The sequence below is a fragment of the Pongo pygmaeus genome, chromosome 10, assembly GCF_028885625.2.
Source record: "Pongo pygmaeus isolate AG05252 chromosome 10, NHGRI_mPonPyg2-v2.0_pri, whole genome shotgun sequence".
NCBI lineage: Eukaryota > Metazoa > Chordata > Mammalia > Primates > Hominidae > Pongo > Pongo pygmaeus.
The window spans coordinates 89516840-89588928 of record NC_072383.2 but is presented as its reverse complement, the minus strand read 5'-3'; the positions used below and the strand labels follow the sequence as shown (position 1 = coordinate 89588928).

General features: G+C 34.5%; 1 protein-coding gene across 3 annotated transcripts; it reads left to right on the top strand.

Annotated features, from left to right (window-relative positions):
• Nucleotides 1-21714: 21714 nt before the first annotated feature.
• Nucleotides 21715-58940, top strand: DCN (decorin). 3 transcript variants are annotated; one of them, XM_054443495.2, is made up of 8 exons: nucleotides 21715-22324; nucleotides 26360-26603; nucleotides 40173-40285; nucleotides 46017-46230; nucleotides 47348-47461; nucleotides 51319-51412; nucleotides 52764-52902; nucleotides 58214-58940. In XM_054443495.2, exons 2-8 carry the CDS (start codon nucleotides 26393-26395, stop codon nucleotides 58406-58408), a joined length of 1080 nt encoding a protein of 359 aa, XP_054299470.1. In that variant the 5' UTR covers nucleotides 21715-22324; nucleotides 26360-26392; the 3' UTR covers nucleotides 58409-58940. The 3 variants fall into 3 exon arrangements, 2 of the variants coding, with proteins under 2 accessions (XP_054299470.1, XP_054299469.1); XM_054443494.2 differs by having other exon boundaries at nucleotides 22135-25584; XR_010122742.1 differs by lacking the exons at nucleotides 46017-46230; nucleotides 47348-47461; nucleotides 51319-51412; nucleotides 52764-52902; nucleotides 58214-58940 and having other exon boundaries at nucleotides 22072-25584; nucleotides 26360-36138; nucleotides 37499-40238.
• The last annotated feature ends 13149 nt before the right edge of the window (nucleotides 58941-72089 follow it).

Below are 72089 nucleotides of genomic sequence, written 5' to 3'. Positions count from 1 at the left end.
TGCTATGCTTTGACCCAGAATTTTGGATCCTCAGAACATGTCTTGCCCGCTCACTTACTCACATCTGACCACCTTTGTCTCTCCTTTGTGTCTGAGGCTAGAACTTAAGCAGAATTCAAAAGAACTTCTGCCTCCTAAGACCAGTACCATCGCCCTCAGTCATGACGTGAAGTCCTGAGGTGGTGACTTAAGGGTCTGAGATTTGTTTCCCTACCAATGTTTCTAAGAGAAGCAATTTATAAAACACATCTGGAACACACTCTTCTATGAAATGCAAATTCCCTGAAGTGAGTGCATGTGATCAGCAATAAATATTTTCTTATGCATTCATTCACTGAGTCGCTTCAAAAAATTTGAGTAATCATCCAGGAAAAACACATGCGGTACGAATAAAGGTGGTATTAATAAACAGAAGAGGTTGTTTTCACAAAATTACAGCTATTTCTGAAGAACTGAAATTTAAATATGGCCTCCCGGCTCCAGGAAAGCCTTACTCAGAACAGGCACATGGGTATTGCAAGGTTTTTTTTAAACATGGGTTTTGTATTTTTAAATCTTTAACTTGCAGATTTCCTTCTATGTAAATGAAATCTCTTTTCATATAGGCAAAGAGCCTTTTCTCTGACATTAATCACTAACTATACTGGCAACAAACCCTCTGTTCTTGTATTGCCCAGTTTCAGAGAACATAGCTTTTCAGATCATTTTGTAAGCTTTTACAGATTTTTTTTTTCTAATTCAAGTAAATGAAGAATGCTGAGACCTAGTTGTCTCAGAATTAAATTTTATTTTATTTTAATAATAATGTAATACCCTAATTTGGTCTAGACTTACCTAAAACATTCACCTCTTTTCTTTTTAATAGAGCCATAAGTTGCTTTTATGAGCAGTAGTAGTATCACTTTCAGTACTGGCACAAGGCCTTGTGAAGGGAGCTTCGGTGGGAAATCAAAAGGAGTTCATTTTAGGCAGGTGAATTAGAGAAAAAAAAGATACCCCATGGGCAGATGAAGGCAGATCAAAGGTAGGATTTCAGCCGTCACTCTCACCCATGCATAGACACCCTGAGCCAGCACCTAAACTGTCCAAATGCAACTAGAAGCTTTGCTAAGTAAACCCCCAATAAGTGCTTTATTTGCTTTCACTTCTTAAAAGGACTTTTGAGAAGTACTTGCTTTGTTCTTTTGTCATGCAAACAGAAGTTGTTATATGCTGGTAAGCCTCTGGCTCATGGAAAGGCAATAAATGTAAAGTATTATATAAATGAGAAAGTACAAAAACACCACAGTAATTACTTAGAGATAAGTGTTAGTAGCCTTGGTGAACCATAAGGGCCTACTAAAAGTGCTATGGAAGAACACCAATAATCAATGACTCCTGTGGAGCACTTTATCATTTACGAAAACCTTTCCCTCTGAAGTCACTATTTCACCAGATCTTCCTAACAATTGTAGGAAGGAGTTGTTGCTTTCTCATTTTTCAAGTGCAGACTCTAAGACACAAAATATGCACACTTGTAATAGTATATACGCCATGCTGAGAATATAAAAATGATTGTAATATAAAGTCAAAAGCAAAGTCCAGACATCGCAAACTGATGGACTATGTGGCATGTGTTCCCAGTGTTATGTTTTGTTTAGACTTTCAAGTGTACCCCAAGAATTTTAAGCAAATATTTTAAGTTGGTAAATTGTCTATAAAAATTCAGATTTTTTTTTTGTTTGTTATTTTAAAACAGTGCCAGAGTGTTGGAGGTGAGTAGTAGTGACTCTTTTAGAAAACATGTCTCTTTCAGGTGGCCACAGTCTCTGCAATTAACTCAACGTAGGCAAATGCAATTACATGAGCCATCTTCAAGCAAAAAGATGGTCCGACCAGTCCCTTTTTCTCTAATTCTAGAAATTAAAATTTTCTCTGATTCACTTACCCAGTGTTTATATGTGTATTGAGTGTCTATTATGTACATCATTTTGAGCCTGGGATAGAGCAATAAACAAAGCAGAACATGTTTCTGCCCTCATGGACAGTACATTGTATTTTGTGGAGGTTTTGGTGGGGCTTAATAGATTCTTCTATTCTATTTCACTGTAAAGGCTGCATGCAATCATATTAAGTATATTCATTCATTTAACATACTGTGGCATTTGGGACTATTAATGAATTATGATATTTCAGGTGCTAGGCACATCTATCTAAATGTGAAAGCCCAACAATAATTCTCTGGGATGAGGATTATTATTTTCTTTATTTTAAGCATAATTTTACAAACCAAGTCTCAGAGAGGAAAACTTGCTCATAGTGCCTCAGCTGTGAAGCAGTGAAACTATGATTCGTATTCAGGTCTGATTAACACAAAAGACCATCTTTCTTGTAGTAACTAATCATAAGCTGCATAAAGCCATTAGTTTTTGCTTCAACATTTTGCCTGGAAGTCATCTTCCCAAATGTGTAAGTTCATTGGGTCCATTTACTATCTTCCAATTTATAGCAGTAAATTTTTATTATAAGTGGGTAGCATAGTTTGCCATTTTTCTAGCTTCCTGTATTATTATCCCTTCCATTTTTGAGGCTTTTAAAAAATCTGCTTTCTCGGCTACCATCATTTATTCCCAAATTCAATACCCAATATTTTAGGCATTTGTTATAACAATAACAAATGCCCAAGTCCTGCCCCCTCCAATAAAGAATGTACCTAAAGAATTTCTGCTTTATCAGAGAAGCTGTCCCTCATTAGCCTTGTAAAACCAATGTACACATATTTGCAGTGGTTAAAAGAGAGTAAGGAAACAGATACAAAATCAGATTTAATAATCTTGAGTGATTAATGAATATTACCCTCATTGATAATGTTAACCATACCATGTAGAATATGGATCTGTCAATAGATTTTGCTTTAAATGCATGAATGTGATAATAATTAGGCCCTAAAGAAATTAATTTCCAAAACAGTAGACTTAATTAAGTGTCTGGCAGAGCTGTTTTATGGCTATTGCAATTTCTTATGTTCATAGATGGAAATTCTCTTAAAACAAATGAGTTACTTTCTGCAAGCTATTTTTTTTCTTAAGAATAAAAATTACTTCTGAATGCTAATCTTCATCCACACTATAAATCAAGGAATTTTGTGTTTTCATGTCAACCAGAAAAAAGCAGCTTGAAAAATATTTACAGTTATCTTCGGGGTATAATTTAATACAAGTGAAAACATGCAGTAATGCATTCTTCCAAATACATAAATTATGTGTCTTTATGATTCATAGCTCTATATTCCATGCAACATTATGGGAAAATGAATTTCTTTTAGTGAACAACCAGGTTTTTATCAATAATTACATACAAAAAACAATGAGGGGTAAAAAGGCAATCAAATGATAAGAAATTTTGGAAATCTTAGATTACAATGACAATTGTTCAAAACAGTATTATGAAATACCTGAACCCGTCTATTCTTATATACTCTCACTAAAACCTATAAAAGTTTCAAAAAGTAAAAATTGTACATGTGCAAAGATGAATATATTCCTTTTCTTCTATGTTTCCATGTATGATAATCAAGGTCTACCATGGAGGCAAGGTGTAGTAGGAACATTTAACACTGAATTTGAGATTCACAGTTTCCCAAATCTCAACTTTTACTATGATCTCCAAATAATCTCTCATATATATAGTCGTAGAGATACACTGGTGGAATTTAAAGGAAACTATGATCATACCTCTGCATCAACACAACTAATTTCAAATTTTATTTTTATATATCCTATAAAATGAAAGAGATGCTGTTCTCTATCAAACTTTTAGAGACTCTGATAATATGGCTCTTTAATGGAGTTTTTTTTTTTTTTTTTTTTTTTTAGAATAGATATTAGTAAGATCATGTAACCAGTTTTCAAATTGATTTGCGTCAGAGTCCTAACTGTCTATGTGTTGGTTTATTCCACATATACTTATTTAGTATATATAGAGTACCCACTGTGCTAGGTAACAAAGGTAATAGTGCATTATCTTTATTCTTGAGAAGTGTATTAAGTGCACTCTCTTTTAATAAGAGAGAGACATATGAAAAAACAAACACAATGGAATGTCATAGTTGATTCGAGACAATTCTGTGTTAAGTACCTGATGGTGTAAATGACAAAAAGGAGTAACAGCTACTTATAAAGATCAAGACAATGACAAATATCAACTAAGTCTTTATAGAGAAGTTATTTTTAAATGAGTATTAAAAACTAAGTGAATTTCATTAATTGATGGACGAGAAAAACATGAGCTAGGAGGAAGTATGAAACTGTGATGCATTTGGGACATTTCAGGTATTTCACTATGACCAGTGAGTTATGTAGGATATGGAAGAACATAGTAAGAAATAAGACCAAAGACCTAAGCAAACTCTAACATTAATCTCATATTCCAAGTAGTGTGGTTTGTTTCAGTATTGTCCAATAAGAACCACTAGCCACATGTAGCCACTCAAATTTAAATGTTAATTAATTAAAATTAAATATAATAAAACACTTAATTTTGCAGTCACCTTACTCACATTTTAGGCGCTCCATAGCAACATGTGGCAAGTGACCACATTTGGGGCAGTAAAATATCAATCACTTCCATTATTGGAGAAAGTTCTATTGAATAGCACTGAATCATACAGAATGGGAATCTCAAATTTTAATGCTTACAGAGATCAGATGAGTAATAAAAAATGAGTAAATCTGAATTAAGATTTTTTTAAGAGTAGGAACATTTTTAGGCAAATAAATATATAACTATTGGGTCATTGTGAGATCTTCCAGTTGCTCAGGAAATCAGATAAATTAAAATCATTGAGCCAAAGGTTATATCCAAAGTTTAGCCCCTATTTATAATCTTTGTGCAGTGTTTCATGAATTTTAAGCAACAAATATCGTAAGAACATTCTTTTTTTTTTTTTTTTTTTTTTGACAGAGTCTTGCTCTGTCACCCAGGCAGGCTGGAGAACAGTGGCTCAATCACAGCTCACTGCAACCTCCACTTCCCAGGTTCAAGTGATTCTCCTCCCTTAGCCTCCTGAGTAGCTGAGATTACAGGTGTGTGCCACCACACCACATCCGGCTAATTTTTGTATTTTTAGTAGAGACGGGATTTCACCATGTTGGTCAAGCTGGTCTCAAACTTCTGACCTGAAATGATACACCCTCCTTGGCCTCCCAAAGTGCTGGGATTACAGGCATGAGGCACCACGCTTGGTCTATAAAGACATTATTAAGTCACACATGTCACTCTGGTAGCTTTATGGATGATGGATTCGGGGAAGATAACATTGGAGGAAGATTATAACAATAGTTTATTCGAGACATAGTGACAGAGAGCTTCAATCAAGGGAGTGCCAATGGGAATAAAGAAGAGATAATAGACAAATATTACATGAAGAATCCTCAGGCCATTGAAAAAGAACAAGGTTGAAGGCATCACACTTCCTGATTTCAAAATACATTACAAAGCCACAGTAATAAAAATAGTATGATACTGGCATAAAGACAGACATACAAACCAATGAAACATAATAGAGAGTACAGAAATAAATCCATATAAATAAGTTAAATTGATCTTCGACAAAGGTGCCAAGAATACAGAATGGGGAAAAATATTATCTTCAACAATTGGCCTTGGATAAACAAGGTATCCACATTCAAAAGAATGAAATCAGGCCCACTATCTTATACAGTATACAAAAATCAACTCAAAATTGTTTAAAGACTTAAATGTAAGACCTGAAACTCTTGTCTTGAAGAAAACATAGGGAAAAGCTTCATGATATGTCTTAACAATGATTCTGGGATATGACAAAAAAGCACAGGCAACAAAAGCAAATATGAACAAGTGGTATAACATAAAACTAAAAAGCTTCTGCACAGCTAAGGAGATAATTAATTGAGTGAAAGGACAACCTAAAAGTCAAAAAAAAAAAATTTGCAAACTACATATCTGATAGCATGTTAATATTAAAAATATATAAGGAACTCTTCCAACTCAATAGTAAGAAAACAAATAACCCGATTTAAAAATGAGCAAAGGACTTGAATAGACATTTCCCAAAGAAAATATACAAATGGCCAATGGATACATGTAAAGATGCTCAACATTATTAATCATCAAGAAAATCTATATCAATACCACAATATTATTAGGTTCATGCAAAAGAAATTGTGGTTATGTTATTACTGTTAATGGCAAAACTGCAATAACTTTTCCACCAACCTAATACTTCACACCTGTTAGGGTGGTTGTTGCCAAAAAAAAAAAATAAATAAATAACAGATTTTGGCAAGCATGTGAGGAAATTGGAAACTTTGTGTACTGTATTTGCACTCCTATGTTCATTTCAGTATTATTTAAAATAACAGAATGTGAAAATAACCTAAATGCTCATTGACAGATGAGTGGGTAAAGAAAATGTGGTATACACATGCAATGAAATATTATTCAGCTTTAAAAAAGAAGGGAATCCTGCCATATCCAACAACATAGGCAAACCTTAAGAATATTATGCTATGTGAAACAGGTCAGACAGAGGAGACAAATACTGCTTGATTCCATTCATATGAGGTGCCTAAAGTAATCAAATTCTTTGAAATAGAAAGTAGAATTGTGGTTTTCTGGATACAGTTGGAGGCAGAAATGGCAAGTTGCTATACAAGAGATATAAGTTTCAGTTATGCTGGGTGATTAATTCCTAGAGATCTGCTTACAATGTTGTGCCTGTAGTTAACAATTCTGTACTGTACACATAAAAATTTGTTGAGAGTAGATCTCATGTTACATGTTCTTACCACTACATCTATATCATCTGTATCTGTATCTATATGATCTATCTATTGATCTATCTAGGAACAATGAAAAGAGGAAACAGACTATAGCAGTAGAATTTTGGAAGCTAAAAAGAAAGACAAAGTTCACCAATTTAAAATAAATGGCACTTATGGTTTCAGCAACAGCATGTAAAGAACTTGGAAGTCACTTCCATCCTTATAATTTAAAAAATCTAAACAAACTGAAATACCAATAATCTTTCTTGGCTCCAGCAGAAAACTTAGGTTTCAGGGCAAAATGCCACATAAAATATAGATAGATAGGTGAATTCAGAGAGTCACAGCTGAGATCTGCTTAACTGGAGCAAAAGTCACTGGAGTCCTACCTGGGTATAAACACTTCAATGGTAATTTTGATTGGTTGCTGGAAGCTGAATATGGACTAACATGAAAGTGAGAAACTCCTGGGTTCTGTAGTCTTAGGGGTAGACTACACTTTCATGGGCTTTTCCTTTAGAAACTTTACCAAGTTCTCAAGTTGAAGATGTAAGTAAGTGTCCCTCATGGCTCTGGAATGGGCAGAGGATGGTCATTGTATAATAAGTCTGGAGTGTTCTCTGTAACAGAGAACTACTATCCAGCGGAGAAGACATTACCAGGGTTGTATCCTAGCTGAGGGTAGTGGTTTCCTGCCACTCCAGCTCCTTTAGCCTTCCTGTTTTATCAAGGAGGTAGGAAGCTACACCAGGAGAAACATACTTGAGAAGGCCAGTAAAACTAAGAATTAATTGTAGAAGAGAATGATTTATCTCCCCCATTTCTTATTAGGCTCAACAGTGGATTACAGCTGTAAGCTCTGTGAGGCACATACCCTCTCTGAGGAGTAGTATTTAAGCGAAGTCAAGGCCAAGCACGGAGACAAAACAAGGACAGTAGGGGAATTTAAAACGTTGTCACTTAAAGCCAAATCAAATATTGATACAGTTCAATACCTAAGAAAATTTACATATGTCCTCACACTAAAAACCTATTTACCTTCATTCCTATCCATCAATAAAAAACGCTTAGTTTTTAATAAAAAATGACAAGGCAGAAGCAAAAAAAAAAAAAAAGTCTAAAGAGGCAAGTAAGCATCAGAACCAAACTCAGACATGACACATATGTTGGAATTATCAGACAGGGAATTTTTTAAAAACTATGATAATGTTACAAGCTCTACTGGAAAACATAGACAACATGCAAGAACAGTTAGGTAATGTAAACAGAGAGATGGAAACCTTGAAAAAGGATCCAAAAGAAATGTTAGAAATTGCAAACACTGTAATGGAAATGAATATCTGTGAGAGGCTCATTAGTAGACTAGATACATCTGGGGAAAGAATCATTGAGCTTGAAAATGGGTCTACAGAAAATTCCTAACCTGCAATTCAATGAGAAAAAAGAATTGAGGAGAAAAAAATTAGTAAGTTTTAAAATGTGGACAATTTTAAAGGTGTAACATACACATAATTGGAGTACCAGAAGAAGAAAGAAATATTTGAAGCGATAATACCTGAGAACCTTCTAAAATTAATGATAGACACCAAATCATAAATTCAGGAAGCTCAGAGAACACTAGACAGGATAGATACCAAAACAAAACCAAAAACAAATCTAGGCAAATCATATTCAACTTTGAACCCCTACTTCCCCCTATAAAAGACAGAGAAGAAAAAATATCTTAAAACATTTCAGACGAAAATGCTGCATCCTACCTACAGAGGAACAAGAGTACAGTGGAATTCTTGTCCCAAAGCAGGCGATATGGTTTGGCTGTGTCCCCACCCAAATCTCACCTTGAATTGTAATCATCCCCATGTGTCAGGGCCAGGTGGAGATAGTTGAATCAGGGGGGCAGTTTCCCCTGTAATGTTCCCATGTTAGTAAATAAGCATCATGAGATCTGATGGTTTTATAAGTGGGAGTTCCCCTGCACAAGCTCTTTTGACTGCCATGTAAGATGTTCCTTTGCTTTTCCTTTATCTTCCACCACGATTTTGAGGCTTCCCTAGCCATGTAGAACTGTGAGTCCACTAAACCTCTTTCCTTTATAAATTAGCCAGTCTCAGGTATGTCTTTATTAGCACCATGAGGATGGACTAATTGAGTAGGCAAGGAAGAATGTAGTGGGATAAATATTTAAAGTGTTGAAAGAAAAAAAAAAAGCTCAGACAATAATTCTATATCCAGCATAATTATTCTTCAAAGTGAATGAGAGATAAAGACTTTCTCAGACAAAGAAAGATTTAAAGAACCCATGGTCAACATGCCTGCACGCAAAAACTGTTCAAATTTTTCTTTGGGCAGAAATAATATTATATGAGTCACAAGCTTTGATTACATACACAAAAGAAGAGCCTCAGAGATGAAAAAAAGATAAAAATATTTTATTTTTCTTCTTTTCATTTGATCTAAAATTAACCATTCCTTAAAAATAACAATAGGCACAAGTTATTGTGTGATTATAGCATATGGGTAAGTGCAATGAATGAAATGAATATCATAGGGAGAGGAAGAAGGATTTGGGAATAGTCTGTTATAAGGAACCTGTACTACAAGTGAAGTGTCATAGTGTTATTGAATGAAAATTAGATTAGTTAAAAATGTATATTGGAATCTCTAAGGAAATCATTAATTTATATACATATATGTGTATATATATATATATATTCTAAGACAGGAGATTAAATGGAATTATATAAGATGCTCACTTAAAACCAGAGAAAGTGGGAAAGGAAGAAAAAGAAAAAAGGCAACAAAAAGACAAGGTTACAAACATGTTAGATCTTAACCCAACTATATTAATAATAATTCTCAATACGAATGATCAAAACACCACTTAAAATACAGATTGTCAGAGTGGGTAAAAAGGCAAAACCTAACTTTTTGTTGTGTAATATAAACCAGCTTTAAAAATAAATAGATCAGTTCAAAGTGTAGGCATGAATGAAGATATATCAATGCTAACAATAATCAAAAGAAAGCTAAGGTAGCTGAACTAATTTCTAACAAAGCATACTTCAGAACAAGGAAAATTATCATGGATAAACGAGGGCATTACATAATGATAAAGTCCATTTTAATTTTTTCTAAATGTGTATATACCCCAAAACAGTGTCAAAAAACATGAGGCAAAAGCTGACAAAATTGAAAGGAGAAATAGACAAATATGCTATTATAGCAGAAACTTTCAACACCTCTCTCTTAATAACTGATAGATCATCAAGCAGAAAATCAGAATATATTTAAGGTGAACATCACCGTCAATCAACTTGGGCTAATTGACATTTATAGAATACTCCAATCAACAATAGCACAGTATACATTCTTCTCAAGCTCACATGGAACATTAATCAAGATTGACCACATTCTGGAACATAAAATATGCTTTAACATGTTTAAAAGATTAGATGACATGCGAAGTATTTTCTCAAACCCAATGGGATTAAAATAGAAATGAAACAGAAAGATAGTTGGCAAATTTCCAAATATTTGAAATTAGATAACACACTTCTGAGTAACATTTGAGTCAGAGAAGATATCTAAAGAGAAAATTTAATAAATATTGGAAGTATTTAAACATAAATGAAAAGACGACATATAAAAATCTGTGGAATGCAGTGAAAGTGCTAAGAAGGACATTTGTAGCATTAATTGCTTAATGAGAAATATCTAAATTCAATAGCCTTAATTTTGCTTTAGGAAACTAGAAAAATTTTTCTTCTTTAATTTGACTAAGAGCCAAATAAAAATAAATTGACATGATAAATGTAATTTTATAGATTTTTGTTTATATATTCTATTTTATATTGTATCCCTTCCTTTAGAGATGTTTGTAAATGTGAGAAATTCATATATGCTTTCTTCATATGTATACTATGAAATGACTGTTCAGAACTGTTATATTTTTATAGACCTTTTCTTAGTGGTAAGAAGTTTGGGTAAGAATCAGCCACATTTTCCCTCAACCCTCAAAGGGTAGCATGTTTGATAACCCCTACAATATATTACAATTCATTATACTTTATAACAAAATGCTACAATATAGCCAATTTGGCATTTATATCCTATGAAAAATATATAAACACCCATGTATAAGTTTGTTAGCCAAGTCTATTTTTCCATATACTATCAATACAATGTAATTTGATAGTATATTGAATATAAGATGAGTTCCAATTTGAGATGAGTTCACTTCCAGATCAAAAGGTAGAACTGACCAACTGTGAGATGAGAAAGCATCATGTATTTCTTTTTGTCCAGATCTCCCATCTGAGCTTTGGGAGGCTTTTCCACTACCTCCTGCTAGTTCTGAATATTTCCTTTGGATCTTCTCACCCTCAGAGCAGTACTCTTCTAAGGGATGCTCCTCTTTGTACACAAACTTTGTCATTTTGCAACCTGGATGGACCAGGCTATGCAGAGGGAAGTGGGATGGTGGGAGGGCACTAGAAGTTTTGTTTTATTTTTATTAATATTATTTTAATTTATAGTTTATAATTCTATACATTTTGTGGTAATATGTGATGTTTTCACTATGAATAAAATGTGAATGATTGAATTAAGTGAATTAACATATCTATCACCTCACTTTTGTGGGGAGACACTAGAAATTTACTCTCTTAGCTATTTTGAAAAATATAATACATTATTGACTATAGTTACACTGCTGTGCAATATAGCTTAAAAGTGTAGTCCTCAATTGAAATTTTGTGCCATTTGACCAACATCCCTCCATTGCCTCCTCCCCACAACTTGCACCCCCAGCCTCTGATAACCACAGTTGTACTTTCTTCTTCTATGAATTCAATGTTTTTTATTCCACATACAGATAAGACTATACAGTATTTGTCTTTCTGTGTCTGGAGCATTTCACTTACCATAATGTCCTCCAGGTTCATGCTTGTTGTCACAGATGACAAGATTTTCCTCTTTTTTAAGGCTCAATAGTACTCCTTTGTGTATATATACCATTTTCTTTATTTATCTGTTGATGAAAAATTGGGTTGATTCTGTATCTTCCATACGTATTGTGTTGTAATGAACATGAGAATACAGAAATTTCTTTGACACACTGATTTCAATTCCTTTGGATATATACCCATAAGTGGGATTGCTGGATTGTATGGTAGTTCTATTTTTAGTTTTTTGATAAACTTCTATACCATTTTGAGAAGTTTGAATGTTTGGGGTCCATATGTAGTAGAAGTAACACATAAGACATAAGATTAGTATAACCTTTAGATGGCTTTTTGTATTAGGCTGTTCTTGCATTGCCTCAAAGAAATACCTGAGACTGGGTAATTTATAAAGAGAGGTTTAATTGGCTTACAGTTCTGCAGGCTTTCCACGAAGCATGGTGCTGGAATCTTCTTGGCTCCTGGGGAGGCCTCAGGAAGCTTACAATCATACAATCATGGCAGGAGGTGAAGAGGTAGCAAGCACTTTGCATGGCTGCAATAGGAGCAAGAGTGAGAGGTGGGAGTGGCGGGAGAGATGTCACATGCTTTTAAATGACCAGATCTCAAGAGAACTCATTCACCATGGCAAAGACAGAACCAAGACACGAGGGATCCACCTCCATAAACCAAACAGCTCCTACCAAGCCCCCCCTCCAGGATCAGGGATTACATTTTAACATGAAATTTGGGTGGAAACAAATATCCAAACTATGTCACTGTTATTGGGGATCTTTTGTGACATTAAAGACAGAGGTTTGAATGACCTCACAAGGCTGGTGAACTAAGACTATGTGTCTGATAGATCCCAACAAACTAAAGAGGTCTTCAGATAGAAACCTTCCAAATATCTATACGCCTGATGTCTTTTAGGAATTAATTGTTACCAATGTTAAGTTAAATACAATGTCTTGGAATTTGGTTTTAAGAGCATCAGGTTAAAGGATGCTAAATATTTTTCAAAAAAGTAAAATCTATACAATTGGTAGTAGGCAACATGAATTTAGATGATACATAGATAAATAGTTTCATAATTATTACATATGTATTTTAATGTATCACGTAAAATATAACTACTTTATAATGATATGATTTTGCAGATTTTATCATTTAGAATACTTAAAAAAGGTTATGAAGTTGTTAATCAACTGACTGCATTTTGAGGATTACCCAGTTATGGGGAAATCCTGCCTCTGGCAAAAGCCTTGAGGTATGGAAATAAAAGCGGAGAGGCAACAGGAAGTACAGACAAGTAGGGTTTTGCAATTTAATTTGTGGGTGCCTGGGGGATCATTTGTGAAACTTTGAGCAGAGCCAGTTGGGATGGTGAAATCTCAACTCTGGAACCTGGCATGGCACTGGATGGACTGAGATGTCAAAAATTACCATTCTGAAGGGATATTCAGCTTGAGCAGATCTTGGACTTGAACCAGTGCCAAGCTAACAGGCTTTTGCCAGCAAAGACAGATTCTTCTAGCTGCTTAAACGGATGTAACATGGAAAAATTGAATGTACATGCCTCGGGGTTTGAAGAATCTTGACCTCTACAGGGCTAATAATCAACAACTATTTATTTAGGTTTACCATGTGCCATGCCTGTTTTAGGCATGCAAAATACAAAAGTGAACCAAAGTGACAATATCCTTGCTTTTATGGAGTTTGCATTCTGGGAGCCACATTTAAGATGGCTTAGCATGATTTAACTGTGGGGTGAGCTAAATTATGGTTTTAAAACTGCAAATGAAAGTAACCTTAGGCAAATTTTGTCTGGTACTAATTTTTTTCTAAAACTCTTTACATAATATTTAAATTATTTCTGTTGCTTAAATTTAGACATTTAAGTCATCTGTTTTTAATTTCAAAGTACTCAGTTTTTGTTTTTTTGTTTTTTTTTTTTTGAGATGGAGTCTCGCTCTGTCACCCAGGCTGGAGTGCAGTGGCACAATCTCGGCTCACTGCAAGCTCCGCCTCCCAGGTTCACGCCATTCTCCTGCCTTAGCCTCCCCAGCAGCTGGGACTATGGACCCCCGCCACCACACCTGGCTAATTTTTTTGTATTTTTAGTAGAGACGGTGTTTCACCGTGTTAGCCAGGATGGTCTCGATTTCCTGACCTCATGATCCTCCCACCTCGGCCTCCCAAAGTGCTGGGATTACAGGCGTGAGCCACCACGCCCGGCCCAAAGTACTCAGTATTTAAAAAAAAAACAAAAAAAACCACTGTACAGGAATAGATATTATTATTTTAGGAAGATATTTATTAAGTTGTTCCATAAAATAGTTTTTTTTTTTTGGAAAATATTTCTCATAAGACCAAGATTAAAGCTTTTATTTGACTATGACAAGTTAGTTAAACTGTATAGTCACAAGATATATCCTTTCCTTTTTTTCATAAAACTACTGTGACAAGACAGGTATGTTACTAAAGCCCTATTGTCAATACTGATTAGAGAACTTAAAATATGGCCTGTTAATAGGGAGTCAGTGTAATCCCTCCAGATACCTTAGCTGGTCTCCAAATTATGTCCACAGTGCATATTTTGTAAACAAACATTTGGTGACATTAGAGCTTCTTTGATGAATTATTTTTACAGAAAAGTTGTACATTTTAATTGCTATGTTTTTGTTTGGTAGAGATTTTAATAAAAAAATGTTAAGCCTCTCCAAATTGCACCTTTAAAGAACCATAGCAAATTCCCAGTGCTTATTGACTAAAGCCATGCCTGTCTTCCTAGAAGTCTTTCCCTGGAAGCCTCATAGTGCTCTCTCCTCCCTTGCCTCTGATAGTTTCTTCCCATTTCACTCTCCTCCCACTTAAATTTGAAAAAACAATTCTAGCACAAAACAAACAAACGAATACAGAAAGCTTATTTTTTTTTTCTAAATTGAAAACCTCTATGATTTTACTCAGATGGGGTATCTGAAATGGGCAAATTTATGAAGACAGAAAGCAAAATACAGGGTATAAGTGGTTGGAGGTGGGAACAAAGGAAAACTGAGGTTATTGTTTCATTGATGAGGAGTCTTTGGGAGGTAGTGAAACTTTTGGAAATAGATAGTGGTGATGGTTGCATGATGTAAATATACTTAATTCCACTAACATGAACACTTAAATACAAAATGATAAAATTCATGTTATGTATATTTTTACCACAATGAAAAGCACACATACACAAAGGAGTCATTTAAACCACCGCATTTGCAATGGCATCGTTAAACACGAGTTAATGTAACATTGGTACTACCACATTTTAATTGTCAGCTAGCAGCAGTCAAGATTTGCAACTACATGGAATAAAAACAAAAAACCTTCACAGTATTTCCTGTAATCTCTCAGCAGCTTTCCCTATGTGGTTTTACTTTCCAGTGACAGGCACATAATGTTCTTATCATTCAGAGGGTTAACAAATCACCTATTTGGAGAGTGTTTTGATAGCACAAACTTCTGTGGTTCTTGGCCCATGGAAAGAATTAAATACTCTGTTTCTAGTTGGATTTGAATTGTCATAGACGATGAGTAATGCTAGAAAATTTATTGAAAATGGCCTCCAGGAATGAAGATGTTTCATAAGAAGCCAATCTTTTGATGAAGAAAGCTCCAGAGAGATTTAAACCTGAAACACCAAATGTGATCATGCCCCAGTTTTCTCTTGTTGCCCCCATAGGCTCATAATTATAAAGGAAGCTTGCATATTGGTGATTTAATGCTTTTATAAACGATAAGCTCAGACATTATGCTATAAAGAATGGGCACACAAATTATTTTCAAGCAGCCTATTTTCTCAGGTAGTGGAAATGGATTTATACAAGATACAGGATTGTTTCCAAAAATAATCCAGGACCCAGGAAGGAGTCTTCCAGGTCCTTGAAACACTCATGATTCAAATAGCATGTTTTACTTTGTTGTCATGTTAATATATATCTGCATCAAAAAATCATGTCATGAATTATAACAGAAATAATCTCAAAAAGGCAAATCGCAAGGGATGAATTATTGCCTTGGAAGGAGCAACTTGAATCAAATCAAATAGTTCTCAAGGGGCTGAAACTATCTCAGAAAAATTTCCTAAACTAAGTCATTATTTTATACTACCAACATTAGAATAAAACTTTTCATTCATTTGCCTACTTAAATTCTGCAAGGCTGTACCCTGTGGTGGAGCATTTACTTTTCCTAGGATACCGGGTAAATTGAAGGAGAATATTTACACACCAAATAGGGGCTCTACAGTAAATACACGCTGCACAGACATGACCTGCATTTGAATGCTCCAAACTAAACAGGACATAACTTTCAGGTTAGAGTGTGAATAAAAGGCAAGTAGAAAAAGAAAACAATCTCTTAAAATCTTCAATCCATCCTGAAATTTTCTTTATGTGTCATTAACTTAACAGAGTTTGTCTTATATGACAGTTCTGTTCTAAACCTTTACATTTACTGACTCATCTTATTCTCATCTGAAGCAGGTACTATCCATGGAGAAGCTCCCTAAGGTCACACAGATAGCCAGTGGCAGAGCTGAGAATCAAACGTAAGCAATCTGGCCCCTGGTCTGCATGCTGAACTGCTGCATTACACTACCTTCCTGAAAAGCTAGTGAAGAGAAGAGATCTTTGTTGAAGGAAATCACAAATACAGGGTCTTTTTTGTTTTCCATATGTCAGGCATTCCACACTATTCTATTATATCATATCTTGTGCTTGGCCTCAACTTCTGACTTCACACAGGCATTTTTCTTTGTTGGAAAAGGAGGTAGGACATTGTTAAAGGGTCTATTTTGGCAGGTATATGATAGCAAGCCCGGTTTCAGCAGCATATTCAACTAATATGCAAAAAGGCAGGAGCAGGACCCAGGAAGGAGTCTTCCAGGTAATGTCTGGCTTTTATCATTCTCTTTTGTAGTTTTCCCTCACTCCCAGTATACACAGTTCCAAAGATCACCTCGTCTGTAAAATGTCAAAATTTTTGCCATCACTCAGTGCAAGAAGCTTTCATTCAACACAAGGTCCTTTCCCATGTGAAAAACCAGCCAATCAGGAGAAAATTCCATATGAACTTTTCCTTCTTTCTGTCATTCTATGATTCAGATTGTGTGATTCTCCAACATTGCTCAGACCAGAGTCCCTTTGAAGATGATACATTATTTTAGTACCCTAAAAGTAAAGTTGAACTCTCACATAGAATGAGTAATTTCTTATAATTTTCACATACATCAAGAAGTTTAGTTAATGTAATCATTTTGTTTGTTCTTCCTTTCCATTGGAAGCATCCTTGGAGATGAAAATGCAAACAAAGCAGTCAACTTTTCCTGCTATCACTTACAACGGCAGAACTGTTGGTTAGAGTGGCGCAGAGGGCAGTGTTCAGAGTACGCTGCCTCATCACACATTATTTGTGCTTTTAAGATTGACTATGTACCATGCTGCCTGTGCAGAATGAGTGCTCCAAACTTTTCTTTTTAATAATATATTACATCATCTTCCTGAGAAGTAGCTCTATTTTCGCCATGCTCATCTATCTTCCTTCCCCTTACTAAGATATAAATATACTGAGATTAAAACTATAACCTTCTAACTAGTTTCCTTGACTCTAGTTTCACCACCCTATATGTACTTGCTAGATTTGATTTTCTAAAATAATAATTGGATCATGTTATTACCTCATTCAATTACCTTTGATAACATCTAGATTCAAGCATAATAATTGGCACATATTCATTACCAAATTAATATTTGATGAACAAATGAATGAATAAATGGATAAGTGCTCCATGGGAGAATTTCAAGTCTTTCCACAGTTAGACCTTACCCTCATTTATTTCATTATCACCCGTTAGTTATTTCCATAAACATTGGACATTCATTTATTGTGTGACTTTGACATGTCAGATACCATGAGAGTTACTGAATGTTCAAAGAAATAAAGGAACTCAAGGCTTCTTTGAAAGAAAGTATCTGCTTAAGCCACATTGATTTATTTATTGTCCTCTGCTTTCCCATTGCCAAGGTTTGTTAGTGTCATTTTGCCAACATAAAAAGCCATTTCTTTCCTTTCTCTCCATGCACATTCTTTTCATCCCTCAGGATTTAGCTCAAATTGTACCTTGTTCATTATAAACACTTACCTAACCACTCAAATGTAAAGTGATCCCTCCCTCAATCCCTTCTCTGACTTTCTAAGACAATTATTTTAATTACATCATACTTTACTTTGGCCGGGAATTATACATTATAAGTTTTCTGGTACGCTAAAGCTAAAATATTATTATACAAATCTATAGTTTATGCTGTATCTCCTTATGCAACATATTTCCCTTGAGGCTATGCCCTTCACATCGTACTTTGTATTTCTTGGTATCTTCCATGGGGCCTGGTGTAACACTTCCTCCCACAGTGGTTCCTCAGTCTATATTTGTTGATTAATTGATTGATGAGTTATTGTAAATTTCCTTGTATTTAACAGAGAGGTATGTACCTTGTGCAGACTAATGGATATTCAATAAATGTTGATTTACTGTCCAAGTACAAACTAATCAATATTATGGAAATAATAATTAATCTTTTAATTAATTACAACTGACAAAAGAGATGCCCCAGAGCATTCAAGAATAGTCAGGAAATTAAGGAACTGAATATCTCCTTGATACTTTTTAATCTATTTTAATTCATTACTTATCCTTTCCCTGTCTCTATTCCCATTTCTACTTTACTGCTCAGAGTAGAAATTCTTAACCTGGAGTCTCTGGTTCCTTATAAAGTCCATGAATGGATTTCAGCTGGACTTGGAGCCCAATAAAATGTTATGCATAAAGAAAGCCAGGCTGTTATTTAACAACACAAAGTCAAGGCTTAAAGCAAAGCTTATCTAACTCCAAACTATATCATAGCTTAGCTGATTTCTTGTGTTGTTAGGCAGAAAATCCACTGGACTATAAAAGACGTGAAGTCTGGTTATTGTACTGGAGTGTCCAAGGTAAGGTTTGTAATAACAAAAAACACAAGAGAAGCAGCAGCAGAAGCAACAACAAGTGTTGTTTGAGATGTGTCAGGCACAGTTCTAAATGTTCTATGTATTAAACTTCTTTGAACCTCACTATAAACCCATGAAGGAGATACCACTGTGGCTATTCGCATTTTATAGATTAAAAACCTGGAGAACAAAGAGGTTAAGTTACTTGTACTAGGTACCAGGACACCAAACACAATGGTGAGGGATGGAGGAATAGAGGCATGGGAAGATAGCCAAGGTAAAAGTTGTCTACACCAAATTTTCTTTCAAGCTATTCTGTATTCAAAGTGCCCTCAGTTCCACCCTAGCCATCTTTCTTGGTTACAGAAGAACTCTGTCTACAGTGGCAACTGCAGAGCCAGACAATTCACACCAGACCCAGATCTGACTTTGAAGAGTCAGTCTACAAACAAACCAGTCACACCAGGATTGTGAAGATAATCACTTGCCTCTAGACCTCTTAGAAAGTAAAGGGGTGTCAGAAGGAGACCTTTCTAAGCTCTGGCGTTCTTCATATCCTTAATGGGCAGGTACAATTAAATACTTTGTATGTGATGTCAGTGAGAGAGAATGGCCCTGAAATGAACTCCGACAATGTGCAGAATACAGTTAACCCTGTTAGCTAGTGGGTTGTCAATAGAAATCAAAGTTTAAGTAATTTAACAGTAGATGTGGGATGTGCTCTGAATTGGAATATTTCACATATCTATATGTCAGCCAGGGATTCAGGGAATCCTACCCCAAACATTCCAAGCCAGAATAAGTTTAAGCAATCTGTGTACAGTGCTGTTTCTAGCCTTAAAATTGTTCCATTTCATGGTGGATTGCAAGAGGCCTGATTTCTGGTCATAATGTCATGACCTCTTGGTGACTTAACTGCATGTGACTTTGTTGGGATATAGTTTCTTCTACTGAAAAATGAATATGACAATAGATGTAACTCATGATTAAAGATGCAGCTTTTAAATATGATGATGTTTGGTAAAATGCTTCAGATTTTGGAGGTGAGTTTCTTTCCAAACAACAACAACAAAAAGAAAATTTTTATTTGTTCCTGAACAAATTAAATAAAGTTTTAAAAGCATTGTAACTCGGTCATGGTTTGTAAAATAGTCTGAAAAGATGTTATCTCAAAACTTTGATAATTAATTTTCTATACAGTAAGAGTTTGCTTGCTCTTTCTTAAGATATATTATAGTTTAGTATAGTTTAGTAATGAAAACTGGATTAGGCATGAGAAGACCTGGATATTAGTTTCTGCTTTATTTCTTGCCAGCTCTGTGAACTTGGGCAAGTCACTGGGCTTCAGTTTTCTCATTTGTAAAACAGAAATAGTAAATATGACTTATCTTGTCTAACTCAAAGGATTGTTTTGAAATATGTCAAGACATATAAAAGCTTGCATTTACAGAGATTTTCACTTGTAAGGATTAAGTTCTGAGTTAAGTGTTTTATATATATTGTCTTATTTAATCTCCGCTCCAACACTATGAGTTAGGTAAGAATTTGTATCCGTTTTTCAGATGTGGAAACTGAAATTCAGAGAGGTTAAGCAAGTTGCCTGAGTTCATATAGCTTACTATCAGGGGGAAGGAACAAGATCTAAATCTTAACCATAATGGTTCTGCTTTTATAAAAGTAAAATTATCTACATAAAAAGGCATTATGTCTTTTTTTCTCCTCCTCCTCATTTTTCTTCTACTTTTTCTTTAATACTTTCTTTTCTCTCTCTCTGTCTTTTAATGATTTCCATAATTTGTCATATACACTTTAGTAGGGTTAAGTTTTGATAAACAGTAAGCCAGGATTGGGGCAAAACACCAGTACAGGTACGGTCCATAGCCAATCATTTGATTGTCTTTAATAATTTAGCAAATGTGTCTTGGTAACTTAGCATATACCATGGCTATTCTGGATGCAGGGATTCTACAAACATGAACACAATGTTATTCCTCCCTTGGAGTAAGAAACGTACATAAATAATTATAATGTGAGGCAGGAGTGATTATGTCCTCAAAAAGAGATAAATGCCATATAAGGAGAGTTCAGAAAGGAAATTAATAAATTCCAAGTAAAGGGGATTATGGACTTTTGCACCAATGTCCAGGGACAATAGTGCTTGCCTTTGTCTAAACTACCAGAATAACTAGATATGTGGTTATTAAATGTTAAGGAGATGGAGAGTAGGGTAAATTGTTTATCTGGGAGGCTGGGCTTGGGAAATAAGGCAAACTATAATGTGGTAACACCCCTCCCCCTCCTTAGATACCACTTGAGAATTTAATTTCTCTAAGTTTTATTGAGGAAAAAGAATATTTACTGTGGAAGAATATACTTTGATGGCTGGAGGAGGGAAGGAAGGAGGCTGGAGGATGGGAGGGGGATCCTCTCGTGTTTCACAGCTGTTGATTTCCATTTTCCACCTGGTAACAGCCTAGGGGCCAGAGCATAATGATACAAGTCAAAACACAGAGACCTACACAGAGACAACTAACAGCATCCAGCAAGGGAATTATAAAAGCTCAAAAAATATTTCCAGTGGCTAAATAAATACCTTTCCTTGTAGTTGCACTTTTTTTTTCTTTTCATTTACTGAAATTTGGAAAGACACATAGACTCTATTGCCTTTTCAAAGTTCTAGTTTACATAAAAGTATAATCTATGAAAATCAAATTTTTCATATATAGATGATGAAACTATGTTGTGATCAACTAGAGGTTATCTATGTATATTATTTAAAAACTGGTGGACAATGAGAAAGATTTTAAACTATGATTAATGAAAGTGTTAGATGACATACTTTTCATATAAAACCATGACTTTCTTTCAGGACACTTTAGAAATATGTCCAAAATATACAGAAAAACTCCACAGCATAGTGCTTGAATTTACACAAACATTCCAAGGCGAGTAAGAATCCGAATGAGTAGTTTCACATAAGGCTACTCATTTATTTTTGCAGTCCACATTTAAAACAACTACAAGATTAATTTCATTCCATTTTTCTGGACTTACACATCCCGAAAGCAAGAAAAAAAATGTCATTTTGGAAGTATAATAAATGCTACTTGTAAACAAGGCTAGAAAGGGTGGAGAATGAAATGAGATGGGGGGTGGGGAAACAAACCCTTTAGTTACAATATCTTAGGGAAATGAATCTACAATAAGACAAATTTCAAATCAAGTTGCTCCACTATACTACATAAGCAGTTTAGAATCTTAAGCAGATGCAAAAAGAATAAAGCAAATGGGAGGAAAAAAAGGCCGATAAAGTTTCTGGCTACAATACAAGAGACATATCATTACCATATGATCTAATGTGGGTGTCAGCCGGATTGTGTTCATTGAGGGAAACCTTATTTTTTAACTGTGCTATGGAGTAGAAGCAGGAGGTTTTCAACCTAGTGACAGTCACAGAGCAGCACCTACCCCCTCCTCCTTTCCACACCTGCAAACTCCTTTACTTGGGCTGAATATTTAGTGTAATTACATCTCAGCTTTGAGGGCTCCTGTGGCAAATTCCCGGATTAAAAGGTATGGTTTTCAATAATTGTCCTGAACTCTGCTACAGACTAATAAAACTTCGGTCAAGTTGAGAGCAAAAGGGATTATTTGGTGAGAAAAAGAAAAGGAAAAAAAAAACTGTTAAACTTTTATAGTTTTTATGCACCATTTTAAACAAGTATTATTTGAAAACAGAAGTTAAATATTTGATAAAATGATTGAATGCATTGTTTTATTTCTTTCTCTTCTGTTTTTGCAAAGATGCTTCTTAAAAAACTGTAACCTAACACCATGACTCTCTATATTAATGTTTTTATGTTTGTATTAATGAATGTTTAGCTCTTCAAGAGGTGGTAAGCGAAAAGTATTCTAAAGTAGCATATCTGTAATTGAGCTATATATTTAAAAATGTATTTTTCTCCTGAATTTTTGATTGCTTTAAGAACTTTTAAAAGCCCAGAAGAACTGAGCTCTGGTGATTAGCTGAAGATACCTAATGTATATTTCTTCAACGCCAGAAATGAATAGAAATTATCACCAGAAAAGTGAAAATAAACATTGAAAATATTTATGTTATTAAATGCCTAAGATATTGAAAAAGCTGCATAATTTCTTAAATGTAAAATGTCCCAGTCAGTATCTTCACTGCAAGTGAAATTTTAAGATACATTCACTATAAAATGAGGATGTGGGTTAATTTTCTAATTTTAAAACACGGTAACACAGTGACCACTGGTTAAGTGGGCTCCCAGTGATGTAAATACCTGTGGCTTTTTTTTTTCCTGTTGCTGTTTCTAACCAGAAAGGAGCCAAATGCTTCCTATAGTAACCCTTGTTTGTGGATAAATGCCGCCTTTATTCTTTATTTTAAAATTACATATATTATCATTGAAGTTTTTAATCGTCTAGTGCTGTAGGATTTTAATTTTGATTTGCATTTATAGCTTCACTTATCTCTTGAGGGTTAAATTTTGACTCTGAAAGTGACACCAGAGGCATAGATAACATAATGCAAATGTTGAGCTGGATGACATAGTTCATTTAATGGGCTTAAGTAGTTTTAGGAACCAGAAATTATTATTTTTGGTAAAACATTTGTAAACTATGGCAACTAGCTTCAGAGGAGTAGTGATATTACATTAGTAATTAGCATCTTGGACAGTGTCATGCATTTTTAGACTACTTAAAACAGTTTCAGTAAAATTTAAACAGCATATCATCTCAATAACAATCTCTTTGGTTACTACTTGGACAGCTGCTCTTTGCTGTTTATATTTCTGATTAATTAAAGAAAGAAGGAAACGACTAAAGCAATTATCAGTATTGACAGCCCACATTAAATGTTTTAAGATGCTGAGTCTTGAAGTACCATGACACTAATTTAAAATAGATGATTTTATGGAAGATTTTGCACAAAGTTTCTGGACATGCAATTATATTTCACAGTACAGTCAGGGTTAAATGCACACACACACATACACTCTCTCTCTGTCACACACACATACACACACATACACTCTCTCACGCACACACATGCACACACACACACGAGCAAATGAAAATGAAATAAAAATCGGTGATTGAAGTTATAAGCTGCCTGTCTATATTCAGCTTCAATCAAAAAGAATATTGTTTGGAGAATTTGTACCATTTTAAAAGGAGTAAACAAACATAAATTATAATCCTATTTCTCTCAGCTAATACTCAACATTTTCTTTTTGTGGGTTGTTAGTGAAACAACCAGGCATGTTCTGCTCTGGAGAAAAGATTACAAAGCGACATCTGCATTAACTGTGGCTGCTATTTATTAAATCTGCAATTACTTTGCTTCATTTTTCTTTTAAACTTGTAAGACATTAAATATGCAAGGCTAGCAAGCTTGTGGTAAACCATAAACATTGCATTTTTAATGGGAAACAGATACAAAACCACTCCCTTAGATACAATCCAAAGGAACAGGCTGCCAAAACAAGTCTTCTCTTAAAGGGATACTCAGTAACTGAATGGGAGTGGGCTGCTAGAAGAAGCTTAATGTTGAAATTAAAGTGGCAGTGTGAATAATAATCTTTATGATATTTTGTTAAATGAAAAGCCGCAAGCCTGCATTCAACATGTGCTGCCTTAGACACATATCAGTAGTAAATATAAACTAAGAACAAACATGTAAGAAACTGAAAAACATTTGTTTCTTCTCTAGAGAATCTAGGCAAAAATTCCCAGAAGATACCTTAAGGTTAGAACATACAAATATCTTTCTTTTCTCTTCTCTTTTTTCTTTCTTTCTTTCTCTCTTTCTTTCTTTCACTTTCTTCCTTCTTTTCTTTCTTCCTTTCTTTCTTTTTCTTTCTTTCTTTCTATCTTTCTTTCTTTCTTCTTCTTTTTTTTAAATGTGCTACAATTGGATAATGACTCAAAACAGCTCTAAGATTCTACTTACGAACGTAGAGCTTTAATATGGATTCGTCTAAGTGTACAATTCAAGGTAGAGATGATGGGACTAAATATCTGCTATGTTTTGGAGATATCAGAATAGTTTCAATGCAATTTAAAAAATATTTCATCTCCCAAATGACTTTGTTGCTATATAATCAAGTACCTTTTGTTATTCAGATTTATTACGATTTTGTCACTCAGATTTATTTAGTGCCCTTCAGTTGATTTAACAACATAGATTCGTGCTTGTGGAATGACTAGATAAATATGGAATACATTTATCAAAACAGTACTTGGTTTTTTACAAAATGCCCCGTTAGCAAGATGAGATCACATATACATCATATAAAAATCAATTAGAATTTTCCATATGTGTTTATTAGCTTATTAAAAATAATGTTTGAGAAACTAGGAAATTGATTTATTTTTTAAAGCTGATCTTGCTTATACCAAGTTGAGGTTTTCAATCTGCTTTTTTTATATCAGAAATTCGATATTGAAAAAAAGCTAATTTTGTGTTTTAAAAAATCAGACTGATTGCTTGGAACAAATGGAATAAATCGTCTTGTCAATAAAGTGATGGTCAATTGAGTCATTTGTGTGCAAAATATTGTGCAAGGCCCGGGTACAGGACAAGGAATAATAAGACACGCCCTGAAGGAGTACATCGTCTAGTGAGGGACAGACCAAGCACGCAAAACAAATTGCAATATAATGTGATAAGTTCTTTAAAAGAGGTAAGAGCAACGTGCTTTGGGAGCAGAGAAGAGGGAGAAAGCAGCATCCTGCCTGGATGAGCCAGGGGACACAGAAGAGAAGCCCACTATCTCATTTAATCTTTACAACACTCTTGCAAGGTCGGTATTCTACATGGCAAGTAGCTTTGATTGTCAGGGTTCAGGTGAGGACTGGGAATGGAGTGACAATGAAAAGGAATGTGGCTAGAGCTATTAATTCATCCCAATTCATGAGTGGTCTGACATACAGCACAGGGACTGTGGACAGTATTGATAAGCCATAGGAAGTTAATAAATGGTTTGTAGTAGAAATCAATAAGACAAAATTAATTTTTAGAAGATGACTCAGGCAGCAAAGTGGAAGATGGACTGAAATAGAGGAAATATGCAAGGCAGAGATGAATTAGAAGCTCTTGTAGTAGTTTAGGGAGAGATGAGAAGGGCCTGGACCAAAATAATTGTGGTAGGATGGAGAGATGTGACTGGCTTCCAGAGATATTTCTGAAGCAGAAATTGGAGATCTCCTATGTGGATAGAGATAATTTTATCTGACCATGTGTTAAGTGAGCATTGAAAAGTCCAACATGATTTATTATTGTGACAATTTTGCAAATGATTTAAATATATAGTATATCATCTTAGTTTAGACCCAAAATTCAAACAAGCAGATTTAAATAATATTCAGATTTCTCATTCTAAGTGAATAGCTCTGCAAATGATACTATAATTCACCTGATCATCTTTCAATACATTTTTAATGCTCTTCTTCCTGATAACAAATGAAATATTATTTTGCACCTTTTTTCTGTGCTCACTCTATTGTGGCATATTATATAAGAAACAACACACAGATTAGGCAGTGCTACTCTTCTTAAATCGCTCATTTGTTTCCTAGGTTCCCTGGTTGTGAAAATACATGAGATAAATCATGAAGGCCACTATTATCCTCCTTCTGCTTGCGCAAGTTTCCTGGGCCGGACCGTTTCAACAGAGAGGCTTATTTGACTTTATGCTAGAAGATGAGGCTTCTGGGATAGGCCCAGAAGTTCCTGATGACCGCGACTTTGAGCCCCCACTAGGCCCAGTGTGCCCCTTCCGCTGTCAATGCCATCTTCGAGTGGTCCAGTGTTCTGATTTGGGTGAGTGGGATGCAGTTTCTCTTTACCTACCTTACTTGTTTTATTCTTGGGAATGGCAACTCTGAGAGTTTAGCATTTTCAGTTTTAATCTCTCTAAATGTGAGAGACAGTGCCACCTAATGAGGAGCAAAGGAAGCAGAACAGGATAGAAAGAAAAGTAGCATTGTGGTTCTCTCTCTCTCTCTCTCTCTCCCCCTGTCTGTCCCTCTTCCTTTTTTCCTCCATTACTTTGTAATCTTGGACAAATCATTTTAAAAAATATTTCTGAGCTTCATATCCCTTCTTCTACAAAATAAAATTTTGAAGAAAAAGCCTTATGTTCTAAAATTTCAGAGTAATGGTTTAATTTTAATTCTATAATGTGTTTTTATAAAATATTAGATATTAAGAAAATCAGGTCAGTCTCTCTGCTATTCACTTAGCCCAGACAACAGAGTTTCAACATTACTAAATTGTAAAATATGCAGTTATCAAAAGCAAAACACATCAAATTTTATGACAAAATCTTATCTTTCAAGTATCAAAGTACTCCCTTAATCTCTGAGTCTTAGTTTTGTCTTTACTTTTGACATTTTGTAATCCAGCTACTTATATTCTTTAGAAAGTTTCAAAGGAAATATTTATCACTAAGGTATGGTGCAAATATTCAATATAATTGTGTTACATATATCTTTAGCCTAACACCCTAAAGACAATTTGATTTATCATCTTTTCAGAAAAATTTGGTCTGGAAATTCCAAGAGCATTACACTTAGAAGATAAATCTCCAGAAAGATTGAAGCTCAGTGGATGGGCCAAAGGGGAATGAACTCAGTTTACATGGCAGCTGATTCACATTCCTCCTTTTGAAGGGGTGTATTTTCTTATTGGAGATGAAAAGAAAAAAAAAAAGTCTTTGTATCATGATTCCGCCATGTGTGCTTCCTTCTGGAGGAAATCCCATACTATGATCAGGCACTCCTGTCAGAAGTCCTATATTTACTCAGAACATGCTTTCTAGCAGTAGTTCGCAGAAGAAAAATGCAACTTCTACAATTGGAATAAACTACCTATAGGAACCCAGAAAAAACATAAAGTATATTCAGTAGTAACAACTGAAAAACACTTGAAATAGCTTGTTCAACACATATATTGTATAGCCATTTAAAACCCAAATACAAATGTTATATAAAGGCTTTCAAAAGGCCACAGGATAATTCCAATTGATCCATTTGTTCACTCATTCAGAAGCTATATTGGGAACCCATCATGGATGAGCTCTGCTCTAGGCGTGGGGAGGAAAGGATGAGGAAGACAAATATGGCCCTAGTTCTTGTGGATCTTATGTTCTAGTGGTGGTGACTATTACTTTTTGAATCGTGTATTTGCCACAGGGGAGATTGGATTACTCTTCAGAAATTTTATAAGCATCTAGAGATGACCTGCATTATTGCCTTGGGCAGGAAAATAACAGGGTTGAAAAAAATCTGAACAAAGAAATCACCATTTGATGGATATACACAGGATAATCTTTTCTGAAGTTACTAAAATGGCGATGTTCCCAAAAAATGTGATGCGAGTTAAATTTCACTTTGCCTCTGAGAAAAAGTTAAAAGAATTTATTATTACTCTCGCTACATATATTATCAAAAATGAAGGGTTGATATTTTTAAGGAAAGAAGAGTTGGCCAGTCACTTTAGTGAAGTTTTATTTTTTCGTAAATATAGTTTGCCTTTGCTTCCATGAAAAAATAGCTCATAAACCTTGACCCTGATGAAAGCATTGGGCCAGTTTTCCAATTCTCTGTTATGTAAAAAGGCATAAGTCAATTGTTCAAAGCGAAACAACAACAACAAAATGTAGTCTTAGGAAGCAGCAAGTTCACAGACTTGGGATCTTTATGATAGTTTTGTTGTTGCCATTGCTATTGTTTTGTTTATTTTGTTTTGTTTTCAGATGAGAAAGTTTTCTACATGTTATCTTTTTTCTAGGAGCTCAAAGTGTACATCATTCCTTTATTATAGCTAGGTTTACTGACTCATATACTAAGGAAGTAGCTAAAATTATAAAAATAATTTGTTTTTAAAACCATATTTAACTAAGAGAACTAAGTTCCAATGAGCAGTGGTCTCATGCAAGGTATTTTCAATATTTTAAAATTTACAGATGAATATTTAAATATATTATAAAAGTTTTAATCAGATATCTCTAAGAAAATACATTTCTTAAAGGGAAATGAAATTCACTTGACTTTAAATAAAACAAATGAACTCATTTCATGTTTTTAACTATTATCTAACTCTTCCTTACTTTATGATGCTGGCAAGCTGTTGGGAGCCTTGACATCTCCATCTGCAGAAAAATCACAGTCTTAGAAATCCTATTAATTGTGTGAGATACCTGGGTCATAGTAGCAGCTTCATGCAGTTTTAAAATTATATGATGATTATATGCAGTAACAGATGAAGAAAAAAAGAAAGAAAGCAGGAGAAATGGACCACCTCATTCATTGTAAATGCAATATAGTTGATTTTTTAATTTGTTTTATGTCCTCTAGTGATCTAAGCATGAAGCTTGAATTATTATAATAAAGAAAATAAATGCAATGCAGTTGGGGATGGCAAATGTTAATGCTTATCTATATCAAAGACTAACACTGTCTTCAGGATTATCCTTGGTGGATAATCCTCTGCAGACACTTAATGAGCAGAGAGAAGCTACAGTGTTGAAGGACAAAAGTCCTTTGTCATCTTATTATTGAAATAATGTTTAATACAAATAAACTTTTTAAATTAAAATGTTTGACTACTTTTTACCACTAAGAAATATTCTTGGCAAAGTTAAACAACATCAAAATTTTAAACAATTCTTTCAAAGCTACGAAATAAAAACCTATGAAATTAAAATTATGTAATTACTCTGCAGGGTAATTTGATGCCTCTGGAAAAATGCATGGATTGTTTTAGTCCCTAATTCTAATTTATCACAGTAGTATTAACATGTGCTTTTTTTTTTTTTTTTTTTTTTTTTTAGAGGATGAGGGATTGAGACAGTAAACATGAATTCCTCATAGATATTGGCCAAGTTGTTTCATTGAACTTGTTGCAGCTCACCTTGTAATTGGAACCACAATTTTATGAGACCCATATCTTGTCTTCTTTTATCTATTATGTTAAGAAATAAACCAGTTCCCTCTCAATTATAGCATTTATTTCAAAAGCAATATTAAAAATAAATGTAGAGTTAGCAAATTCAGAAGTCTTTCAGTTACTTTATAATAACAAATCCACAATGTAACTCATTCTTCTAAAAATCAAAAAAATTTAAAATGTTCTGATTTTGATTGGATTTTCTATTTTATATGTTTGGCATCCTGAAGGAAGAGAGTTTCCCTTACTTAGATACTCTTTGGCTCAGCCATTCATCTTTGGATCAAGTGTCACCAGGTAGTATAATTTGGTATGGACTTAACACCTCATTATTGAAATGCAAATCAGTCCTGACAAGTCAAATAAGAACAAGTATTGTCTTTTGACTAGTTTCCAAAATTAAAATAATAATTCTTGATGTATTTCTTATAAACAAATTTCAGAAGAGTTAAAATGTAACCTTGAAACTTTCAAAACTTTGTTTTGTCATTTGATAAATGGAAATATATCTTATTTCACTGGGTAAGAATAGAAAAATATATGTACAAATGCTTATTATAGTAATTCACATTTCACTTACCATTTCAGGCAAAGTTGGCTAAGAACATGAGGCTGTTTCTGATATTTCCTTTTATTTTTATGTATTAATGAGAATAATAGGTATAGGCCGTATACTTATTAGAGACTCTCAATGACTTATACTTATTATTCTCAATTCAAATTGTATCATACTCATTGAAAACAAGCCATATACTTATTAGAGACTTATTTAGATTCTTATTAGAGACTTATTAAGAGTCTCTAATAAGTATAAGGGTTGTCAAGCTAGAGACAAAATAGTACCATCTCTCTCCACCTCTCTAAAGAGGACCACATCGTCTCCAAATGTAAATAGACAAGAATAAAAAAATTTGTGCATTTGCTAAGCAATTGAATGTTCTCCAAACCAATATTCCTTTGAACAAAATGAGTTTGTTTGATTTGAGAACAATGAAGCATTTGGCTATTTTATAATCATAAATGATTCATACCCCCACACACTTAGCCCTCTAGAAATGGTGCCAGAAGATGAAACACATTTAATTTTGCCATATAGAAGCATTACAAACAACTACTGGTTTCTAATAATGTACCTTATAATGCAAATAACGTTTTAATTTTTAAAAATCTCAGAAAAAGTACAACCTTTTAAATTGTATAGTTGCTTCTTCTTCATAATCATTTTTCTTGAACTGGTGAAAAATTTTGTCAGAGGTTACCACTTGGGACATATTGTACTACAGCTTCTCGCTTGGCTGGGGAAACTGGTTTTCCAGAAGCAGACCTTATACAAGAGGTAAATGAACCATTAGACTTCTCCCATGAAATCAGCCCAGAAAAATAAATTAGGACTATTTTGTAGAGGAACAGGCAGAATGCTAGAGGCTCAGTTGCCTTTATCGTTTATGTCTGGCTCTGCAGCAGCAGGGGTGTGAGGTGTTCCTCATTCAGAGTTTCGAATGCACCAAAAGGGTGTTTCCAAAACATGATATGGGAAGGAGGCTGTGCACAGAGTATGCCCACTGGATTGCCTAAATTGACATTGGGTAGGAGTGGAGTATGGGTGATCTTCAGATGAAGCAAGAGTAATGCTCAATGTGACCTGGTTAAAAAAGTCTCCCGAATCAAGGGGTTAAAGATGGAGAGGAGGAAGAGAGGGAGTCAAGAAGGCCAAAGGAAGCGTCTGTCTCCTTGACCTGAATGACAACTAACATAGCCCTGGTTTCCTTCTCGGTCCCCAGGAGGGAGAGAGAGGCAGCTGTGTGGGATCAAGGCATTTTGTGAGACTGCAGCGGTGATTCATTTTCCTTTGGAAGAACATCCCTAGCTCCAGGGGACATGGTGGGAATTGGTTAGCTAAAATATCAATTCCCTGGGTAAAAGAAGAAAACCATGAGACCCTCTAATCTTAATTTTTCTCCTTCAAAAGAGTGGAAAAAGATTACATAGTTCCTCAAAAATAAAAAAAAATGAGTCTGCAATTCAGTCTTAATAAAAAGAGAAAGCCCTTAGCATATATACTGTAACACTCAAGACTCAGTTACTCTTGACTTAGTCTGTGGACTGCTTTAACTTCTCTGTAGCTTGCCTACTTCTGCCTTTTTTACTGTAATCTACATTTGCTTTGATTATTCTATAATAATCAATTATATATACATATCTGTGATTATACAATATCTTTTATCTTTTTATATATCTGTTTTATTTTTTTCTTCACTAGAAAAGAAGTATTGCAATAATTTATCTTTGTACAACCTCTACACAACAAACTGCCTTATACTTTGTAGACTCTTTAAACATCACTCAATGATTGATGAATGAATACACGAACATATGCATGGCTTGGTTCTTGAATTAATGCTTGGATTAATATTCTACAATATTCTTGACTCTAGCAAGCTGCAAAGAGAAGGGAACACGTCTGATTGAGAAACAGAAGTGATTTCTCAGTGCATCCTTGCTCCTTCTCTTTAAGGACAACTGTAAAACCAGGAAGCTTAGAAATTCCTTGAGTTTGACTGGAAAGAGAATAGAATTAAAGAGAAGAATCGTCTATGTCTGAAGCCTGGTCTAACTCATAACACAGTCAGATTGCCATTTTTAAGATGGAAAAAGGGAAACATGCCTGCCTTGAGCAGAAAAGATTTTGGTGGGGCTGGAGCTCCTAAATATTATTTTGGTCATTTGCCCAAAAACTGAAGTACACCACCAATGTCCCAATTATGAAGTTGAATACAGAATTATAAAAAAAAATTGTTGAAAGTCAATAAGAATAAATCTTAGAATTTGGACTCTTGCCACATGGCAGAAAAAAGCAAAATGTTTTAAGACGACCTGGCCTTTGTCCAACATGATGTTTACCAGATTGCTGACATTTGCTAGCAGAACAATGCTATTCATCAGTGGGACAACCAAAAGAAGGGAAGAAAAAAAAAAGAAGTCTATTTCTTACTAGTTTTTATTCAGAAATGATTTTTTGGTAATGTCTTAAGTAGTATCTTATTTGCTTTAATAAATAACTAGATTTTAAAGAAGATAAAACTCCTTACAAAAACTGGGAGAGCAAATATCTAATCCAGGCTACCTTGAAAATAGTGTGTTTTAGTGGAAAATTTAGAATTATGTTAAATAAAGGCTGCTCAATGAAAAATAATTGTAGGAAACCACTATGCTCCTGTTACTACAGCTGAATGAATTTTACCCCAAAACATGGTGGCTTAAAAAAAAATTTAATTTGCTCATGACTTGAGGTATGGAAAATTTGGGAAGGGCTCTGAAGGGCTGTTCTCACTTGGGGTGACTCTTGCATTTGTAGTCAAATGTTACCCGAGATTTATAGTCATAAGAAGGCTAGCCTGGGCTGGACACCTGTTCACTCTCATAACTGACAGTTGCTGCCGCTGTCGCCCACAAGCTTGGCTGTTCTATCTCTGGATTGCCTCAGACAGCCTCTCTTTTTTTCTATGGCCCCTGGCTGTCCCAGAGCGAGCATCCCAGAAGAAGTGGGTAGCAGCTATACAATCTTTTCTGACTTAGTCTCAAATGTTATGGTGTTTCAGTCTATTGATTCCTAGAGGCATCACAAGGCCATCCTGAATTCAAAGGGAAGAGAGAGGAATTAGATGCTACCTCCTAATGGTATTGGAACAAATGAGTATTGTAGAAGATCATGCATGATAGAAAATTTAATGTATGCCATCTTTGAAAAATATAATCATCTGCATATTTACTTAGATTTATATACATTTCTAATGAGAAGTTTGGGCATAATTATGTATTATGTAGAGAAAGCCCACAGATATTACATGTCCCCCATGAAGGTCATTATTTAATGATTACAAACTACATTAAGATGTTAAATAATTATAATTAAATTAATTTACAAATTAACTTCATAGTTACTTAATTCTTCTACTTAAGATTGTAAGAAAAGTATTAAGTCACATCTTGATGACTTTGTTTTCATTATGGAACATTTTTTGGACGTAAATTGAACCTGGCTAATTGATACATATAATTTAAAATGCTAACATTTTACTTTCTATATCATTTTATGAATAACCATAAAATTCATCAGTATCAATAGGAATTATTTAGTTAAAAATCACATACAATTAATACAATCAGATATGCTTAAAGGCAGAATTTAAATTTGTTTATTTAAAAGTTTAAAAAATTAAGGTAGGATAACTTTCATAGAATACTATCTGTTTTTATATTTTTTGAAGATTAGGTTTAGTTCAAATAAGCATTTTTTAATTATCAAAAATAATCTCTAGTCCTAGTGTATTTCTACCACAATTTACTTCCGGCTTGGTGTTTTCAGATGAGGAAATGGAGCCTGAGGAATGCTAACTTACAGATTCCGGTCATCTCTCCTTAATAGCCGAGTTGATTTTAACCCAAGCCATTCTGACTCTAATGATGTACAAACAAAGAGTAATATTTTATAGATTTGCAAAGGAGTGTAGCATTTGCTACCATTAAAGTAGGGTTAAATTGACCAGGAGCAGTTTTTGAGGAGTCTAATTACTCATTGGGGATCATGTGCTTCCTAAACTTAAGGCTTATCCAAAGGCCCTGAACTTGGTAGACAAGCACTCCAAAGGCCCTGAACTTGGTAGACAAGCACTCCAAAGGCCCTGAACTTGGTAGACAAGCACTCCAAAGGCCCTGAACTTCATGGGAACAATGATGAATGCAGAAAGACCAGGAAATAACTGTCAAGAAAAAAACATTTCAGGACCAAGCTCTTTAGATGAACACCTTGTGTTTGACACACCTGAAAAACAGATTTCAGCCTCTAGGATAATACGCATAGTAACTGTACAGAAAAGAAAGTTACAGATGAATAATCAGAAAGATTATTCAGAAAGATAATGAGAGCAACACCCTCTATTTTGCTTATTAATAATAATCATAGGTAGCAATACTTGAGACGCTGCTATGCACTATGGTAGGAGATTATTTTGTAGCATGGCTTATTGAATTCTCACAAAAATTCTGTGAAAGACTTAAGAAAACTGAGGACAGAGGGTTTAAACAATATGTCTTCTAATTTTTTTTCTTTTTTTGTTTTTAGACAGAGTCTTGCTCTGTCACCCAGGCTGGAGTGCAGTGGCGCGATTTCGGCTCACTGCAAGCTCCGCCTCCCGGGTTCACGCCGTTCTCCTGCCTCAGCCTCCTGAGTAGCTGGGACTACAGGCCACCCGCCACCACGCCCGGCTAATTTGTTGTATTTTTTAGTAGAGATGGGGTTTCACCGTGTTAGCCAGGATCGTCTCGATCTCCTGACCTCGTGATCCATCTGCCTCGGCTTCCCAAAGTGCTGGGATTACAGGCGTTAGTCACCGCGCCCGGCCTCAATATGTCTTCTAATCTTAAAGATAAAGAAGAGGAACCAGAATTGAAATTCACATAACAGTCTTATTAAAAAATGTTATTATAGGAGCATGTTTAAATATGAAAATTCTACAGAATAAAATGACCCCATTGTGTACCCACTACAGAGCTTCAACCAATGCCAACTAATGCCATTATTTTTCTATCTCCACCCACTTCCATATCATTTTGAAGCAAATTCCAGATATATGATTTTGTCTAACAATACACATATCAGTATGTTTCTCTGAAAAATAAAGCTCTCAAATAAAATAGCCATAATTTATAGCTTATTTATATGAGTCAGGATCCAGATGAAGTACATACATCGCTTTTTTAAAAATAGCTCTTTTTTTTTGGTATTTTTTTTTTATATACAGGGTCTCACCCTGTTGCCTAGGCTGGAGTGCAGTGGCACGATCACAGCTCACTGTAGCCTCAACCTCCCCAGGCTCAGGGGATCCTCCCTCCCGAGTAGATGGGAATACAGGCTTGTGCCACTATGCTCAGCTAATTTTTTGTAAAGATGGGGTCTTGCTATGTTACCCAGGCTGGTCTTGAACTAAGCGGCTCAAGCAATCCACCTGCCTGAGCTTCCCAAAGTTCTGGAATTAGAGGCAAGAGCCACAGCACCCAGCTAAAACATCTCTTAACTCTCCTTTACACTACAGATTAACAATTTCTTCATTTTCTTTTGGAATTTAGAGGATTAATCAGATTCAGGATTAATTGTTTGTTTTTGAAAATGCAAATCTATGAACAGGGATTTGTTTCTTGATTTAGAAGCTTCTAATTGATCCTTTCCCAGGAGAAATATATGCCATGTAGAGAAACTCTTACTGCTGGAGTAGTCACTCTGTAAGACAGAAAAATCAGTCTTCTTGAGATATGTATGTGACAAAAGGTGCTTCACAAATATGGCAAAGATACTGAAGAAAGTGAGAGCAATTTTCAGGTGCAGATAATGGGAATGACATATTTGATAGTAAGTAGCATTCATTGATAAAATATTCCTGGAAACAGGAAAAAATATAATTATTATAACCAGTTGTATCCTAATACTTCTGAGGAAAATAAAAACTCCTATGATAGCGGGTTATAGGGAGATGGTTATAACAGAACATGGCAGAAACGATCCCAAAGTCATACTCATAAACTTTTCATCATGGGACAGCAAGGCAGATAGACTTTAAAATTAATTAATCAGAAAGGCACTTCTTGCTTTCAAAGCAGCCAGAGCAAAATGCTGATGTGAAACAGTAATTAGTCCTCCTTACTCAGGAAAAAAATAAACTAACAAAATGAACAAAGACCCTGAAATACAGGACAGTATAGTTTAAACTTATAAATCTATGGCCTGTAAGAAGTTTGGAGGTGCAAGATTACTGTTATACAGGGGTGGTCAGCATGAATATTACAGAGGAGAGGGATAACGGATATGCTTCAAGGGATTGTTAGAATGGAAATAGAAATAAATGAATAAGTGGAGTTTTACATAAAATATGCATTGCATGAACAAAAATGAGTAGCTAGAAATGAGTATAATATTCTCAAGGAAGAGCTGTAGATCAGCATTAGAAAATATGCACAATGATCACATGCATAAATGGCACACCACGGCCAGGCGCGGTGGCTCACACCTGTAATCCCAGCACTTTGGGAGGCCAAGGCTGGTGGATCATGAGGTCGGGAGATTGAGACCATCCTGGCTAACACGGTGAAACTCCATCTCTACCAAAAATACAAAAATTAGCCAGGCATTGGTGGCAAACGCCTGTAGTCCCAGCTACTTGGGAGGCTGAGGCAGGAGAATCGCTTGAATCGGGAGGCGGAGGTTAAAGTGAGCTGAGATGATGCCACTGCATTCCAGGCTGAGTGACAGAGCAAGACTCTGTCTCAAAAAACAAAAACAAAAACAAAAACATAATTCTGGAGTGAGGACTCAAACTATCCTGGTTCTTGATCTACTTTAGCCATGAGGCACCTTAGATAAGCTATTTAACTTCTTTGGGTTTCTGTTTCCTTACCTATGAAATGAGAAGATTAGACTGGCTTAAAATTCTCTGATTTCTGGGATAAGTAAACTTTTGAATATTGAACAAGTTAATTTCTCATTAAAGTCAATACCAAACCTAACAAAAGAAGAGCCTGCCATCTGCTATCATAATCATTTTTTAAAGAAGCTGTATTTAAAGGTAGAAATGGAAGTGAAGGCAGGAACTGGTCTCAGATGGTCTCAGAAATTGTGTGTGTGTGTGTGTGTGTCTGTGTGTGTCTGTGTGTGTGTGAGATAATTTACATTAAAACTAACCACACTGCTCTTATTTTTTTTTATTTTGATATAGATTGCTAAAAACCTCATAATAGAGTCTACCTAATCAGCATTTGGGAACCATAGACTAGCTGATATTTAAGGGCCCTTCCCTTTGTGGCATTCAGAGAACTCATAATAACTAGGGTAAATTCTCCATTATACGCCGTCTCTTGTCTTTGAGCAAGCTAGTTAACACTCTAATGCCTTATTTACCCCTTACAGGTACAGCGTATTACTGGGTCTGATGTCAGAACAATTATTTCAGGGGATACAGATAGGTATGCCAGAAAAAAAAGTCATGCTGGAAGCCAGGAGAGTTGTCATCTAATCCACATTTTGTCATTCCTAACTAGATAAGCTTGTTCATGTTATGAAACTTTTTAAAAGAATTGAAAGCATGAGATTACCATACTGTCTTACCTATCTCATTGGGTTATTGTAAGGCAAATAATGACATATTTTCATTTTTAAAAATAAACTCTAAAACTAAATTATTAATAAAAAATACTAATATGTGAAATCCCCCCAATAAACATAAATTTACTAATTCAGAGCAGGTTGTAGAATTATAATTTTAATCATTGAAATGGCTCTCCAAGAACTAAACTACAAGAATTAGAATCCTGAGGATGGTATTCCTTTTTTCTGAATCTCTAGAAATGAGATGTATATAAATTACTTTAAGTAGTTCCTAGTGTTATAAAATTTTAGGTTGACAACATAATCGACAGTTTCAGCCATCCAGACACATCATTCTTTCCATATACATTTGAAATGTTATCTGCAGTTTCACATTGACAAAATGTTGAGAGTCACTAGAATTTAAGTTCACCAATGAATAAAAGTAAGCATAAATGGAAATTAGGACTTTGATGAAGGTGCCCAAGAAGGAACGATAAAATGTAGTAACTACGTTCCAAATGAAAAGAAGTTTGTCTTTTCTGGGTTGGAGAACATCAATTATCAAAGATTTGGCAGAAGTCTACTATTGCTAATTGCATGAAATTAGCAAATTGACATTTCTGAAAATGACAGTGATTACAACTGTACAGTATCATTAAACAACCTCCTACAAGGTAGCTGTTCTAGTATTTTACTGTTCATCACTGAAAACACTTAACTCTTGTTATTTCTATGGGAACTGTGTCTATAAGAGTTATACATTTATGTAACATATTTATGTAAGTTCAGAATTACTTGTATTTTGATACTTAAACTTGTAAAGATAAGTGGTCACTGAATTAAGAACAAGATTCCACCTGCGACCCCAACTATTATTGGAGCAGTGATATTATAAATAAAAAATTGTTTGGAAAAGACTCAGAAATAGGTAGCTTCAGGTACGTTTTCTGTAACTTTCATGGAAGAAATGAAGACGGTCAAAGTATGGCTACCATGGTGGTTTACAAGTATGTTTACATAAATCTCAAAATTGAAAAGTGATTCTCTCGACATAGCAGTTATTATACCCTGTTGTAATTTTATTTTAATTGAAAACAGTAAACTGAATTATATTTTTATGAAGTCATGGGCAATATCTGCCTTGGTCCTGCTATATTCCCAGGATCTAATAAATTCATGGTGCCCAGGAGGTATTCAATAAAGGCTTGTTGAATTTATGAAAAAATAATCTTCAGTACTTCAAGTTTCAGATATGATGGAGAGATTGCTTCTACCAAAGGCTAAAAAAATTTCTGATTTGTGTTATGCAGTCTTAAAATACAGAAATGATCACATTAATTTGAGTTAATAGAATATCAAATTTTTACTTAATGTCCTACTTCAATATGAAACAATGAAAAAAAGAAAGGCAAAAGGCCTTATTTAATATTTTTCTTTATTATGATTCACGATGATTTATTCAAAATAACTGCCTTTTGTATAATTCTGGTTCATCCTTATATGACTAGCTGAATGACTATTAAAATATTTTTTAATACCATGGACCATTTGGTAATTCAATGAATTTACATTTACAAACTAAAAACAATAATTCAGTCAGTTAGACCAAACTCTAAAGTCCAAAAGTAATGCTTCATAAAATCAATTTCAGATATGTCATACTACCAAATTTATTTCATTCTAACTAGCCATATATCTATTGGTCATAAAATATCAACTGAAATGAATATTGTTTTGGCATTCCAATGAAAACTAAAAGAACCGTTATCCCAAATTGTTGGATAAATTTTCAAGATCCTGCCACAAGTTGATTATATGTTTATATGATTTTAACTGTAGATCTGTGACAGGGTTAGGTTTATCAAAAAGCTCTTTACTACTGATGATTTGGCTAGAGTAATTATTGACACAGTATTTATGTAAAAATGTATAGATTTGCAAATCACTCATGCTGACTACTTATCAAAATAATTACTTTTCAATACAACAACAAAGAGGTAAAACATATAGATTTGAGCCACACCCTAATGCAACACAAATGTTCGCCTAATGCAAAGGAATAATTCTATGAGGAAAATATCATGTTGAGTTTATTATTAAACAGAAAAAGTCATTTGACTTGGTTGCAAAAGATAAAGCAAAAATTTTACCCTACAATGAATGTAATTCTTAGAAGAAGAAAAATATGTTGTTACTGTTAAAATGATCATCATAACATTAATTTCTTGGTAAATATACGCTGTGTGATTCTGTAGCCACATGTCCTTTCTACTCACCGCACACTCCTATTACTCTTATGCTAGGTCTGGACAAAGTGCCAAAGGATCTTCCCCCTGACACAACTCTGCTGGACCTGCAAAACAACAAAATAACCGAAATCAAAGATGGAGATTTTAAGAACCTGAAGAACCTTCACGTAAGAACTATTTTTTTAAATCACGATAAGATAGGACTCAACGTATTTTTCAAAACACCACCTAGATAAGGCCAAGAGTACTATGTACCAACAAAGAAGCACATTAGTGTTTATTAACTTCACCTTTTTAGCAGTGGTAGGGAAGCAAAGCATCGTATTTATTAACCACTAACAATTTGCCCAACTTTTTTAATACATATACCCTATATATCTTAGGTATTTTCTTCATAAAAATACTTTAGATCTTAATTCTCTCTCATGTTTTTGCAAATAAAAATTGTCTTTCAAATTAAATTGTATTTTAATAGTGGAACAAAAAACAAAATGGATTGATCCTAGTGTTATTTTATTTCTTTGTTTCTTTTATTTGTTTTCATGCATTTTCTAAGAGAGGTGTGAATGATGTTCTAAAGTCTCAAAGATTGGAATCAAGTGAAAAAAGATAATTATTCATATTTCATTTAGCAAAATATAATTCTACCTTCATATATATGTTTCTTGCTTTATCTTCAGGATTATGCATGCTGTGTCCTTATCTGTATGTTTATTTTGATTTTCTCTTATCTCTCTACCCTATCATAATGTTCAGTCTATCAGTCAGAATTTCATCAGAAAAGAGATGCCACTCACAAAGGGGTTTCATGGAGGAGACGTTATTGAAACCTCTATTTGCAAAGGGGCATGGAAACCCAACAAGGCACTGTGAGGCACCCAGTCCCACAAAGGTCTGGAAGAATTTGAGGGTCTCAGAGCCATGGGAGAGCTGGGTAGTTCCACCTCTTAATTTCCTGCCTGTGTCTCGTGTGGTTGCATCTACTTCAGACCAAAAGACAAGGGCATTTGATTAATGCATTCTCCAGAGGTTAGCTTCCCAGGACTTGAAGAAGGGCCAAAAAAGGGTAAAGAATGAATAATGTGGTAGTTGGGAGAGAATATGCTATACAAGGGAAATGACCAACCCAATAAAATAGAGGTAAGCCTTGCTAAGAGAACCTTCTGTAAGAGTAAATGCATGGTTTGTTCACACAGAACACCAGAATCACTATAAAATGCATTTTCTCGCCCAGTTCTCTATCTGTGGGATGAGTGTGATGTGGACTTCCATCAAAATATGAGTGCACATTAAATATAAATAAACCAGACTTCAATGTCCAAAATATATACTCTGGAAATCTCACTGTGTCTACTTCCATTCTGGTAGACCACTCTGAAGCATTGAGTCTGGTTCTTGGCATTTTAAGAAAGGCATTAAAGAACATATAGAGAAGGATGACCATGGAGATAAAGAATCTGGAAATTAGGTCTCATAGGCACCGTGGATGGAGAGGTGGATGTCTAAACTGAGTGTTGAGGTTCACTAGTGGCACATTTGAAGGGCCATGTTGAAGAAAAAGAATCGTATTTACTTTCTTCAACTACAAGATGACAGAATCGTCCTAGTAAGTAGAAGTTTTAGAGAAGCAGATTTTTATTCAACATTAAAAAAAAATTTAAAGAATCAGAATTTTCAGAAAATAGAGACTTACCTAATGATTTGTTACCTGCCTGTGGAGATTAGAGTTCACAGCTTTGTATAATGAATGTCATAGGAATACATTCTTAATGTTGGGAGCATAAACATACCAAACTCTAATTTCATATCTACTTATTTATTCTAGTCATTATAGAAAATAATTGAAGAGGATATATCATGAGAATAGGCACTGCTTAGTAAAGTATAAATATAAATCATCTGATATACATTAGAATAAAAAATATAGATACAAGGGAAATAATATTATATAAAATAGAATAAACTGGTCACAATTATTACAGAGTTACAGTAATGAAGATACCATTTAGTTATAAACTTTACAATAGCCAAGATGGGAAAAGCAGTAAACATTTAGCCATTAGAAGAAAATATACCAGATTTTTTTAAAGGAAGAAATTTTTTTTTTCTAAAATTTTAAGACTCTACAAGGAACCATTCTAAAAAATGCAGAAAGGCCGGGTGCAGTGGCTTACGCCTGTAATCCCAGCACTTTGGGAGGTAAAGGTGGGTGGATCACAAGGTTAAGAGATCAAGACCATCCTGGCCAACATTCGGTGAAACCCTGTCTCTACTGAAAATAAAAAATTAGCTGGGCATGGTGGCGTGCTCCTGTAGTCCCAGCTACTCGAGAGTCTGAGGCAGGAGAATCGCTTGAACCCGGGATGGGGAGGTTGCAGTGAGTCGAGATCGCGCCACTGCACTGCAGCCCTGGCGACAGAGTGAGACTCTATCTCAAAAAAAAAAAAAAAAAAAAAAAAAAAAATTGGTAGATAAAACAGTGCCATGATCAATTTATTGACGTGTCCAACAATATAAGCACAATATGATATGATTAGTGAGTGTAATGGACTTAAAGTAAAAGAAAAAATTAGGCATCATTATTTATCCAATTACCAGATACAGTTTTGAGAGAATATGCAAGGAAGGAGTTTTAGACGATCAGCAGAAGTTTGAAGGACTTTCCGTACAAGAAGAAAGCAAAGGCAGAAGAAAATAAGAAACAGACAAATAAAAATACGAGTTGGCTAGAGTGAAAGAAACAGCTGAAACAATGGAGGATAACGACAAGCTGGAGGTTCCGACCTTTGGCTCTCTTTCCGCTGATTAGAACCTTATTCACCAACTCCCTGACTTCACCTTAAGGTTTCACTGGGAATGAGCTGATGGGGAAACCAGCAAGGTTGTCAATGACTATTTAAGCTACTGTTGGCATAAGTTTAAAAAGGAGGCCATAAAAAATGAATATTATTAAATTTAGATTACTAAAATATTTTAAAAACTTTTATTTGCATGTTTGCCTTATAGCTACTTTTTAAAAGGATGAAACATTCTTACTGTCATCTCAACTTCCTGTACATTTAAGTATAATTGGAATTTTTTTTAAAAAACCCTTTATATCCTTAAGTAAGTGACATCTAGTGTCCATGACATTCTCATTAAATTTGGCATTTGTAATAATGTTTTGTTTCTTTTCCCAAGACTCCTTCTAAGTACGTTTTTAGGCAGCCATCATCTTGACAATCTCTTTCTTTCTACTTCAAAGTATACCTCAGATGAATAGAGTTCATTAGAGCCTTCAACCATTCAGAGGATGTTAAACAGCTATTTTTCTCTTACTCTTTCATTCATGATCCTTTCTATCCTTGTTATTTTGCAAATAAACATCATAATTTCACTAAGCAAAGCCACACTTAAGGAAGGAGAGAAATGAAAATTTAGCAAGGATTAAAATAGAAAGAATTTAACAGAATCATGTTCCTTGTATGTGCTTCGTTATGACTGGTACGTGTTGCATAAGAGTAATTTTATACCTATATATAGTGGGAAAAACTACATAATTGTTCTATAAAATAATGGAAAATTAAGTGTGGTAATGCCAACATTTAATATATTTTCTTTGAATTGAAGCTTAATAAGTTGAGTAAGGAAAAATTTTTTAATTAAAAATCAGCAAAAATTGTCAAAGACTGAACAAAAGCAAACACTTGTTTAGCAATTACTATATATACTAGGCACTATTCTTAGTATCTTACATGCATTAACTTATTTAATTCTTGTAACTATTCTTATGAGTTAGTCACACTTGATATCTCTTTTAAATGGGCACGGAAAGGTTAAGTTACATTCTCATAGTCACAGGCCAAGTAAGACCCAGAGCTTGAGATTCTAAACTCAGAATTCTGGCTTGAGTATGTGCACTAATAATTGCCTATAAATATAACAGTGACCAAAAAAGCCTTTAGAACAATATTTGGTACAGTGTAAGACCTACATAAATAACTTTGGAGAAAAAAATCATATTAAAAGTCAGGTTTTAAAAACATTTAACATAATACAGATTTTTCAGATCATGTTTAATACATTTAATTATATCACACTTTCAAAATGGTCCTCTATGGATAGGAATTGAATATCTCCTTTGCGATTTTCATTAGGCATCCACAATTTTGGATGTCTTGTAATGATATATGTTACCTCACTCCACTCAGCTGGCTCTGGTTTTTCCCTGATTTTTTATTTGTTAATGTCAATTTTTTTATGACCTTAACTCCCACAAGTTTTTGAACTTTTGATTATTAATCGCAATGTATTAGGATTGTGTATCGATCAACCAATGCATCTTTCAGGATTAAACGATTATATTACTTAATAAGAAGTTTTAATTCATCGAGTAATGTGAACTATATGAGGATATACATATATTAATTAATCAGCTGTTACCTTTAGAAAACATTCTTGCATTTCTGAGACTAAAAATACTCGCTTTCCTATTATAGGTCCTCTTTTGCCCCTCCACATTCTCATATATGCGAAACATATACTACAATTAAAAATGCAAAATTAGACCTTAATAAGTTATTTTAAGTTCCTTATAATTAGTTAATAAAGTGGTTTGAAATAATAAAACCATGTGGTTTTGTTAGACATACAGATAATTGAAAAAGAATAAAATAGTCCAAAAATAGGCCTAGCAATTGCTATAAGCATAATAATAATGAATTAGAGGTAATTTCTTATATAAGGAGAACTCAGAAATAAAAATCAAATAATTACCCAAAATATTAATATATTTGTCATATAAAACCTTTACACATAAAAAAAGGCAAAAAAATCAGGAGAAAAATATGTTAAGGCTCTCTGTGTCATATTGACCATATCTTTATTTTCTAAATCAATTATTAACCTATGTTAAAATTTAATAAACATGAGAAGTATTTGTGATCAAGCAATCTCCTCTCTCCAAAAAATACAATAAATGGTAGGAAAACAAAAAAAAAATAGTTTAACCTTTTTAAATGACAAGGAAATACAAAGAAAAGCAATGAGCCACAACATGATATTATTTTGGCCATACTCTTAAGAAACATAATATCAAATATTGCAAGGCTACGGGAAAATTTTAGTTCCTTGCATTGCTGGTGATAGCATAAATTGGTATCATCCTTTTGTAATGGAATCCATGTTCACGATCAATGAAGACGGACTTTTAGGTTAAAAAGCTGACTGCGCGATGGATGTCTGTGGCATTGATTATTTTCAGGTATCTAGGGTCATTTCAATTGTTAGGAGTATTTATTATTTAAAAATTACATATATATACAGGTACATATACATACATACATGTCTGTGTGTGTAGAGTGCATGTATGTTTATGTATATATTATATATCTTATTACATTTCTCTCCTCTTCATTCCTGATTTTCAGGTCCTCATATTACAACTTTTTTTTTTTTTTTTTTTTTTTTTTTGAGACAGTCTTTCCCTGTCACCAAGGCTGGAGTGCAGTCGTGTGATCTCGGCTCACTGCAACCTCTGCCTCCCAGGTTCAAGTGATCCTCCTGTCTCAGCCTCCCAAGTAACCAGGAATACAGGCACCCACCACCATGCCCAGCTAATTTTTGTATTTTTGATACAGACGGGATTTTGCCATGCTGGCCAGGCTTGTCTCGAACTCCTGGCCTCAAGTGATCCTCCCACCTCGGCCTCCCAAAGTGCTGGGATTACAGGTGTGAGCCACCACACCTGGCCTATACACTTCTTAAGTAAAGAAATAATACTCAATTTTTTCTCTGATTTCTTGCAACTTTTTAGATTTCTCTTCTATCCCTGTGAATGGAATGAACAAACATGCCCTTGTTTTACATGTATGTGGAAGGTTTTGGATTTAAGGAGATGTTTTTCTTCACTATCTACAGGCATTGATTCTTGTCAACAATAAAATTAGCAAAGTTAGCCCTGGAGCATTTACACCTTTGGTGAAGTTGGAACGACTTTATCTGTCCAAGAATCAGCTGAAGGAATTGCCAGAAAAAATGCCCAAAACTCTTCAGGAGCTGCGTGCCCATGAGAATGAGATCACCAAAGTGCGAAAAGTTACTTTCAATGGACTGAACCAGATGATTGTCATAGGTACAGACATTTTTATAACTTTAAGACCAAAACTCAAGTTTTTACCTTAAGAGATTTCAACTGGGTTTTAAGTGCAGGAAGGTAAATTAGCTACAAGCTACATGCCTGCAGCCTATGTGATTTATAAGAACAGGGCCAAGAGAAATTGGGATTTTGAATCTGGACCTTACAGTGATGTTTTTATGTATGTCCTTGAGTATCTGAGAATATGGAGAAAGCCCTAGGGCTGAAGTTACCCTACCACATGCACAATATGCAAAGATGAGTTTAAATAGTGCTTAACTACAGATATTTTGAGATACCTTTCCATTTTGGGGACCTGTTGTATTCTAAACACTCGTAAATCATTTGCTTTAAAAATATGTTATGGCTGAGCGCAGTGGCTCACGTCTGTAATCCCAGCATTTTGGGAGGCCGAAGCAGGCAGATCACGAGGTCAGGAGATCGAGACCATCCTGGCTAACATGGTGAAACCCCGTCTCTACTAAAAATACAAAAAAATTAGCCGGGCGTGGTGGCGGGGGCCTGTAGTCCCAGCTACTTGCGAGGCTGAGGCAGGAGAATGGCTTGAACCCGGGAGGTGGAGCTTGTGGTGAGCTGAGATCGCCCCACTGCACTCCAGCCTGGGCGACACAGCAAAACTGTCTCAAAAAAAAAAAGTTATAATGTTTCTCTAAACATATAGTAAAAATTGTAATTTTATTATTGGCTTATAAAATGCTAGATTGAAATTCTTTAACAAAATTTTAAAATACCTTAGGAAAATAATAAATAACGTGAGATGGGAATTGTAAACTTGCTTTAGTTGATTTCTGGGCAAACCTGTGTATGCATCTTAAATAATTTTATTGGTATTGCTTTCACTAATAGTCTTTTTCATAAGTCATTATTATTTGTAAGTCATTGTTTGTTTGGCTTTTGTTTGTTTTAATAAGGGAAATTTTTATCCTATTTTGCTATTCTCCTGAGGAGCATGCTCTTTAATTTCACTTTTGTTTTTTAGTCAAGTTGATATTAATCCCTATTTCTTTATAGATTGCTTGCTGAAACAGATACTACAGTGACTAGTAATATCCTAAAATTTCCTCTAAAAGCCTTGCACTTATTACATTTGTAGAACTGGGCACCAATCCGCTGAAGAGCTCAGGAATTGAAAATGGGGCTTTCCAGGGAATGAAGAAGCTCTCCTACATCCGCATTGCTGATACCAATATCACCAGCATTCCTCAAGGTGATAGAAGATTCTCCAAAACATTTTGAAAAATTTAAATTCAAAAGCTTTAATTAAAAAAAAATCTTGTGGAAACTGGAATTGTCACCTAAGAGGCCAACCTTATTTCCAGCAAATTCTCTATTACTGCTAGTGTTATATCCAGTGATTCAGTCTGGATGACCACGGGGCCATCCAGGCTCACTGTAGAGATGCGTAGACTCCTGTTAATGTCTAGTCTAAGACACAACTTAATGTACAGTGATTTTATAATATTGTGAAATCACAAAGAAAAAGTACATTTATTTAAAAAATAGCATGCCTTGGTGTTTGTAAAAAAAAAAAAAAAAGATATATGGGAGTACCTCTGAAATTGATCCAATTTTTACCTTGAGTCTGCAATACCTTAGGAAATTTTTTTCCTTTTTAAGACACTCCAGTTATTAATATCTGAATGATAGTGGTAGTTGTGTGTTGTGAAGAGTGTAGATTTTGGAGTCAGTTTGCTTGAGCCCAAATTACCATAAAATGGGTCAAAGTCTTTGAAAAAGTTATTCATTTCTCCTCTATCTCTTTATCTGTCAAGTGGAAATAATACTGCTATCCACTTCATTGAGTTGTTTTAAAGTTAAACAAATAATTAGAGAAATATTTAGCATATAGATAAGTAGGGAATTAATATAACTCTCTATTATGCATTAAAAATGTTCTGAACAATCAGTATGTGTAGGCGATGTACCACACACTTAAGACAGGGCAGGGAATAGGATATGCTACATGCCTTTGGGAGCTTACTTTCTAAAACCAAGCCAGACAAATACACAGCAATGACCACATAGCCACAAGGGTAAGTTCATTGTTCCAAGGGATTCCCAGGAGAGGCACAAAAGCTGGTCTTTGTGAATTAGAAAAGGCATCAAACCACCAATAATAAATTCCTCTAACTTGCATATCGTCTCTACTCTGGGTTTTTCAGTCTCACAAAAGCCCTCTATATTATCTATTTTTCCCCTCAGTCTGTCCCTTTCTCAACTTAGGTGCCTTGTTCTTGAGTGCGTGCAAAATGTAGGCATTTGGCCACAGAAAACACCGGTTGTCCTTTATTGTTCTTTTACAGAAATTTCAACTCCTGAGAGTACATATTCCGTAGGATGCTTTCTTACCACCCCTTGCCCTCTCCCTAATCTTTTGAATACAGAGCATGCTTTTGACTTCCTTGGTAGCAACTACTGGGATAGATAGATACATAGATGATAAAGACTGATTTATAACTTATAAAGCACTTTCATGTTGTCTCCAATTTGTTGCATGTAACAAGTAAGCTTTTGCTATCCCCAGTGCAGGAATGAAATATTTATATCTCAGATAGATGTAAATTGGGGATTGATTAGATAGATGATAGATAGATAGATAGATAGATAGATAGTAGATAGATCTTGTTAAAATTCTTGCTGAAATTTATTTCATGCAGCCAGATGACTTACCTTTAGCACAATCTCAGACTTTGCTGTCCCTCTTAATGCATGCTCCAAAATATCCTTCACTGACATCTTTTATCATTTCATCACCTCTTTTCCTTTACTTTGCTATGTCTTCTATCTATCCCAGGTATCCTTTCCTCATCATTTATAGCTTCCTTTTATTTACCACCACTTAATAGAAAAGTTAAGTAACTATAATTTATTAAGCATGTATTTAGTTCTGGCTATCATGCCAAATGCTTGTCATGGAGTCTTCTATATGATTCCTACAACATTCTTATATGGTAGTGTTATCATTCCTGTTTCATAAAAGTGGAAAATGAAGCTTAAACAGGTAAAGAAAATTGTAATTAAGTTCTTAGAGCTAGGAAGCGGCAGAGATGGAATTGTGTGGTGCTGATGTCAGAACTCGTGTGTTTAACTATTTCACTCTGTTGGCATATTAAGTACTCCTTTCTACTCATTGTTATGCTTATCTAATACATGATTCCACCTTGCTTAGGCTGGGATACCTATGCCTGAATATCAGCAACCTCCTGGTGATATTTTCTCCCATCACTCATGGAAATGGAAAGGCAGTAGAAAGTAGTGTAGAGACTGTAAAAATCATACTCTTAGACCAACCTGGGTGAGAGACCTAATTCAGTCATTTAGTTGTACTGTGACTTTAGGATAATTATTCTGCATTTCTATAACTTCAGGTTTGTTAGATGTCACATGGAGCTATTAATAACCCTGTCTCCTAGGATTATTGTGAGGATTACTCTATAGAAGTAAGGCTTGTAATGTACACGCAAGTACTTGGCCCAATGTAAACCTCAATGTATTTTATCTTAAAAAAGGAAAAGAAAAAAGAAAATTTAAAATAAATAAACAAACAAATAGATAAAAGAACTAGAGTATGGGTTCTTTAACTCAATGCCACAGTGGCAGAAGCTAATGATGCACTTTATAAATTTGTCTATCTCAAACCTATTGCAAAGTTTTCTCCCATAGTCAAACTTCTTCCTAGCTATAACTTTACATTTGGGAAACCGACATCCCAAAAAGGGAGACACTTTGAAACTAAGTAAGGCTGATGGTTGTGATAGCAATTGGTGTACTAGAGGCACTGCATTAAAAAATATACATTTTTTGCATTACTTTGTAACTACTTTGTAACTTTGCATTACTTTGTAACTTTGAGTCTTATTTCTTTATCTGTGAAAAGGGATTAGTGACCAATAATTTATATTTTGAGAGGCTTAAAGGATTTGAATAGGAAAAGTGCCAAGGTCAATGTTTGGTGCGTAACAGACATACAATAAATAGATGTTCCTTTTCCTAGCAGCTCTAACACAAAATATGCTACCATAGGAAACTAAGAATCATTTTCAAGTCAAATATGGACTAAACTATTCTATTAAATGGACAATATTGACAGAATTCAATTTGATGTGATAAAAATTTTAGACAAAATGAAACCTATGGTTTTTCAATTCTGTGTCTTTATAGACAAATAGCCAAGACTTTCTGTCAATCAGATGTTCTTTCTACACATAACCAATTTGCTATTTTCTCTGTATCTATTGCTATTAGGTGGAACAGTATGTTATTTTAAAAGCTGTATAAAATATAATACATCCTCAGATGCTAGGAGGAAATGAAAATAAAATATTTAAACTTTTATATTTATAATACTCAGTCTTTGGAAATCACAGCTGTGCAAGTACTATCTAGAGGTTTAGTGGGTACTTTGGATCTAAAATTATTACCCCAGGTGGTCCACATATGGCAGATCACTTGATTATAGACCTCTCCACTCCTCCTGCATAAACATTCTGGATTTAAAAGGCATAAGTAAATGTTAGCTGTTTCTACACAGACATTTTGCAGAGGTATTTGATGTTTTTATGGAAAAGTCAATTAAGGCTAAGACCAGCACAGCATATCAGTGTTAATTTTTAATGATGCTCATTAATGAAATAAACCATTAAGTTTGTACATGGGTTTAATTTATACGTAATCTCTTCATTATGGTTCGAATAGTGACCTTCCCACTTTATAGTTATTATCTTTTGTCAATGTCAATTTTAGCCCATTAACAAAGGTCGAAGAGAATAATGAGACTCAGGGTTGACTTCAGTTCTTCTATTCCAAGAACAAAAATTGACTACATGATAGAAATCATCCAGGTTTTTGTTAAAGTCAACCTAAGAGAAAAATAGCAAGGGCTTCCACTACTTCCAAAAGCACACATTATTATAAAAGGGATGAAAAAAAAAGATAAGTAAAACTGATTCTTTGAAACTGTGTGTCTTTTAGAAAATTGATGGCATATGTCTTTTTTAAGTCTGTCCACATTCTGTACTTATAATGTTTATCTGCTAATTTAACATCTTTAATTCCACATTCCAGGTCTTCCTCCTTCCCTTACTGAATTACATCTTGATGGCAACAAAATCAGCAGAGTTGATGCAGCTAGCCTGAAAGGACTGAATAATTTGGCTAAGTAATAATATTCTTTCATCACATTCTATCAGAACAATGGCTAGGTATATTAGTGCTTATATGATAAGAATTACAAACATGATGATTGATTTTTGACTGTACTACATTTCGCTGATGTTGTTTTTTCTAATAATCTCAAACTTCAGCATATCCAATTATTTCTTGAGAAGAAGCCAATGAAATAGTACCCTTACTAAAACCACCAAGATCAGCTTCATATTTTATTAATACTATACTGTTTATAGATTAGTTATATTTTATACTAATCTATAAACACACAAAGTGTGTGATTAAATCAGTATGTGCATTTAATATGTTCTAACTTATTTGCATCAAACAGAAGGTTAAGTAAATTATAACACGGTTTCTAGAATTTGAAAATGCATTAAAATGAAATCTACCAAGATGGAGAAATATTGAGCATCACACAAATTACTATTTTAATAATTATGAGATTCTCTAAACCCCTCTTCTCTGAAAAGTTTAAAATAAAATATCTCTGGACATTTAATGTAGATCAACAAAAGAAAAGCTTTTGTTGTTGTTGTTTTTGCTAGTCCTTCTTAATGATTTTTTTTTAAATAAGTGATACTAGTACTTGTCCTGGTTTCAAACATAACTTCAATTTGGCAAATGTTTTCATTTGTCTTCAAGGAACACTATGTTCTTTTTGATCTGTACATATTGCTGACTGTCCCTACAGAGAAGCACAGTATCATGCCAGATTTACTCATTCCTGTTTTTATATATAAATTTCATGGTGGATAAATAAATATAAAATATATCTTTGAATGTATATATATATATATATATACACACACACACACGCATATATATATATGCGTGTGTGTGTGTATAATCAACTCCTTTACTAGGTAAAATATTCTTTGATGGGAAAAGTGGTTTTTGATCCATGAGACCTCTGTCCCTCACAATGCCTAGCATAATATCATGCACATAATAAGTTTTCAAGAACATTTGTTTATTAAATATACAAATAAATGTTTGAATAAGTGAACAGTTTTTAAAAATAAACTATTAGGAATATTATGTTCCAATACTATGGTAGTCCATAATTTGATGTTGGAACTTAGGATATTATAAGAAATAGGAGACTATGTCCAATCACGTTCTGTCAGATGAATCTCAAAGAGAGTAACTTTGAGCTGAGACCTTAACAATAAATGGACTTTGTCCAAGCTCAGAGAGGTTGGAGAAAGCACTCCAAGAACTGGGAACAGTAAGTGCAAAAACAAAAAATGTCCTTTCCTCTAGACTTGATTAACTACACAATGCTTGCAAGAAAGGCATCCATGTGTGGTGTTTGCTTTCATTTCTGCTTTCTGTTGCAGGTTGGGATTGAGTTTCAACAGCATCTCTACTGTTGACAATGGCTCTCTGGCCAACACGCCTCATCTGAGGGAGCTTCACTTGGACAACAACAAGCTTACCAGAGTACCTGGTGGGCTGGCAGAGCATAAGTACATCCAGGTAATGCAATGTCACTGCTTATGTGAGGAATATCCAGAGAGCAAGACCCCCACCCTGCTTATGGGATGCTAGGAAGCAGGAAGCTCTTCTTAGAAGTTTTTTTTTTTTTTTTTCCAGAGTGCCTTAGTTAGAATTTCTATGACAAAATACCATAAAAAGATTAAATCAAGAAGCACAATTTACATTAGCTAGATTTCAATAAAGTTTTTGATTTAGAAGTATGGAGATGAAACTTAACGTCTTTTGTAATGCTGATTTTTTTTCAGTAAGGGTGGTGGTGTTGGTGGTGCCATACTGAGTAGGGGGAGTTTGAAGCCACAAGTAAAATAAAAATTCTTTTTTTTACTGTCATTATTAATTTTAATTTTCAAATTATTCAAGAATTGACTGGAAGGAGCTTCTCTGGTCTAGCTCCTGATTCTTTTTGACATGGCCTCATCATTTTTCTTTATTTCCTCTAAAAAAAAATGAGATACGTTTGCAGAATGTGCAGGTTTGTTATACAGGTTTATGTGTGCCATGGTGGTTTGCTGTCCCTATTGACCCATCCTCTAAGTTCCCCCGCTCACCCCTTACCCCCTGTTGTGTGTTTTGTTACCCTCTGTGTGTCCGTGTGTTCTCAGTGTTCAACTTCTACTTATGAGTGAGAACATGCAGTATTTGGTTTTCTGTTCCTGTGTTAGTTTGCGGAGGATGATGGCTTCCAGTTTCATCCATGTCCCTGCAAAGAACATGATCTCATTCCTTTTTATGGCTGCATAGTATTCCATGGTGTATATGTACCACATTTCCTTTATCCAGTCTATCATTGATGAGCATTTGGATTGGTTCCATGTTTTTGCTATTGTAAATAGTGCTGCAATAAACATTATGTGTGCATGTGTCTTTATAGTAGAATGATTTATATTCCTTTGGGTATATACCCAGTAACGGGATTGCTGGGTCAAATGGTATTTCTGGTTCTAGATCCTTGAGGAATTGCTACACTGTCTTTCACAATGGTTGAACTAATTTACGCTCTCACCAACAATGTAAAAGCGCTCCTATTTCTCCACAGCCTCATCAGCATCTGCTGTTTCCTGAGTTTTTAATAATCGTCATACTGACTGGCGTGAGATAATGTCTCATCTCCAGCCACAGGGAACCATTAATCTATGTTATCATTTTTGTTTGTTTCATAGACCATAGTTTTGTGTAGATTCTGAGAATACTTTAACATTTAGAAATTTTATAATTTTAACTCCTGTATTTGGTTTTATAATCTAATTTTGAGATAATCCTAGTATATGATGTGAGTCTAATTCATTTTCTGTATGTGGATAGCAATTGTCCCAATGTCATTTGTTGGAAGTAATATTCTTTCTCCAATGAATTGTCTTGTCACTGTTGAAAATCACTCGATCATAAATGTAATGGTTTATTTCTGGACATTCAATTCTATTACATTTTTCTATATGTCTAGTCATATGACAGTATTATACCCTTCAATTACTGTAGCTTTTGATTAAGTTTTGAAATTAGAAAATGTAGGTTCTCCAACTTTGTTCTTTTTTTTCAAAGTTATTTTGGCTATTCTGGTTCCTTTGCATTCCATATAAATTTTGGGATCTACTTTTTCATTTCTGGAAAAATATTCTTGTAAGGCTTTGAAAGGTATTGTTTTAAATCTACAGATCATTGGGAAGAATTACTATCTTAATAATATTGAGCCTTCCAAGTCACAAACAAGGGTTATTTATATCTTCTTTTTCTCAACAGTTTTTGTCATCTTCAGCATACATGCCTTGCAATTATTTTACTACATCCATTTTTTTCATTCTTTTTGATGCTGTTTTGAATTGTTAATTTTTTTTTTATTTGTTTGCTGCTAATGTATAAAAATACAATTGATGTTTATATATTGAGCTATCCTGGTACTATGCCAAATTTGTTTTTAGTTGCAGTAATTTTTGTGAGTTCCTTTGGATATTCCATATTCAGGATATATTATTCAAAAATAGACAGCTTTAGTTATTTTATTTGGATTCTTTTAGGTCTCCCCCTCCCCTACAACCCACCCTTTGCATTGGCTGGAATCTCCAGTGCAATGTTGAATAAAGGTGACGAAATTAGCCATCTTTGCCTTTATTTGCTAGTTTAGGAGGAGGGAGCATTCATTTTACCATTAGTTACGATGTTAGCCACAGGTTTTCTATAGATGCTTTTTATCAAGTTGAGGAAGTTCCCTTCTATTTCTGGTTTACTGAAAACATTTATTATGAATTTTTTTCTTACATGTTTTTCCTGCATCTATTGAGATAATCATGCGAGTTTTGGCCTTTATATTTTTGATATAGTGTATTACATTGATATTACTTTGATTGATTTTCATATGTTAAACCAATTTTACAACCCTGAGATAAATCATGTTTTGTCCTATAGTATAAAATCATTTTATATGTTGTGAAATGTAGCTTCCTAACATTTTGTGAAAGACTTTTTGTCCATACTCATAAGAGGTATTTGATTACATTTTTTTTGATGATGAATTTTGTCTGGCTTTGGTCTTAGAAAATATTGATCCCATAGAATGAGTTTGGAATCTACTTTTATTTTGTTCTACACAGACGAATATTTACGTCTTGATATTTTCTTCTCTCACTTTCAATATTAACCATAAATGCTCACCAAACACCCCTTCCTTTACTTGCTAATCACTACTGGAATATAGAGGATGGTAAATGACAACAAGAAACTTCCAAAATATGAGAATCATAAACCATACATATAAGTGTTGCTTTCACTTTAATATTCCTTGTTTCTGTTTTTATATGACATCTACTAATTCGCTTTTAAGCCCTTACAAAAACAAAGCCGTTTTCACCAGCACATGAATGTGAATGTCCTAGTGGGTAGAGCAATATTTCGTTTTTTTTTTTTTTGAGACGGAGTCTCACTCTGTCACCTAGGCTGGACTGCATACAATGGCACAATCTCGGCTCACTGTAACCTCTGCCTCTCGGGTTGAAGAAATTCTCCTGCCTCAGCCTCCCGAGTAGCTGGGATTACAGGCACGTGCCACCATGCCCGGCTAATTTTTGTATTTTTAGTAGAAACGGGGTTTCACCATGTTGGTCAGGCTGGTCTTGAACTCCTGACCTCATGATCCATCCGCCTCAGCCTCCCAAAGTGCTGAGATTACAGACATAAGCCACCATGCCCAGCCTTTCAAGTTATTTTTTAAGGGAGTACTTCATAGGTTTTATAGCTCACTTAAGACCTTGTTGTCTTAGTGTTATATTCTAACCTTGCTTGTATGATTTCAGAGAAGTTGCTTCTTGACCTACAGAACTCATATCCTCAACGTGAAATGTAAACTCATTTCTAACATTATTTGTATAAGTCTGGTTTTTAGTGACCCTAAGAAAATCTATGGCCAAATTACCATTTATCTTAAACATGATTGTAAAACATAATTCAGAAAAAAACTCTGATTAATTATATTGCACTGTATTCATCAAGTAAACGTATTACATAAAATACATATTTGTTAAAACTTCCTAGGTCTATTTATTCTAAATGCTGTGATATTTAAATATTTCAGAATTTCTTGGAGTTTGTGATTCTTTATTTCAATTCCAGTACTTTATGCTCTCTTTTTCTTTTTCACTACACCGCACTTTCTCATTCTATATCATTTTGTTAAAAGGTGTATATATTTTTTGTTCTGAAAACATAATATTTCATGTAGACCCAATATGGTCATGTAGACCTGATGTATGAAATAACATTTATTCATTCAACACATATTTATTGAACACCTGGTCTGTTCTAGTACTGGAGATACAGCCATAAACAAGCAGAACCATTCCTGTCTCATGGAGCTTTTACTCTAGAGGAGAGAAACAAACAATATCAAATAAGCATAATATGCTACATATTGATAATGCTATGAAGAAAAATATGTAACGTAATTCTGCCCCAGAGAATGGCAGAATGGGATGGTCAGGGAAGGTCTCTCTGGTAAGAAAAAACGACTTACATGAGGCAACAAGCCTTGAAGACACCTTAGAGATTATTCCAGATCGAGTAAACGGTGTTGATAACTTAAGAAGAGATCATGCTTTGTGCATTAGAAGAGCAGCAAGTAGACCAGATGATTGGCTTTTACAGTAAGAGAAAAGGAGGTCAGAGTAGAAGGATGTCAGATCATGTAGGATTTGTAGGCCCCTTTGAGAACTTTAGATTTTATTATTCTGCATAAGATTGGAAACCACTGGAGTTCTGAGGCAAAGAACATATAATTTGGTTTACTTTCTTCTTTTTTAGTTTATTTATTTATTTATTTATTATTAATTTGGTTTACTTTCTAAAGCAATTGCTCTGAGAGCTTAAAAAAAGAATAAAATTTAGGAAGGCAAAAGGGGAAGCAGGAATAATAATCAGGGCAACTTCAATCATTGGGAAAGAAACAATGGTGACTTGGACAAGGTTGTAGGAGTAGACATGGAGAGAAGAACTAGATTAAGTGTACATTTTGAAGGCTGAGATAGCAAGATGTGTTGTTGATTATGTAGAGAGCATAAGAGAATTGGAGCGCAAGGATAATGACAATGTATATAGCCTGAGCATCTGAAATGTTTGGCATGCAATTTACTGAGATGGGGAAGACAAGACTAAAGAAGGGAAAAGCAAATTTTCAAAAGGAAGGGAGAAATCAAAAGTTTAATCTGAGAAGTAGTCAGTTATTCAAAGTGTGGCCTGTCGTGGTGGCTCACGCCTGTAATTCAAGTACTTCAGGAGGCTGAGGTGGCCGGATCACTTGAGGTCAGTAGTTCTAGACCAGCCTGGCCAACATGGTGAAAACCCATCTCTACCAAAAACAAAAATTAGCCAGGCATGGTGTGTGTGCCTGTAGTCCCGGCTACTCAGGAGGCTGAGGCAGGAGAATAGCTTCAACCTGTGAGGCAGAGGCTGCAATGCACTGAGGTCATGCCACTGCACTCCAGCCTGGGTGACAAAGCAAGATTCCATCTCAAAAAAAAAAAAAAATTGAAGGATTAAAAAATAATAAAAAGAGGGGGGAGGGATAGCATTGGGAGATATACCTAATGCTAGATGACGAGTTGGTGGGTGCAGCGCACCAGCATGGCACATGTATACATATGTAACTTACCTGCACATTGGGCACATGTACCATAAAACCTAAAGTATAATAATAATAATAATAAAAGAAAAAATAATAATAATAATAAAAAGAATAAAATGTTTACCTGAAGGGCCTCAACATATTTAGAGAATAATAATTATTTTCTATCGTTTCATGTTGTAGGTTGTCTACCTTCATAACAACAATATCTCTGTAGTTGGATCAAGTGACTTCTGCCCACCTGGACACAACACCAAAAAGGCTTCTTATTCGGGTGTGAGTCTTTTCAGCAACCCGGTACAGTACTGGGAGATACAGCCATCCACCTTCAGATGTGTCTACGTGCGCTCTGCCATTCAACTTGGAAACTATAAGTAATTCTCAAGAAAGCCCTCATTTTTATAACCTGGCAAAATCTTGTTAATGTCATTGCTAAAAAATAAATAAAAGCTAGATACTGGAAACCTAACTGCAATGTGGATGTTTTACCCACATGACTTATTATGCATAAAGCCAAATTTCCAGTTTAAGTAATTGCCTACAATAAAAAGAAATTTTGCCTGCCATTTTCAGAATCATCTTTTGAAGCTTTCTGTTGATGTTAACTGAGCTACTAGAGATATTCTTATTTCACTAAATGTAAAATTTGGAGTAAATATATATGTCAATATTTAGTAAAGCTTTTCTTTTTAATTTCCAGGAAAAAATTAAAAAGAGTATGAGTCTTCTGTAATTCATTGAGCAGTTAGCTCGTTTGAGATAAAGTCAAATGCCAAACACTAGCTCTGTATTAATCCCCATCGTTACTGGTAAAGCCTCATTTGAATGTGTGAATTCAATACAGGCTATGTAAAATTTTTACTAATGTCATTATTTTGAAAAAATAAATTTAAAAATACATTCAAAATTACTATTGTATACAAGCTTAATTGTTAATATTCCCTAAACACAATTTTATGAAGGGAGAAGACATTGGTTTGTTGACAATAACAGTACATCTTTTCAATTTCTCAGCTATTTCTTCTACCTCTCCCTGTCTTACATTTGAGTATGGTAACTTATGTCATCTACGTTGAATGTAAGCTTATAAAGCACAAAGCATACATTTCCTGATTGGTCTAGAGAACTGATGTTTCAATTTACCCCTCTGCTAAATAAATATTAAAACTATCATGTGACTTCATGTAATCAGGCTGAACATTTCTACAATTACTAGATGTATTAGACATAAGTATTTTCTTTAGTTAAACCACCCATGTTAGAAGTGTTTTCTGTAGAATTTAGAAACAGCTATCAATGCAGACAATTTAACAAGCCTGGGGATGATTTACTTACAGTAAACATTTATCAAATTGTACATTTGTGCTATCAACAATTAATAAGCAAATATGTGAAAATAGTTTTTGTCTTCTATGAAGTTGGATATTTGATGGTTAAAACCCCTATAAATCATAGTTTCATATGGGAAAAAATAATTGAAATGCGACAGTGTAAATTTAAATAATTTATTAAGTACAGCAAATAATTGAAATATGGTGGAATAAATTTTATCACAGAAATATATGCAAGTTATAGTAGTGGCTCACATGAGAGGTAATCAATTCTGCTAATAGTAGCAGAATGAGTGCAGTGGAACATGAAAAACTTGAGGAGATAACAGTTGAGGTGGGTTTCCATAGATGCATAATAGTTCAAGAGCAAGATTTGGTGGGGAGGCACTATTCAAGACAGGGACTAAGTTCAAAATCCAAGACGTATGCCGGGACACACCTCTGACAGGTTGGCATAAAGGAGGCTTAATCAAACTATTTTTCTTCTTCTGAAACAGAAGCAATAATTTTCATTTACATTTGACATATCCCGAGCTAATATTAACATTAGGGAAAGTTACTCTTTTCCATCTTTCCACATTCTTGCAGGACCATAAAATCTGAATTTTCTAGTATGTTTAATAAGAGGGAGGAAACCTCTCTTTTTCTTCTGTTTTTCATCTCCCAAGAGATCCTCCTCTCATGACTACAGTTGAATAGGTGGTTTCTATTGGAAGACATTCAGGAATTCAAGGTGCATGTCCATAAATGGACATTTTTTTGTTGTTGTTCAGAGCTGGACCTTGAATGATGCATCCTTCTCTCTGTTGTAACCATGAATAATGCACCCTTCATGCTATAGCCTTTAACGATTCACCCTTCTTATTGTAACCTTGAATGATTCACCCTTTATGGTGTAGACTTGAGTGATGCACCCTTCATGTTGTAGCCTTCAATAATGCACACTCCATGTTATAACCTTGAACGATATACCCTTTATGCTGCAGTCTTTCTCTTATGGGGAAAAGCCTGCAGATATCCCACTGCTTAACTGACAAGTGTGAGAAATAAGTAGAAATCTAAAGAGGGGAAGACCATTTTGGACACTTATCTGTAAGGTAGATCCAACACACTTTTCCAGTAGTCAAGCTACTTCTAATTTTGTTCAGTATCAAAATGAGAGACAGGCCTGATTCTCCAGCAGCACTCTTAAGTGTCAACACAACTTCCCCCCATATTTATATATATACACACACATATATATCTTTATGTATGTATATATCTTTATGTATATATGTATATATCTTTATGTATATATATTTGCATATATACATATATGCATATATACATATATGCATATATACATATATACATATACACGTATATGTATATATATACACGTATATATATATATACACATATATATTTTTGCATATATACATATATGTATATTTCAAAGGAAATAAAGATAAATATAGCTGATTTCTTTGGCTTTGACACTTACTATTTGCATGACTAAAGGAAGTTAGTGAACCTTTCTGTGGCTCATTTCCTTGTCCAGAAAATGGGGATATTAATTGTACATGTCTTATGGATTGGTGTGTGAATTCAGTTAGTGAGCGCAGAATATAACTTATAGATCAAAGTAGGGTAAATGGAAAGGGCTCAACTATGGTTGTTGCTACTGCCGTTGTTATTATAGGCACACAGTACGAGCTATAATCATTTCAAGGGAAATTCTTATGTGTCAGGTCTAGATTGAGGTCTGAGATTCTGCATTTCAAACAAACTTCCAGGAATGCTGCTGCTTCGTGGTCCACACTTGGAGAAATAAGTCAGCAGAGAGAGTCCTCTCGTTTCCTATTGTACCATGTCTGTCTTTTGTCTCCTGCTTGTTGGCCTCTGTAAGGAACTCACAGCTGCTATAATAAAGTACCAAAAACTGGGTGGCTTAAAACAACAGAAACTTATTCTCTCACAATTCTGGAGGCTAAAAATTCAAAATCAAGGTGTCAGCAGGGTCGGATTCCTTCCAAAGCCTTTAGGAGAGGACCTTTCCTTGCTCCTCCTAGGCTTCTGGTTAGATCTAGGTGTTCTTTGCCTTATGGCAGCATGACTCTAATTTATGCCTCCATCTTCATCCTCACATGGCCTTCTCTCTCATGTGTTTGTGTCTTTTCTCTTCTTCTTCTATGAACACGAGTTATATTGGATTAAGGCTCACCTTAATTTAGTATGAACCCACCTTAACTTGATTATATCTGCAAAGACTCTATTTCCAAATGAAGTCAGACTCACCGGTACTGGGGGTTCGATCTTGAACATATCTTCTGGGAGGAGACACAACTTAATCATTAATATCCACTTTCTTTTTTCCTTATTAAATGTTTAATTTTTTCTGTCTTCATTAAAACTGTTGTTCGATTATGTGTGCTTTACATAAAAGGTTGGAAACTTATGAATTTGTCTCTGACCCCTCCTGGTTGGAAAAGCCTCTGTTGTGCATTTATGCTAGCCTAGGCCATACCACTTTCTGTCTTCAGTACAGCCATCTTAGTTTATTCAAGTGACACAGATTTTCCAGAACACAGTATTCATGATCTTTTAAAGCATTTCTCTTCAAAGACTTTGATCTGGCCATAAATATTGCTATGTAATTCTCATGACATAAATTAGATATAACTTGGATCTCCTCTTCTTCTGCTCATTCATTTGTCTGAATCATCACTATTATCTTTTTTATTTTCCTTTACCCTTCTCCATAATGCTTTTCCAAGAAACCATTTTATTCCACAATTTTATTGCAGAGGCAGCTGCAGGATATCATAATCTTATCTTTATATGAAGGAAGAACTGCCTAATCCCTCAAGTAAACTAAAAACGTTTTATACAGTCATTTCTCATTCATCCAATGTTTCAGGCAGTCCCAGTCCAAGACTGCCCCTTCACACACACAACAACTCTTCACAAGACTTCACTGTCCTTCAGACTCTCCTGCAGCGCAGACATCCGAGGTTGCTGAGTCGACATTGCAGTCATTTCACTCTTGATTTTGCTGCTGAATTTTAAATTCCCACACTTATTGCTAAAACATTACTTCTAGTGGATCTGTTTATGTATTCAAGCACACCATCTGTCACAATTACTTCAAATCACAGGTCTGTGACAGACGGTCAATTTCACACTACAAAGTATAATAGTGGAAAACAAAGTAAAATCAAGAAAGGGAGAACACTAAACTTATTAAAACTATATACAAGCATAAACATTCAGGAAACTAAAACAACCTTCAAAGAAGTTGAACAATTTTGAGCCAAAAGAAAGGTCATATGCACACCCTACCCCAGTATAAGATAATCAGAAAAGGACTGGGTGAGTTGCCTCCTGAGTAGTATGACTGCCATGAATCACTTAGGCATTGGAGATCAGGAGACTCTTCCCAGGCCACACATTCTGTAGGGACTGTGAGGGTTGAATGAACGCTTCCAGGCTATCAGGAACAAGCATAGAAACACAAATCAATTTTAAAATACCCTCAAAAATATCAAAATAATCCAACCTTTTTGTCTTGATCAGATATATCTACTAGTACATATTACTTCATTTTTTTCAGCCAATATTTATTCATAACCTACTGTGTGCTTGACAGTGTTCTAGTGGCGGAGACACAGCAGAGCATAATGCCTTGCCCTCTGAAGCAGATGTTGCAGCAGGAAGAGACATTCCAGGACATGACAATTAAAGTGGAGGAATGTCAAGCAGAACTGGGGAGTAAGGGATGTGAAGGGGGTGAGACTTGCTATTTTATATAGGATGGTCAGAAAAAGGACTTATCAGGAGTGACATTTGAGCAGGGAGATGAAGAACTGAAGGGAGCAAGCCAAGAAAAGAGGCCCTGAATTTGGAAAATACATGGCAGGTTCCAACAAGAGCAGAGAGGACAAACGTGAGCAGAGTAAAGTGAGCAAGAAGAGATAATATATGATACAAGGTCAGAAAAGATAACATATGATACAATTTTCAGAAATGAAAATTGCATCCTGTAGGACTTTTTAGGCCATTGTAAAGATGAGCTTTTACTCTGAGTAAGACAGAGAGCTATTAGAAGGGTCTCAGTAGAGGAGTGACTTGATTCAACTGTCTTTGAGAGGATCCCTTTGCGTGTATAGACTGTAAGGTAACAGGAATAGGCCAAGAGAGAGTACTTCGGATGCTAGTGCAATAATCAGCTGAGAGATGATGAAGACTTTGACCTGGATAATAGTAGAAAAATTATTAAGAAGGGATCAAAATATGGGGTTTGTTTTGGTGGTAGAGAGGCCAGCGATGGCTGAATGATCAGACGGGGCATGAGAGAGAAAGAAAAGAAACAGAGATGACTTCAGGAATTTTGGCCTGGGCCACTGGAAGGATGAAGTCACCATTTACTGAGATGGTAATGACTGGGAGGTTGAGTTGGAAGAATTGAGAATCAAATATCTGGTTTTGAATCTGTTCTTTTTGAGATGCATATTCAACTTCCATATGGAGGTGTCAAGGAGGATTTAGATCTAGAATTTTGGAGTTCAAGGGAAAGGGTTGAGCTGTAGACATAAATTCTAGAGATGCCAGAATATAGATTGTGATCCTTCTTTATCAGCACAGAAATGACTTGACTTTGTCCAAACTAAGCAATCATACTGTACATGTTAGCAACACATTTTACAGAGCCAATTTGGCCTTTTGCAATGTTCTGTGGTTTCTAAGATAAATAAACATATTATATGTTTCCCTCTGGATGCCTTTGCTATGATCCTGTCAACATTTCCAAAACAGTTGTTGCTTGAACACCACCAAGGAAAGAAAAAAACCTCTTGAGAAAGAAATCATTGTTTTTTTTTTTTTTTAAATGCCTGTGTTTTGACTTACAAGTTTAAAACTTATAAAAACAGTCTAGTTTCTGTTTTCTTCAAGAATTCACATTAACAAAAGTATGGCTTGGTGCCTGTTTTGAATGTGAGTTGATAACTTGCTGGTGGTTTGACAGTTATAAACAAACAGTCTTATAGCATAAAGAAAGCATATTCCTGAAACTGCAGGAGGTCTCAGTGAGCCTCAGGCACTATACCAGCATGTTTAACTGGAAAACCATGAAAACACATACAACTTCTAGAGCTAAGGCCATTTTTACATGGAATTGCAGCATAAAATGACTCCATCTAATTCTGTAAAAGTTTATATTGATGACTATAAAGCACCCATATTGCCACTTGGTCTGACAATGATATGTGAAAAATATAAAAAATTTCTTGAAGTAATTTATTTTTCCTCCTCTTTCCACAAAACCAGGTATGTGTGTGTGTGTGGTTATCCTCTTCCAATTTTAACATGTTTATATGAGAGAAAATAAAATTTTAATTTAACCATTCATTCATTTACTCAACTAATTCACATATTTATTGAGGACTTAGAATATGACAGGAACTATGCTAGGTCTAGAGAAAATAGAAACAAAAAATGTATATTTTCTTCCCTCTAGTAGATAACTTTGGAATGTGAAAGTGATATATTTCAATAAACTTTAAAATTGAACAAAAAGACAATATCTGAGAAGGTTCTGAAAGGAAATGAAAGTCAAAAGTATTACATACCCATTCACGATTAAAAATTATAATGTTAAACAAATTTCCTGTGGCTGTCCTGACTTCAGGAAAAACATCTGGAACATTGTAAGAAATACCAGGCCACCTACAAATCACAAGACAAAGCTTTTACTGAGGTTCAGGAAATGATAAACAAAGCTTATGGGACCAGATGTTTCTGGATGCTGTTATTTTGATTAAGATGATTCTTCTTTCACACCATCTGGATTGATAGATTAAAAAAAAATCATTCCTTCCTAGCTTCAGTGACTCCTATTGATAAGTATACTAGAGATATATCTACCTAAGATAAATGCTAGTAGTACTAGAGTTAGTAGTTTTTTGAAAGGGAAAGTTAGTTCAAAAACTCAAACTACTCATGAATGGGCTGTACAAATTAGTCCACGTTTAAAAATTACTGTCATATTCACAGAGCCTACATTTTTTTACCAGACATTAACATCCACTTTTAAATTCCTTTCCCAGAAAGAATGTCTCAGATGTAGTTGGCAAAAGATGAAAATCAGGTAACAAAATGTAAAAGCAATCTTTTCATAGGTTTCTAGGGCACCTTAATCTTGGTCCTTTGTGACTCTCAGAAATAGTAAACTTATTTCAGTTTTGTATCCATTCTCTGAGTTTCTTTCAGTACCAATAATAACAACAATGGCAGCATTATTTTGCACTTATATGGCAGCTTTTGGTTTACAAGTGTATTCACTGATATAATCTCATTGCTGTTTCACAATCAACAGTGCAATAGGGTTATTTTATGATAAGAAAAAGAGACAAAGAATAAATAATTTAAGAGGGATTTGATTAATAAGTGACTAGTGCTATGAGATTAGATATAGACTTAATCCATTAGCCAGGGTAAACAGAGTTGAGGAACTAACAGAGTTAGGGAAGAAAAAGATTTCTTCTAGTGGCTCCATGTTCTTTGTGGCATGCCCTCTACTCCTCCACTCCCTTACTCCCTCTCTCTCCCATTTATGCCTTCCATCCCCCACCATGCACAGAGAGTCATATCCTTGCCAGATGAAAGGGTTATAAAAAGCAGCTCTGGCTCAGGAAAGGAGATATCTGGAATGGGCTTCAGCTGTTGTCTAGCACAGACCAGGTCTCAAAGCTGAGAGACAATGTGCCTGGTGCTCTAAGCCTGGTGCAGGCAGCCTGGGTGGAGGCCTGAAATTTAGCTGCAGACTCTGATCCAGCTTCTCTTGAGGCAGTGCAGAGCAGGCATTAAGAATAAAGCCAACAAGGTTTTGCTCCTGTCATAGTGTTACCTAGTTGCTTTGTAGTCTCAATTGTGTAATCACTTTTTAGTATCTATAAGTTCTATATTTTCATGTGCTTTAATGATGGCAAGCATTGCCCCTTGTTTCCATATTTAGAACTTCTTTGAGCATTTCTTCTGGGACCAGTCTAGGGGTGACACATTCCCTTAGCAGCTTGCCTAGGAAAAACTTTAATTCTTCTTCATTTATGAAGCTCAGCTTGGCAGGATATAAAATGCTTGATTGGCATTATTTTTTGTTTCAGAAAGCTAAGAATAGGCCCCCAATCTCTATTGGTTTGTAAGGTTTCTGCTGAGATGCTCACTGTTAATGTGATGAGATTTTCTTTATAAATGATTAGATGTTTCTCTCTAACTGCTTTTATTTTTTTTTCCTTCACATTGACTTGGGGTAGTCTGATGACCATATACTTTGATGAGATTTGTCTTGCTGAGAATCATCCAGGTGTTTTCTTGAGCTTCTTGTATCTGGATGTCTAATTCTATAGCTATACGAGGGATGTTTTCCTGAAATTTTCCATCATATACATTTTCTAAGCCTTTTATTTTTTCTTCTTCTCCCCCAGGAATGCCTATAACTTGTAGGTGTGGATGCTTAACATAATCTCATATTTCCAGAAGTCTTTGTTCATTTATTTGATTTTTTTTCTTTATTTTCATCTGGGTTAATTAAAAGGACGAGTCTTCATTATTATATCAAAAAGACACTTGCAGTTGTATGTTTATTGTAGACTATTCACAATAGCAAAGACATAGAATTGACCTAAGTGTCCATTAATGGATAATTGGATAAATAAAATACGGTGTATATACACCATAGAATACTATGCAAACATAAAAAAGAATAATATCATGTATTTTTCAGCAACATGGACGGAGCTGAAGGTCGTTATTCTAAACAAAATAACTTAGAAACAGAAAATCAAATAATGCATGTTCTCACTTAGAAGTGGGAGCTAAACAATGAGTACACATGGACACACACAGTGAAATAATAGGTAGTAGAGACTCCAAAAGTGGTGAGAATGAGAGAGGGGTGAAGTTTTAAAAATTACCTATTGGGTATAACGTTCACTCTACAGGTTACAGGCACACTAGAAGCTCAAACCTCACCATTATGCAATGTATCCATATAACTACCTAAATCTATAAAAACAACGATTTAAAAAAAAGAGAATAAAAGCCTATGGTCAACCTGACCTAGGGTAGTCTTTGTTTTGGTGTTCACAAGTTGTGAGACATTAGGCATATCAAAATGAGAAACAATAATAAGGTGCCTACCACTCAAGTTATTTAGGGCCATTAACTAAGATACTGTATGTAAATAGTGAAAGACAGAATGCTTTCCCCCTAAGATCAGGAAAAAGCAAGAATGGCTGTAGTCACCATCTCTATTAAACTTTGAATACAAAGTTCTAGATAGTACAGTAGGGAAAAGAAATAAAAAGCGTGAAAATTGGAAAGGAAAACATAAAATGATGTTCACTTGAACATGATATGTACATGTTCATCAAAAATACTAAGACATGAATAAAAAATACCCACTAAAACTAATAAATGAATTTAGCAAAGTCATAGGATGCAGTGTTAGTATATAGCAATCAGTTTAATTTTTATTTATTAATAGAAAAGAACTGGAAAATAATTTATTAAAAAATTTATCTTAAATTAAAAAAGACACGTGAATAAACTTAAGAGATACATGTGATATATACATTAAAATATATAAAACATTCCTAATGGAAATTAAAGAAATTAAATTGAGACATATACCACATACATCATTTAAAGATTCAGTATTGATAACTGACATATAGATTTATTACAATTCTAATCATAATTTTAATTAGCCTTTATATAGAAATTGATAAGCTGATTCTAAAGTTTCTATGAAAATGCGAACAATCTAATGGATACAATGCCTTTTATAAAAAGGAAAAATTCTCATTGTTCAATTCCCACCTATGAGTGAGAATATGCGGTGTTTGGTTTTTTGTTCTTGCGATAGTTTACTGAGAATGATGATTTCCAATTTCATCCATGTCCCTACAAAGGACGTGAACTCATCATTTTTTATGGCTGCATAGTATTCCATGGTGTATATGTGCCACATTTTCTTAATCCAGTCTATCATTGTTGTGGGGTGGGGGGAGGGGGGAGGGATAGCATTGGGAGATATGCCTAATGCTAGATGACGAGTTGGTGGGTGCAGCGCACCAGCATGGCACATGTATACATATGTAACTTACCTGCACATTGTGCACATGTACCATAAAACCTAAAGTATAATAATAATAATAATAATAATAATAATAAAAGAAAAAAAAAAAAAAGAAAATGTCAAAAAAAAAAAAATTAATCCCAATGGCATGATAAATTTTCATATAAAAAGTAAAGTTTCAATTTAGTTTTTAATAATGGTTTAATGCCTTTTTTGAATAACTGGTTTAACCTAATTTTTTTTAAATGTAATGTATTAATGCATATACCATAATCAAAAGTTTGAAATATCCTGTTTCTTAAATAATGAGAACATTAATCACATTTAGCAAGCATTTGTACATTCAAACCTGGATATTAAAGTGAAATGATTACTTTAAAAAAAAAAAATTAAAGAAAATTATGAAAGAAAAAAAAATAAAAAATAAAAAGGAAAAATTGAGGACTTTCACTTTTAAGTCTTTCCATGAAGATATAGTGGTATTGGCAAAATGACAGACATAAAGATCAATTGAATGGAAAACAGTTATGAATTTAGCCCACCCAAAAACAATCTAATGATTTTCAACAAAATAACAAGCCAATTCAATTAGGAAAGGAAATCTCTTCAGCAAGTGGTGTTGACACAACTGGATATTGGTATGGGATATCTACATTGACTCTTATCTTATATTAATATTATATATACAAATTAACCCAAAATGCATATGTATAATTAAAAGCTAAAATTAAAAAAGAATTCTAGAAGAAGATAATGGAGAAAATCTTTGCAAGGTTGAGATAGGCAGAGTTTTTTTTAGATAACATATGAAAAGCATAAACTGTCATAGAAAAAAGTAATAAATTAAAACATATCAAATTAAAAATCTTTGCTCTTCAAAAGACATCTCAAGAACAAAGAAAGAGAGCTACAGACTGAGAGAAAATGTTTACACTACATATATTTAACAAAGGATTTCTATCCAGAGTGCCTATGTGTATGTATTCATGTGTATGTGTGTCTGCACAATTTCAAAATTTAGTAAGATCAAGCAAACAGCTTTCAGAAAATGAGCAAATTATTGAATATCCACTTCATGAAAGAGAATACATAAATATTCAGTTTAGCTGCCACATGATTCAGCAATCCTACTGCTGGGTATATACTCAGTATATCAAGGAGATATCTGCACTCCTACGTTTGTTGCAGCACTGCTTACAATAGTTAATATTTGGAAGCAACCTAGGTGTCTATCAACAGATGAATGGGTAAAGAAAATGTGATATATATACACAATGGAGTACTATTCAGCCATAAAAATTAACGAGATCCAGTCATTTGCAGCAACATAGATGGAACTGAAGATCATTATGTTAAGTGAAATAAAGGCACAGAAAGACAAACATTGCACGTTCTCACTTCATGTGGGATCTAAAAATCAAAACAATTGATCCCAAGGACATAGAGAGTACAAAGATGATCATCAGAGGCTGGGAAGGTCAGTGGGGGACTGGGGAGCAGGTAGGGATGGTTAATGGGTATAAAACAAAAGAGTTAGCAAGAATGAATAAGTACTACTATATGATAGCACAACAGGGTGACTATAGTAAATAATAACTGCAAATTTTAAAATAACTTACAGAGTATAATCAAATTGTTTGCAACTTCATGGATAAATGCTTGAGGGGATGGATACCCAATTCTTGATGATGTGCTTATTTCATAGGCATGGCTATATCAAAACATCTCATGTACCCCATAAATATATACACTTACTATGTACCTAGAAAAATTATAAATAAAACTTTAAAAAGAAAATATACAAATATTAAAAAAGCACATAAAATCAATACCGATAGTCATCAGGGAAATGTTAATTAAAACCATAATAAGATATTAGTATGTACCTACGAAAATGGCTAAAATTTAAAACTCCTAATACGAAGTCTTGAAAATGATGTGGAGCAACTGGAACTGTCATATATTGCTGGTGACAAGGTATAATATTATAGGCACTTAAAACAATATTTTTGATAATTACTATAAGATAAACGTACACCTACCACATGACCCAGCTATTCCACTTAAAAGTATTTTTCATAGACAACACATGTCCACACAAAGATGACTTGGACATAAATCTTCATAGAAGTTTTATTTGCAATAACTGAAACTTAGAAACAACTCAAATGTCCATTCACAGATGAATAAAATTATTTTACAAAGCAGTTTATTCATAAAATAGAATAGTACTTAGTAATAAAAGGAGGGCCAAGGGAGATATGAACTGCAAAGGGGAAAGTGAAAAGTTTAGGTGATGATGGTAAGGTTCTATACAAAGTATTAGTTTTACAAGTATATACATATGTCATAACTCATTGAATGTATCATATATTGATTATCATATATTGATGTATTGATTTAAATTGATATATTGATATATTGATTTAAATAAGAAAAGACAAGACATGGGAAATGTTAGTGCTGCATATGAGATCTGTCTCCAGCAACATGGGCAACATGACAAAAGTAAAGGTTGTAAAGATAGAGACAGCCAGGAGCCAAAAGCTGTGAAGGGACATATCCAGTGGGCTGTATAAGTCGTGATACATGGCATCTGTGTTAAATTTTCCTATTCCATGTTATGGTTTCCCTAATACCTAAATCCAAATAGTATCTGTGCTCTGTGGATTGAAGAGAAGGGTGAGTGTAAAGCGTGGGATGTTCCTAAGAAATTCATTCTTTGGTGTTGACTCATTATTACAAAAAGACCAAAAGACATTTATGAAGAAGTTCAGGGTGTGAGGTGCAAGCAATATGAAGTAATTCTTGAAATTCAATCTCATGTGGTTTTTTATAAACACATAGGAAATTCTCCAAAAATTTCACCATCATGCAGGATGAGGTACTCAATTTATGTTTCTTGTGTATTGAAGGAAAAGGCAACTCAAAATGGTGGAGAAACTGAAGGACGTCTAGTTACCTATTGCATCTCATTCTGAATTATTTTTGAGAAACATTGGTAAGTTAGAAACAACTGATTTGATTTTTTCCACCTTCTTAATAAGAAACTAAACACAAACTGGTTCTAGTTATAAGATGACAGTAGATGTTTTAAGGGAAAAAATCTACCCCCTGGCAATTTAATACAATAAAAGTTAATTTCTTGCTCATAAAGAGTCCAATGTGAATATTCATTGATATGCAACTTGCGTTTCTGTGGTGATGCTGGGGTCCAGACTCCCTCTGTCTTGTGGCTCCACCTTCCCTGAGATGCTTGGCATCCTGGCATTCAGCTGGCAAATGGCAGATGGGAGTGTGAAATATGAAATCCCATCTCACATACACCTTCATCTAGAAATGCCAGCCATCACTTCCACTCACATTACATTAGTGAGTATTAATCATGGCACCTCCTTTTGTGATAGTCAGGGCTAGAAAATGAAATCCCTGATGAGGAACTGCTCTCCAGAGAAAACTTTTGGTGTGTTCTTTACCAGAAGCTGCATGTTTTCAGCAACACAATGAACTACATTATTGATAAATGTCCTGCCAGACTCCAGGAAGAATTCCCTTAACCAAACTCAGGTATAAAAAAGAATTGGAGAAGCCATAAAATAATTTTCATAAA

What these genes read in the sequence shown, in the direction of transcription:
- DCN (XM_054443495.2), top strand. Translation starts at nt 26,393, where the DNA reads ATGAAGGCCACTATTATCCTCCTTCTGCTTGCGCAAGTTTCCTGGGCC. An exon ending in AGAACCTGAAGAACCTTCAC is followed by an intron (nt 40,286 to 46,016) that starts GTAAGAACTATT and finishes CACTATCTACAG; the next exon opens with GCATTGATTCTTGTCAACAA. An exon ending in TATCACCAGCATTCCTCAAG is followed by an intron (nt 47,462 to 51,318) that starts GTGATAGAAGAT and finishes TCCACATTCCAG; the next exon opens with GTCTTCCTCCTTCCCTTACT.